The sequence below is a fragment of the Littorina saxatilis genome, linkage group LG1 (genome assembly GCF_037325665.1).
Source record: "Littorina saxatilis isolate snail1 linkage group LG1, US_GU_Lsax_2.0, whole genome shotgun sequence".
Taxonomy (NCBI): domain Eukaryota; kingdom Metazoa; phylum Mollusca; class Gastropoda; order Littorinimorpha; family Littorinidae; genus Littorina; species Littorina saxatilis.
This window is the reverse complement of record NC_090245.1, coordinates 8,449,700-8,521,788: the sequence shown is the minus strand read 5'-3', so window position 1 is coordinate 8,521,788 and position 72,089 is coordinate 8,449,700. Positions and strand designations below refer to the sequence as shown.

The 72,089-nt window shown below is 41.7% G+C and overlaps 1 protein-coding gene across 1 annotated transcript; it reads left to right on the top strand.

The window, feature by feature from the left end:
* The first annotated feature begins 12,617 nt into the window (after positions 1–12,617).
* Positions 12,618–52,360, top strand: LOC138960751 (uncharacterized). The gene is made up of 8 exons (XM_070332420.1): positions 12,618–12,810; positions 15,533–15,849; positions 22,820–22,936; positions 24,884–25,033; positions 28,947–29,363; positions 36,245–36,372; positions 49,363–49,576; positions 51,266–52,360. The coding sequence occupies exons 1-8, from the start codon at positions 12,711–12,713 to the stop codon at positions 51,776–51,778; spliced, it is 1,956 nt and encodes a 651-aa protein (XP_070188521.1). The 5' UTR covers positions 12,618–12,710; the 3' UTR covers positions 51,779–52,360.
* Positions 52,361–72,089: the final 19,729 nt, after the last annotated feature.

The following is a 72,089-nucleotide window of genomic DNA, read 5'->3' as shown; positions in this document are numbered from 1 at the left end:
ATCCGAATATAACATATTTATATGTTTTTGGAATCAGCAAATGATGGAGAATAAGATAAACGTAAATTTGGATCGTTTTATAAATTTTTTTATTTTTTTTTACAATTTTCAGATTTTTAATGACCAAAGTCATTAATTAATTTTTAAGCCACCAAGCTGAAATGCAATACCGAAGCCCGGGCTTCGTCGAAGATTACTTGACCAAAATTTCAACCAATTTGGTTGAAAAATGAGGGCGTGACAGTGCCGCCTCAACTTTCACGAAAAGCCGGATATGACGTCATCAAAGACATTTATCAAAAAAATGAAAAAAACGTTCGGGGATTTCATACCCAGGAACTCTCATGTCAAATTTCATAAAGATCGGTCCAGTAGTTTAGTCTGAATCGCTCTACACACACACACACACACACGCACACACGCACATACACCACGACCCTCGTTTCAATTCCCCCTCGATGTTAAAATATTTAGTCAAAACTTGACTAAATATAAAAATGACATCTCCTGCACAAAGCAGACCTGTTTACCCTAAACCCGAGGCAAGAGTACTTTCCCAAAAAGTTGAGTGGAACTGACAGAATGAAACTGAACGCCCTGCATTTTTTCACAATGACCGTAGTCCGCCGCTTGTGCATAACGGAGTGAAACTGACGAGCCTGTTCAGCGCGGTAGTGGTTTCGCTGTGCTGCATACACGCTTTTCTGTACCTCTCTTCGTTTTAACTTTCTGAGCGTGTTTTTAATCCAAACATATCATATCTATATGTTTTTTGGAATCAGGAACCGACAAGGAATAAGATGAAATTGTTTTTAAATCGATTTCGGAAATTTAATTTTGATCATAATTTTTATATTTTTAATTTTCAGAGCTTGTTTTTAATCCAAATATAACATATTTATATGTTTTGGGAATCAGGAAATGATGTAGAATAAGATGAACGTAAATTTGGATCGTTTTATACACACAAAAAATGTATTACAATTTTCAGATTTTTAATGACCAAAGTCATTAAATAATTTGTAAGCTACCAAGCTGAAATGCAATACCAAAGTCCGGCCTTCGTCGAAGATTGCTTTACAAAAATGTCAATCAATTTGATTGAAAAATGAGGGTGTGACAGTGCCGCCTCAACTTTTACAAAAAGCCGGATATGACGTCATCAAAAGTATTTATCGAAAAAAACGTCCGGGGATATCATTCCCAGGAACTCTCATGTCAAATTTCATAAAGATCGGTCTAGTAGTTTGGTCTGAATAGCTCTACACACACACACACGCACAGACCGACAGACAGACACACACACACACACACACACACACACACGCACAGACAGACAGACACACCACGACCCTCGTCTCGATTTCCCCTCTATGTTAAAACATTTAGTCAAAACTTGACTAAATGTAACAAATGTACACGTGCGAATTCCAAAGTTATTACGTCATAGGTATACCTATCTTGTAGTGACGTATTTGTCGCTGGTGACGTAATTTCAAAGTTCGAACCATGGATACTTATTCGCGCCGTGAACAGGCAAAACTATCCTTCCCATGTCTCTTCACTTGCGTAAGTATTTCAACGCATTTTTTATGCCAAAGGTTAGTATAAAGATACAACACGTAACCCTTAGGACACAATACATAAACACTGTATTGCAACTATATGTATTCGAAGACCGATAGAGAAGATACACTAAGATTTAGACATTTTGATGCTCATGGACTTTAGATCAACATTCCGACAACCATATTCTATGACAAATTCATATTCTCTCTCTCTCTCTAACACACACACACACACACACACACACACACACACACACACACACACACACACACACACACACATTGCATGGTCTAAACGAAAGCTGTAATAAAGTGTTTACGGATCAGAATTGAGTCCACTTGGCACCAAAGTTTTTAATTTTGCAATCCAGAAAGACTCTCTTTTCCATCTCTCATCACAGGTCGAACAAAAGACTCTTTCGATCACAGTACCGAGAGGATGGTCGGGCTGGTTGAAGTGCACTGTGAGAAGAGTACCTGTGTTCTTCCCAATGTGTGAGCGGTGGAGATAGAACCTTTCTCTGAGTCTGAGACTGTTTTGAGTCTGCCCCACGTACTGGGCACTGTGGCATTTTTTACACGAAATGAGACAGTGATGGGTTTTTTTGTGTCACAGGAGAAGTGTTCTCTAAGAGTGAAAGTTTCACCTGTTTTACATGAATTGAATGTTGTGGACTCAATCAAGTGTTTTTCACAGATGATACATTTTTTACGCTCACACCTGAAACACCCAAGGTTGTCGTGCTTAATAGGAGGAAGAACTGTAGGCATTAGGATATTGCGTATGCTCTTACAGTTTCTCTCCCCACAGATCACGGGGGATAACCGATCAAAGGCCGAACGGAGGGCGAAGGCCGCTCTTGACACGTGTGAAGGCATGTTTTGTCTGTTTTCTAGGTATTGTTTGATTTATGTCGGGATTTAACTTAAGGTAAGCTACTGATTCAGCGATGACTAAATTTGTTTCTCGATGCATAAAAAGTCAGGGAGCGATTGATATTTGCCCGTAAATAGCCTTCAAAGCTGAAAATGTCGGCGATCGAGCACCGGAAATGGCTGTTCGATGGGTTTTGCAAGTAGAAATGTGCTTTATTTCACCAAATCAGCTCGTATTTGGTATGGGTACGGGATTCTAGAGGACGAAGGAGTCATAAGAGGTGCAAAGAAGTGCTATTTGGGAGTAGAATAAATCTTCCGAGCCAGTAGACAAGAGAAGGTCATATTTGAGAGATGCGCGTAGGCCGATCTTTCCGACAAGCGAATGATACAGCAGATTAATCATTCGTTTTGATCAGAAACATAGTCTCTAGTTTTTATGAATGAGTTTTTTTAATTAAAACAATCACGAGAACTCTCTCGCTTACCCTTAAATCTTTATCCTTGTAAAATAAAGTTATCTCTCTCTCATAGTTTCTTTTTGGCCTGTTGGCAAGTCTTCTTTCACTAGTTGAAATAATAGAAAACAGTTGATAACAAATGGTACCCGGGGGGAGGGGGGGGGTAATTTAGCGCAAGGGCAGCTGATGGCGGTGCCATTTGATGTCTGATTCGATCGCGGGGATGCATCGGCCGTATTTTTTTTTTTTTTTTGTTAATTTTTTTTTTTTTTTTTTTTTTTTGGGGGGGGGGGGGGTAGCAGCAGATGTTGCCTGAAAGCGTCGTTTTGCACTCTGTGTCTCTGCCCGGGTTTGGGGTCGGATGGCTATTAGCGGTTGCCCCTCCATGTCTACTCATTTGAAATAATAAGGTCCCCACAGAGCCCCCCACCATCCACCCCCCCCCCCCCCACCGGAAATAATGTCATCAAAGACATTAAAAGAAGAAGAACAAAACAAACACGATTTGGCAATATCGCCAGGAAGAACTTTTATCCAAAGTCTCTGTTCAATAGTTTTCTTGGAATCACTCTACACACTGGCCATCACATACCAATACCAACACCCTTGTCTCGATTCCTGGTCTAACTGTCAAAAAACCCACATTCAGTCAAAACAGTTTATGAAACAACACATTTCAGTACTATTGGAAATTTGCTGCTGATCACTACTGGCAAATGGCTACTCTGCACTGGGGCATTTTTTTTTGCAGTGACGCGTAAGGCAGGCTTTCCATTTATATACTTTGGAACAGCCCCCACAGACATATCGCCTGCCCTCGTGGCTTGTCCTCCTGTGGTCGGCCAGACTGCTTCTACTAGCAAAGGCCATGGTACACAACTTGCACCCATATGGTTTCTGGCCACCACATGAATGGGAGTGCTGTGTTAACATTTTTTGTATTGCAAACTTCTTTGCACATTTGTGGCACTCAAAAGGTCTTTCATCTGAGTGTTTGTTCTGGGGCGGGGATGTAGCTCAGTCGGTAGCGCGCTGGATTTGTATCCAGTTGGCCGCTGTCAGCGTGAGTTCGTCCCCACGTTCGGCGAGAGATTTATTTCTCAGAGTCAACTTTGTGTGCAGACTCTCCTCGGTGTCCAAACACCCCCGTGTGTACACGCAAGCACAAGACCAAGTGCGCACGAAAAAGATCCTGTAATCCATGTCAGAGTTCGGTGGGTTATAGAAACACGAAAATACATACAGCATGCTTCCTCCGAAAGCGGCGTATGGCTGCCTAAATCAGTAAATGGCGGGATAAAAACGGTCATACACGTAAAATTCCACTCGTGCAAACCACGAGTGCACGTGGGAGTTTCAGCCCACGAACGCAGAAGAAGAAGTGTTTGTTCTTGTGGTGTATTTCGAGCAACTTTGGTCGTTTGAACGTTTTAAAAGGCACCCTGGTTCTGTACACACCACGGGTTCACCTTGGTAGTGCACTTCCCTTATATATATATGTCTCTTCAGATTATTGCCATAGGCGAACGATTTGCCACAATGGTGGCATATGGCCGGAGCAGCGGATCCGGATGGACCTGGCACAGGTCCATCTACTTCTTCCTCCACCTCCTCTGCCACAAGAACCATTTCTTCGTCTTCAGACTGCATCTGTATAAACAGATGCTCCAAACCCATTAGAATGAGTGTGTGTGGGTGTGTATGTATGGGTGTGTATGTGCGTGTGTGCAGTGCGTGCGTGCGTGCGTGTGTGTGGGTGTACACGAGAGACAGCTATTTGGCTTAGTGTGTGTGCCGTTATCTAAGGACAACAGGGTACGTGTGCTTCTAAATTGATCACTATTTACATTGACAATGATGCACAGAACCGTTTTGCTGCACTGTACAGATGTACGCTTTTCTGAAATTTCGTTCACACGTGCCGCGTCTGCTATCCAGTAATTCGCGGTAGGATTAGAATACCAAACCGATGTCAAATACGAGCTGATTTGGTGAAATAAAGCACATTTCTACTTGCGAAACCCATCGAACAGCCATTAGGTCTATCAAGCATCACTACAGCCAACCTATCAAACACTGAACACTGTAATAGGGATGTTTTACACGATTAATGATCAACTTAACTGTTTTAATTTAAAAAAAGCGGTTCTCTGTTCATTTATTGCAGCTGTGCATTGTTGTGATTTCACAGATAAATTTAGCGTTCGAGGGGTACGTACCTCTTTCAACACACCGAATTTTGCCGAATTTTGACACATTTCCAAAAAATATCATTAAATATCTGATGCACTTACATTAAATTGGTTTGCTTTTGTGAAATATTTGATTCTTAAATGTTTCTAATTAACATAACATGTACGAGGGTAAATTTAACACATAATCCAAATATTTTCAAAGAAATTGGTATATTATTGGATTTCGGAAAAAGTTTTGCTCTTTGAGACACCAACACACTTTTGGGTGGGGTTGGAAACACACTTCCAGGTAGAAAACGGTTCATGGGAAACAACTCATCCTTTCTGGCCTATTTAGCAAACTGGCAGTGGAAACGATTGCCTCCCTTTACCCTCTCTGGTGTCTGTGAATTTTTTTTAATACATTTTTCTTCTTACTGCCAGTATACTGGTGCTATGTCGTGGCATAAGTAGTAGTGGGAATGAGTTTTTTCGTGGCGAACTTGTCAAAACGTGTTCAGTAGACCCCAGTGAATATATCTAGCCTACTGAAGCTGGATCCTGAGGGGGGTGCACGGTAGGCCTAGCTGGCTTGGAGCCTACAATACTGACCAATACTGACTCGCCAGGTACTGATTTGGTATTGATCACTGCGCCAACCACTGAAGCAACCACCTAAGTGTAAATGTTTTGAGGTATAAAACATACCTTGGTATTATGTCAATTCTTTTTGCATTTTAATCAGATATGATAAAACAAAAATGTCAATCTAGATCAGGCTTAGACGCAAAAAGACTTGTATTTAGGCAACATGACTGATGAGCGACTCAGTGACTCGTAGCGAGAGATGCCGTTCTTAGACCTGTGTAACGAGATTCTGTCGAAGTAATTCGATGCTAATCCTGCAGACTTTTGTATTGCCGCAATTAAAACATTTATTTTTGTTGGTAGCTGTTTGTTTCCTTGTGGATGTGTTATGTGCAATTAAACGGGTACTGACACGTTTTACACATGGGTTACACGAGTTGCAAAGTATTTGAAACGACGGTATTACTGTATATACAGAGGTGCCTGTGTTGAAAGGCGAATACCATTTGGACCAGCCATGAGTGATGAAACATTGTACGCAGGTGACAATAAAAGGTGTTTTTTCCAAGCGAGGTGTCCGCAATCTGCATGACAAAATATAGCTCTTAATTTATCTACATCGCTCGATCTGTTCTCTTACGTATTTTTTGTGTGTGTGTGTGTGTGTGTGTGTGTGTGTAAGCACGCGCGCGTGCGTGCTGCGTCCGTTTCAGTGAGTGATTTCTCAAAAAAGTGTTATATTAATGAGCACACACAAAACTTGCCCCCCCCCCCCCAAAAAAAAAAAAAAAAACAAAAAAAAAACAACAATTCGCGTAAGGCGAAATTACTACATGTAGTCAAGCTGTGGAACTAACAGAATGAAACTGAACGCACTGCATTTTTTCACAATGACCGTAGTCCGCCGCTCGTGCAAAACGCAGTGAAACTGACGAGCCTGTTTAGCGCGGTAGTGGTTTCGCTGTACGTGCTGCATAGCACGCTTTTCTGTACCTCTCTTCCTTTTAACTTTCTGAGCGTGTTTTTAATCCAAACATATCATATCTATACGTTTTTGGTATCAGGAACCAACAAGAAATAAGATGAAATTGTTTTCAAACCGATTTCGGAAATTTAATGTTGATCATAATTTTTATATTTTTAATTTTCAGAGCTTGTTTTTAATCCGAATATAACATATTTATATGTTTTTGGAATCAGAAAATGATGGAGAATAAGATGAACGTAAATTTGGATCGTTTTATAAAAAATTTTTTTTTTACAATTTTCAGATTTTTAATGACCAAAGTCATTAATTAATTTTTAAGCCACCAAGCTGAAATGCAATACCGCCTCAACTTTCACGAAAAGCCGGATATGACGTCATCAAAGACATTTATCAAAAAAATGAAAAACACATCTGGGGATATCATACCCAGGAACTCTTATGTCAAATTTCATAAAGATCGGTCCAGTAGTTAAGTCTGAATCGCTCTACACACACACACACACAGACAGACAGACGCACACACACACACACACACACACACCACGACCCTCGTCTCGATTCCCCCCTCTACGTTAAAACATTTAGTCAAAACTTGACTAAATGTAAAAAGAAGCAAACAAGTCGCGTAAGGCGAAAATACAACATTTAGTCAAGCTGTCGAACTCACAGAATGAAACTGAACGCAATGCAATTTTTCAGCAAGACCGTACTCGTAGCATCATCAGTCCACCGCTCGTGGCAAAGGCAGTGAAATTGACAAGAAGAGCGGGGTAGTAGTTGCGCTGAGAAGGATAGCACGCTTTTCTGTACCTCTCTTCGTTTTTATATTTAGTCAAGTTTTGACTAAATATTTTAACGTAGAGGGGGGAATCGAGACGAGGGTCGTGGTGTATGTGTGTGTGTGTGTGTGTGTGTGTGTGTGTGTGTCTGTGTGTGTGTGTAGAGCGATTCAGACTAAACTACTGGACCGATCTTTATGAAATTTGACATGAGAGTTCCTGGGTATGAAATCCCCGAATGTTTTTTTCATTTTTTTGATAAATGTCTTTGATGACGTCATATCCGGCTTTTCGTGAAAGTTGAGGCGGCACTGTCACGCCCTCATTTTTCAACCAAATTGGTTCAAATTTTGGTCAAGTAATCTTCGACGAAGCCCGGGGTTCGGTATTGCATTTCAGCTTGGTGGCTTAAAAATTAAGTAATGACTTTGGTCATTAAAAATCTGAAAATTGTAAAAAAAAATAAAAATTTATAAAACGATCCAAATTTACGTTTATCTTATTCTCCATCATTTGCTGATTCCAAAAACATATAAATATGTTATATTTGGATTAAAATCAAGCTCTGAAAATTAAATATATAAAAATTATTATCAATTTTTTTTTTTCGAAATCAATTTAAAAACACTTTCATCTTATTCCTTGTCGGTTCCTGATTCCAAAAACATATAGATATGATATGTTTGGATTAAAAACACGCTCAGAAAGTTAAAACGAAGAGAGGTACAGAAAAGCGTGCTATCCAGTCAGGCATGGGAATTGTCCGCCGAAAGGCACATTTCCGCCGAATTTTTTTATGTTCCGCCGTAAAACCAAAAGTGTCCGCCGAAAAAATAGAAGGGGGAGGTAAAAATGGTTCTAAAAACCTAATTTAATGGCAAACTTGGAGCTTAGATGACACCAAATTACACCATTTGGGTTCTTTGGAGAAAACAAATTCTGGGGGGGGGCATGCCCCCGAACCCGCCTAGCAGGGCTAGGTGCTTTGCGCCGTTGACTTTGCTATTACTTACAAATTTTCAGCCTTTTTATATTTAGTCAAGTTTTGACTAAATATTTTAACATCGAGGGGGAATCGAAACGAGGGTCGTGGTGTATGTGCGTGTGTGTGTGCGTGTGTGTGTGCGTGTGTGTGTGTGTGTGTGTGTGTGTGTGTGTGTGTGTGTGTGTGTGTGTGTGTGTGTAGAGCGATTCAGACTAAACTACTGGACCGATCTTTATGAAATTTGACATGAGAGTTCCTGGGTATGAAATCCCCGAACGTTTTTTTCATTTTTTGGATAAATGTCTTTGATGACGTCATATCCGGCTTTTCGTGAAAGTTAAGGCGGCACTGTCACGCCCTCATTTTTCAACCAAATTGGTTGAGATTTTGGTCAAGTAATCTTCGACGAAGCCCGGGGTTCGGTATTGCATTTCAGCTTGGTGGCTTAAAAATTAATTAATGACTTTGGTCATTAAAAATCTGAAAATTGTAAAAAAAAAAAAATAAAAATTTATAAAACGATCCAAATGTACGTTTATCTTATTCTCCATCATTTGCTGATTCCAAAAACATATAAATATGTTATATTCGGATTAAAAACAAGCTCTGAAAATTAAATATATAAAAATTATTATCAAAATTAAATAGTCCAAATCAATTTAAAAACACTTTCATCTTATTCCTTGTCGGTTCCTGATTCCAAAAACATATAGATATGATATGTTTGGATTAAAAACACGCTCAGAAAGTTAAAACAAAGAGAGGCACAGAAAAGCGTGCTATCCTTCTTAGCGCAACTACTACCCCGCTCTTCTTGCCATGAGCGGTGGACTGACGATGCTACGAGTATACGGTCTTGCTGAAAAATGGCATTGCGTTCAGTTTCATTCTGTGAGTTCGACAGCTACTTGACTAAATATTGTATTTTCGCCTTACGCGACTTGTTTACTTTTTCCAATTCCCATGCCTGTATCCTTCTCAGCGCAACGAATACCCCGCTCTTCTTGTCAATTCCACGGGCACTGCCTTTGCCACGGGCGGTGGAGTGACGATGCTACGAGTATACGGTCTTGCTGCGTTGCGTTGCGTTCAGTTTCATTCTGTGAGTTCGACAGCTACTTGGCTAAATATTGTATTTTCGCCTTACGCGACTTGTTATATTTAGTCAAGTTTTGACTAAATATTTTAACATCGAGGGGGAATCGAAACGAGGGTCGTGGTGTATGTGTGTCTGTGCGTGTGTGTGTGTGTGTGTGTGTAGAGCGATTCAGACTAAACTACTGGACCGATCTTTATGAAATTTGACATGAGAGTTCCTGGGTATGAAATCCCCGAACGTTTTTTTCATTTTTTTGATAAATGTCTTTGATGACGTCATATCCGGCTTTTCGTGAAAGTTGAGGCGGCACTGTCACGCCCTCATTTTTCAACCAAATTGGTTGAAATTTTGGTCAAGTAATCTTCGACAAAGCCCGGACTTCGGTATTGCATTTCAGCTTGGTGGCTTAAAAATTAATTAATGACTTTGGTCATTAAAAATCTGAAAATTGTAAAAAAAAATAAAAATTTATAAAACGATCCAAATTTACGTTCATCTTATTTTCCATCATTTTCTGATTCCAAAAACATATAAATATGTTATATTTAGATTAAAAACAAGCTCTGAAAATTAAATATATAAAAATTATTATCAAAATTAAATTGTCGAAATCAATTTAAAAACACTTTCATCTTATTCCTTGTCGGTTCCTGATTCCAAAAACATATAGATATGATATGTTTGGATTAAAAACACGGTCAGAAAGTTAAAACAAAGAGAGGTACAGAAAAGCGTGCTATCCTTCTTAGCGCAACTACTACCCCGCTCTTCTTGTCAATTTCACTGCCTTTGCCATGAGCGGTGGACTGACGATGCTACGAGTATACGGTCTTGCTGAAAAATGGCATTACGTTCAGTTTCATTCTGTGAGTTCGACAGCTACTTGACTAAATATTGTATTTTCGCCTTACGCGACTTGTTTTAACTTTCTGAGCGTGTTTTTAATCCAAACATATCATATCTATATGTTTTTGGAATCAGGAACCGACAAGGAATAAGGTGAAAGTGTTTTTAAATTGATTTAAAAAAATTAATTTTGATCATAATTTTCATATTTTTAATTTTCAGAGCTTGTTTTTAATCCAAATATAACATATTTATATGTTTTTGGAATCAGAAAATAATGAAGAATAAGATGAAAGTAAATTTGGATCGTTTTATGAAAACAAGCGTGTTTTTAATCCAAACATATCATATCTATATGTTTTTGGAATCAGGAACCGATAAGGAATAAGATGAAATTGTTTTTAAATCGATTTCGAAAATTTGATTTTGATAATAATTTTTATATTTATATTTTCAGAGCTTGTTTTTAATCCGAATATAACATATTTATATATTTTTGGAATCAGAAAATGATGAAGAATAAGATGAACGTAAATTTGGATCGTTTTATAAAAAAAATAATTTTAATTACAATTTTCAGATTTTTAATGACCAAAGTCATTAATCTATTTTAAAGCCACCAAGCTGAAATGCAATACCAAAGTCAGGCCTTTGTCGAAGATTGCTTGACCAAATTTTCAATCAAATTGATTGAAAAATGAGGGTGTGACAGTGCCGCCTCAACTTTTACAAAAAGCCGGATATGACGTCATCAAAGGTATTTATCGAAACATTTTTTAAAAAAAGTCCGGGGATATCATTTCCAGGAACTCTCATGTAAAATTTCATTAAGATCGGTCCAGTAGTTTGGTCTGAATCGCTCTACACACACACGCACACACACAAACACACACACCACGTGTTTGGTGTTTAACGTCGTTTTCAACCATTCAAGGTTATATCGCGACGGGAAATGTGACGTTGTAGAAGGAGCAAAATGTCACGTTGTAGAAGGAGCAACATGTGACGTTGTAGAAGGAGCAACATGTGATACCAAGAAGGAGAAAAATGTCACGTTGCAAAAGGAGCAAAATGTGTTGTTGCAGAAGGAGCAAAATGTGACGTTGCAGAAGGAGCAAAATGTGACGTTGCAGAAGGAGCAAAATGTGACGTTGTAGAAGGAGCAAAATGTGACGTTGTAGAAAGAGCAAAATGTGACGTAGAAGGAGCAAAATGTGACGTTGTAGAAAGAGCAAAATGTGACGTTGTAGAAGGAGCAAAATGTGACGTTGTAGAAGGAGCAAAATGTGACGTAGAAGGAGCAAAATGTGACGTTGTAGAAAGAGCAAAATGTGACGTTGTAGAAGGAGCAAAATGTGGCGTAGTTAGTAGGCTTAATATCTTGCTCTCTTGGTTGCCACTATTGAACAGAAAATATATTTATAACATTTATTTAGGGAACAAATCATCCATTGAGCAAACAGACAAACGTAGACATGAAACCAAAAAACCCAGAGACCTTCGCCGAATTGCTTGCTCTTGTGAGAGACTTGTAACAGAAGGAAGACCACAAATTTAGCAACCATAAAATTGTAAGGATTATTATCAGTCCCTTTTTGTGTTCAGATGGAAACCCTATTTTCTTGTTTGGAGGGTCCAAAGAGGTTCATATTTTTGCTTCTTCAAGGCACTTTCCTCACAAAACAGAACCTCTGCAGGGGGGTGGGGGGCAAGTAAAGGGAGCGAGGCGACCTAGACGAATGAGCGGAGCGACCGAGATTCCTAGGGGGTCCGGGTCCAAAGAAGCCTGAGCTTAGAAATGCTCAATCTGTTTGTTTTTTCTCCCCCATTTTTGGGGGAGGCAATTTTAACTTTTTTATGTTACCATTTTCTGGTTTGAAAATAACCTTTCAATTTAAAATTCCACCGTACTGACTGCTTTGCCACCAGAACTTGACCATATTAATTTAGACTTTATGCAAATTCCGGCATAATGTGAACTTTCTAATTTATTTTTTGTTTAATGGGCTAGGGGGGGGGGGGGTTGAGCCCCTAACCCCCCCCCCCCCTCCCTCGTCCAGCCCTGCTCTGGGGAGTTCATGTCAGACGGTTACCGACTTTTTGAAACCCCATGGTCATATGGATTAGATTAACTCCGTAAACTTGGATCAGAACAGATGTGGCAGGACGTTTTCTGGAAACAGTACCGATGGTACGCATGGTAACAAATGATAATGCGTCCCGTAACCCGCTCTTATCAATTTTAGTGTGACGTGTGTGTGTGGTTCGTGTGTGCAGAAACATCGTTGTACGGTGAAGGTGTGCACAACAATCCTGCTATGTTCAACATTAACAGTACTATTCGTGATGAGTCAAGTCTTGGATGTCATCCCAAGTCCTCTCTACCTTGTGGGACTTTTCAAGATCCAAGATCTCAATCGACTGTTTGCAGCTCCTCCGGAAACAGGTATGTTTTGCTCTCCTGCCTACTACTTTTACAGAATAGCATAAGTAGAATAGGTAGACAGAAGTAGAACTCCCGCCCCGCCGCCACCAGCCCCACCACGTGACCACCAACTGACAGCGTCATGTGCCCGTGGTTGGTGCGATCACGAATTATCAGTTTGGTAGCTTCATGTGGACAGATGTATTTTTTCAATTATATACAGTGATGGTGTATCACTCCGACTGAAAGCATGTGTAGAATACTCTTGCATCACTGTACATTCAGATTTTAGAGGTTGTCTTGTTCACTGACAAGGCTATTTATGGCTGCCGTTTGCAATCATGGCATCACAGAGATATGTGCATGGCATCCCACCCAGTGTCTCTTTACTTAAAACTCCGAAAGGGGAATAACTCTACAGCATGCGGACTTTCACAATGTCTGCCTGACACAGCTGCAAACTGTTGTTGCTTTCGTCAATTCTGCTCGTAAGCTCATGCTGGTAATACACTCTAGATTGTGCTTGATTACATGACCCAACACTTAAATCATCAGACAGACCCGATTTCAAAAGAAAGTTATCTATACCAGTGTTGTTGATCAGGGGCGGATCAGTTTATTTTATGGGGGGGGTTTCCAAAAGTATATTGTGAAGATATGGGTGTGAAGGCGCGAACGCCGAGCCGACGGCGCGAAGCGCCTAGCTTGCTAGGGGGGTCCGGGGGCATGCTCCCCCGGAAAATTTTGAAAAAAAGGATGCAAAATGGTGCAATCTGGTGCATTCTGAGGATGATCATTACCAGTTTGAGGCAGCAGATTTTTTCACTGATTAATACCCCAAAAATTGAAACTCAACCCAAAAAAACACAATTTTTTTTTGTGGCTGGGGGGGGGGGGGGGGGGGTTCAGAAACCCCCCCTCGTCCGCCCCTGTTGATCATAGTGTTAAACGTATCACTCTATTGCGACTCCGATAATATTTCAGTCGACAATCGACTATCATTACGAGCAAACCGGCACATTATAGGTCTATGCCTCAGGTTAAGGGGGTAAACCTACCTAGAGTTGCAAAAAAAAAAAGCTTTTTTTGAGAACCTACTAGTGTGTGGCATCATTAGAAAGCTAAATCTCTCTATTTTTATTTACAGTCTGAATTTTCAATCAATTCCAATCCAAGCTAGAGATATGAGGGTTCTAAGCAGGTGTGTTTCTCACTGAAAACCCAAAATCCGGTCCCATTTTACTCTTTATTTCGATGCACACTAAAACTAACTAATTTTAACATGCAGATTTTCTCCGAAAACGCCACTTGTCAGGGTGTTTTTACACCACAGTTTTCTCAGTTTTCATGCTAGGGCCTGGTAATTTGTACTGGAAATAGAAATAGATCCATAGCTGGATTCTAAACTAGCCAAACTGTAATCAAACAGACAGATCAAAAATATCATAATTTATACTAAGGGGACCCGGGAAATGTTTTTGATTTTTACATTTAGTCAAGTTATGACTAAATGTTTTAACATCGAGGGGGGAATCGAGACGAGGGTCGTGGTGTATGTGCGTGTGTCTGTGTGTGTGTGTGTGTGTGTGTAGAGCGATTCAGACTAAACTACTGGACCGATCTTTATGAAATTTGACATGAGAGTTCCTGGGTATGAAATCCCCGAACGTTTTTTTCATTTTTTTGATAAATGTCTTTGATGACGTCATATCCGGCTTTTCGTGAAAGTTGAGGCGGCACTGTCACGCCCTCATTTTTCAACCAAATTGGTTGAAATTTTAGTCAAGTAATCTTCGACGAAGCCCGGACTTCGGTATTGCATTTCAGCTTGGTGGCTTAAAAATTAATTTATGACTTTGGTCATTAAAAATCTGAAAATTGTAAAAAAAAATAAAAATGTATAAAACGATCCAAATTTACGTTCATCTTATTCTCCATCATTTGCTGATTCCAAAAACATATAAATATGTTATATTTGGATTAAAAACAAGCTCTGAAAATTAAATATATATAAAAATTATTATCAAAATTAAATTGTCGAAATCAATTTAAAAACACTTTCATCTTATTCCTTGTCGGTTCCTGATTCCAAAAACATATAGATATGATATGTTTGGATTAAAAACACGCTCAGAAAGTTAAAACAAAGAGAGGTACAGAAAAGCGTGCTATCCTTCTTAGCGCAACTACTACCCCGCTCTTCTTGTCAATTTCACTGCCTTTGCCATGAGCGGTGGACTGACGATGCTACGAGTATACGGTCTTGCTGAAAAATGGCATTGCGTTCAGTTTCATTCTGTGAGTTCGACAGCTACTTGACTAAATGTTGTATTTTCGCCTTACGCGACTTGTTTAAATTAAATTGTGTACATGGCGTTTACTGGTAATAAGCCACATACCTGCTTTTCCCTAGTTCAGGCTCCAGGTAAACTTGTTTTTCATCACTTTTCCAAAGTACAGCTTTCAGGGATAAAAAGTGTAAGAAATATTGTGTAAAAAGTGATACCAACATTTTTTTGTTCGCAAAATGTTATTATTATCTTCTTTTTTTCCCCTCATGGTTGTGAAAATCTATCAGCTAACCAATTCTTTTCCTGAAAAGCTACATAACTGACATAGATGCCCACCAAATCCCATCATCACAATCCACTGAGATGTTACTATGTAGCAAAATTATACAACAATACACCCAACTTTAAAGTTTATACCCCCTTAAAGTTGTCTCCTAAACTGTTTGATGCAGAAGAGTGCAAACCACACTTCCACGATCCGTTCCACGAATCTGCGATGGAGTACACCCGCATACATCCGCCATTTTCTTGCCACCACAACGAGTCTGGTCTCACCAGAGTGGAAAGGGGAGCAACTCTCATCGTCAACTCAACACTTGTGACGTCACTGAAGGCAACACTGATCAACTGCAGTTATCAGGCAATCTACAGGCTGTCGGAAAACTCCTATGATTTTTCTGCACCACAGGTGTTTGAGGATGAGGTGAAAATTCGGCTAGTGACTGACGGGGTTCGAGTCCGCTGTTATTTGAAAAATGCGACATCTCAGGTAGGAACTGGCACTTTGGCCTGATGTCACTTTTTCAACTTCTTTTTAATGATGATAATAATGATAATACGAGAATTTATAACGCGCACATATCTCACCACAAGGTGACTCAAGGCGACTTAAAGTGGCGCTTATCTCTAATCATTATTTTTGTTCATTTCATTTTTGTTCCCTTTTTGACTCACATGCGAAGCAAAAGTGAGTCTATGTACTCACCCGAGTCGTCCGTCCGTCCGTCCGTCCGTCCGGAAAACTTTAACGTTGGATATTTCTTGGACACTATTCAGTCTATCAGTACCAAATTTGGCAAGATGGTGTATGATGACAAGGCCCCAAAAAACATACATAGCATCTTGACCTTGCTTCAAGGTCAAGGTCGCAGGGGCCATAAATGTTGCCTAAAAAACAGCTATTTTTCATATTTTTCCCATTTTCTCTGAAGTTTTTGAGATTCAATACCTCACCTATATATGATATATAGGGCAAAGTAAGCCCCATCTTTTGATACCAGTTTGGTTTACCTTGCTTCAAGGTCAAGGTCACAGGAGCTCTTCAAAGTTGGATTGTATACATATTTTGAAGTGACCTTGACCCTGAACTATGGAAGATAACTGTTTCAAACTTAAAAATTATGTGGGGCACATGTTATGCTTTCATCATGAGACACATTTGGTCACATATGGTCAAGGTCACTTTGACCCTTATGAAATGTGACCAAAATAAGGTAGTGAACCACTAAAAGTGACCATATCTCATGGTAGAAAGAGCCAATAAGCACCATTGTACTTCCTATGTCTTGAATTAACAGCTTTGTGTTGCATGACCTTGGATGACCTTGACCTTGGGTCAAGGTCACATGTATTTTGGTAGGAAAAATGTGTAAAGCATGTGAGTCGTATGGGCTTTGCCCTTCTTGTTTTTCAGGGGCGTTGGGGAGGGAGCGGGGCGATGGCCGTTGGGAAGAAAAACTATGGTTGTCTTCCCCAGGGGGGGGGGGGGGGGGGCAACCATAGGGAGCACCTCCCCCCTCCCCACCCCCGTGTTTATAATAATTGGCTTATTGTCAAGTGAGCAGAAAGACAGACAGACAGACTGTCACTGGTTAAAGTTATAATAAACCGGGGATATAGCTCAGTTGGTAGCGCGCTGGATTTGTATTCAGTTGGCCGCTGTCAGCGTGAGTTCGATCCCAGGTTCGGCGGAAATTTATTTCAGAGTCAACTTTGTGTGCAGACTCTCTTCGGTGTCCGAACTCCCCCCCCCCCCCCCCCCCCCCCCGTGTACACTACATTGGGTGTGCACGTTAAAGATCCCACGATTGACAAAAGGGTCTTTCCTGGCAAAATTGCTTAGGCACAGTTAATAATTGTCTACCTATACCCGTGTGACTTGGAATAATAGGCCGTGAAAGGTAAATATGCGCCGAAATGGCTGCAATTACTGGCCGTATAAAATTTCATCTCACACGGCATCACTGCAGAGCGCCTAGAACTGTACCCACGGAATATGCGCGATATAAGCGTCATTGATTGATTGATTGATAAACCATCTCTGTGTGAATTCGACGCATCAGTTCCATTCAAAATTGCCTGACAGTCGATGCGACAAAAACACTAATGTACAGGGCTCCCCACGAACGCCCGTCCTAGAGGGTCCCGGGACCCCCACTTGCAATGTTTAGAGGGTCCATGGACCCCCTTAGCAGAGGTTTAGAGGGTCCCAAGAGTCCCGGGCCCCCAAACTCCCTATTTACATAACGCATTGTGATCGCAAATAATGTGATATGAACTGGGTTTTTTTTCTTACCAGAATATTCGAGGAGGACACTTCAACTATACCAAGTCAAATGCAACACACCTGAACACTTTGTTTTGCGTAAAAAAATGGGATAATTTGTGTTTGCACTTTGACTTAGCTGACGACTAAAGTCTGAAAAGAGTATACGGGACGCACGACAGAGGAAATTGAGTGCGTCCCGGGACCCGCTCTTTGTAGGTTTAGTGCGTCCCGGGACCCCCTCCATGAATTTCTAGTACGTGATTTCGGCTTCTAGTGCGTATAGGACGCAGGGACGCGCTCTATGGGGAGCCCTGATGTACGACTTGGTTTTGTCGAAGTGTAATTACTGCTAGTGCTATACTCTTTTGTATGAATGTCCCCTTGACATCACGGACACACTCCAGAAAGTGCAAAATACAGCAGCTAGACTGGTTGTCAAAGCACGCATGGGTGATCATGCAAAACCACTCATCCACTCTCCCCACGTCTTCACAATTGTTATTACTTTTATTATTCATGTACCCAATGTGGTTTTGTGTAATAAACATTTGCCTTGCCTTGCCATTACTGGTTACCTGTCCAAGCCTGCATTGACTAAAAACAGTACTCTGTCATATTTGTCTCTCTTAAATGGTTTCTGTCTATATCTGTAAACTTTTAACTGTTTATACACCCCCCCCCCCCCACCCCCCACCCTTTATCCGACAGATTCGCTTCCTTGCCGATTCCCGGCTATTTCGCATTCCCCATGTTAGAACTAAAACCTTCGGTCACAGATCCTTCCTTCCATTCTGCCCTTCAAAACTGGAACTCCTTCCCGCATAACATTCGCTACATTGAGTCAACCACTTCTTATAAATCAGCTTTAAAGACCCATCTGTTCAAACTTTATTCATATTCATCAACAAATCTCTGCCTGTCCTAACTGTCTGGAGAAATGGCGAGTGTGTGTGTGTGTGTGAGATGTATTTTATGTCAGTAGTAACCGCCCAACACCGCTAAGCAATTTTTCTTGTTTTGATAAGGACCTAACAGTTTGAGTCTTTGAGTCTGGAGTCTTTGAAGCCCAAAGAAGCTAACAAAGCCTAATTTGCATACAACTGATTTTCTTGATTTGTGAGCTTCTTTTTAACCCAAACACGTGATATGCATATTTTTTTATGTCGAGACACCACTTATCACATATTTACACAACTTCCATCCTCATTGCGCACACTCTAAAACTTAACCCTGGTAGTAACAGTTCCAACATTTATTGAACTGATATATACACATGTGTATCCACACATCAACAAACTCCCCTGACTGGGGTTCAAAATTCCACTAGCAACAAACTTGCTGCTGTACATTCCCCTTTAAGCAAAAAACCCTGACCAGGGTAAAAATGTCTATACATGTACAGCCAAACATTTAGCTGTTCTTTTACACTGAAGCAAAATTCCTCTGACACAGATACAGAGATTCAAACTCAAAACATATTGATGTTCTGTCAGATTAATACTTTTTGGCATAATCGGGCGCAGAGTGGGGAGATAGACATAACCACAGGCAGTAATTATCCAATCTTGTAAAATCATATTTTAGAAATCATAATGCACCCCCTCCGCTTCCCTGTATTAAATTGCCCTCATCTGTACCAGCAAATCAGCAGGCCCCTGGCTGTCTCAGCACTGTTTTGCCCATTACGTACCATACTTACAGAAGTAATCTGGGGGTGTACACCAACCAAATTACTCTGTTTAGCACGCCAACCCCTGGCTCTCACACAGTGAGAAAGACTTGCAATTGATACAGGTGGGTTGATGGTGCAGCCACAGGACCCTCCTCCACTGAACCAGACCACAACAACATGGCCTTTTGTAACGGGCTCAATCCTGCAGATATCCTTAACGTTACAGAATAGTGTGTGCTTCCAAGCAGAATTACTTTCGCCTGTGGCCATGTCTATCTTATGCCAACAAATTGCTAGCAATTTACCCCACTTCTGCCCGCACTAATTATACATGAGCTGTCTCTCTAAGTCGGCAACAAAGAGTTTGTTGCTCCACTCGCTGAGGTGTACACCATCGGCGGTGAGGCACCAGCCATCATTGCATATCCCATACTGTATATATATGCCACTGGGTCCCCTAAGTTATTTTCTTACGTATACCCGTACGGCTTGTGATTTCCACCTTCCCAATGTTTGTACCTCCTCCATTGGCATACCATTTATGACAGCTGTAGTGCAGCTCCAATACTGAACGAATGAGAAAAACATCGGCTTAACCCAAATAGGTTGCACCAATTCCAGACAAAATGTTGACACAGTAACATGCTGAATAGGAATAAACCAATTCAGAATACAGGAGTACATCGTTCGCCCGACATAACAACGTTTAAGATTGAGGCTTAAATGTCTTTATTCAGGGGAAGACAGGGAGCACAATGCAATCATGTTTAAATAGGTTAGGGAAAATTCAATTTTAATCACCACTGTAATGATTAAGCTAATCAATAAATTGGAAAGCTTCCAAGCACAAATGAAATCCAATAGTCCGGAGTTAGTCAAAGATTGCTTGACCAAACTTTCAGTTTCAATCTGTTTACCTGAAAAATGCGGGCGTGACAGTGCGCCTCAACTTTCACAACAGTTACAAATCAGAAGTATGTTTGTGTAAGTGGTGGTTACATTATGACTGTGTAATTTTTGTTTGAAAAACATAGGTATTGGTATTATTTATTGAGAATGAAATTTTGTAATTAGGTAAAAAGAAACACGTTTCTATGATTTTAGTAACCTGGAAGTCCGTCATTTTTTTTTTTAATAAAAGTATATATCATAGAGAAAAAACGTGAAAGAGGTAACAAAATTAAGCACATCTTCTGATAAACAAAAAACAACAACAACAACAACCTAACAGCCGGATCAATCAATCAATCAATCAATGAGTCTTATATCGCGCATATTCCGTGGGTACAGTTCTAGGCGCTCTGCAGTGATGCCGTGTGAGATGAAATTTTATACGGCCAGTAGATTGCAGCCATTTCGGCGCATATTTACCTTTCACGGCCTATTATTCCAAGTCACACGGGTATAGGTAGACAATTATTAACTGTGCCTCAGCAATTTTGCCAGGAAAGACCCTTTTGTCAATCGTGGGATCTTTAACGTGCACACCCAATGTAGTGTACACGGGGGGAGGTTCGGACACCGAAGAGAGTCTGCACACAAAGTTGACTCTGTGAAATAAATTTCCGCCGAACCTGGGATCGAACTCACGCTGACAGCGGCCAACTGAATACAAATCCAGCGCGCTACCAACTGAGCTATACCCCCGCCCCGGATATGACGTCATCAAAGGAGGAAAAATGATCTGGGGATATCATCTGGAAGAATGTGCATGTAAAGTTTTATTAAAATCAGTCTGTTAGTTTTTGACTCACATGCGAAGCAAAAGTGAGTCTATGTACTCACCCGAGTCGTCCGTCCGTCCGTCCGTCCGTCCGGACGTCCGTCCCCCCCGTCCGTCCGGACGTCCGTCCGGAAAACTTTAACGTTGGATATTTCTTGGACACTATTCAGTCTATCAGTACCAAATTTGGCAAGATGGTGTATGATGACAAGGCCCCAAAAAACATACATAGCATCTTGACCTTGCTTCAAGGTCAAGGTCGCAGGGGCCATAAATGTTGTCTAAAAAACAGCTATTTTTCACATTTTTGACTCACATGCGAAGCAAAAGTGAGTCTATGTACTCACCCGAGTCGTCCGTCCGTCCGTCCGTCCGTCCGTCCGGAAAACTTTAACGTTGGATATTTCTTGGACACTATTCAGTCTATCAGTACCAAATTTGGCAAGATGGTGTGTGATGACAAGGCCCCAAAAAACATACGTAGCATCTTGACCTTGCTTCAAGGTCAAGGTCGCAGGGGCCATAAATGTTGTCTAAAAAACAGCTATTTTTCACATTTTTCCCATTTTCTCTGAAGTTTTTGAGATTCAATACCTCACCTATATATGATATATAGGGCAAAGTAAGCCCCATCTTTTGATACCAGTTTGGTTTACCTTGCTTCAAGGTCAAGGTCACAGGAGCTCTTCAAAGTTGGATTGTATACTTGACCCTGAACTATGGAAGATAACTGTTTCAAACTTAAAAATTATGTGGGGCACATGTTATGCTTTCATCATGAGACACATTTGGTCACATATGCTCAAGGTCAAGGTCACTTTGACCCTTATGAAATGTGACCAAAATAAGGTAGTGAACCACTAAAAGTGACCATATCTCATGGTAGAAAGAGCCAATAAGCACCATTGTACTTCCTATGTCTTGAATTAACAGCTTTGTGTTGCATGACCTTGGATGACCTTGACCTTGGGTCAAGGTCACATGTATTTTGGAAGGAAAAATGTGTAAAGCATGTGAGTCGTATGGGCTTTGCCCTTCTTGTTCCCATTTTCTCTGAAGTTTTTGAGATTCAATACCTCACCTATATATGATATATAGGGCAAAGTAAGCCCCATCTTTTGATACCAATTTGGTTTACCTTGCTTCAAGGTCAAGGTCACAGGAGCTCTTCAAAGTTGGATTGTATACATATTTTGAAGTGACCTTGACCCTGAACTATGGAAGATAACTGTTTCAAACTTAAAAATTATGTGGGGCACATGTCATGCTTTCATCATGAGACACATTTGGTCACATATGATCAAGGTCAAGGTCACTTTGACCCTTATGAAATGTGACCAAAATAAGGTAGTGAACCACTAAAAGTGACCATATCTCATGGTAGAAAGAGCCAATAAGCACCATTGTACTTCCTATGTCTTGAATTAACAGCTTTGTGTTGCATGACCTTGGATGACCTTGACCTTGGGTCAAGGTCACATGTATATTGGTAGGAAAAATGTGTAAAGCAGTTCTTAGTGTATGATGTCATTGCTAGGTTTAGTTATTTGACCTTGACCCTGAAGGTCAAGGTCATGTAAAGGTCAAGGTCAAGCATGTGAGTCGTATGGGCTTTGCCCTTCTTGTTTGGGAATCGCTTCACACACACACACACACACACACACACACACTAACACTAACACTAACACTAACACTAACACTAACACTAACATGTATTGACACAATTAATCATGTAATGTACCTTTCGCGCTTCGCTGGAGATCCCGCAAAGTACAAATTTCGTGTTGCTTTTCCAGATACAGTTATACGAAAATGTCCACTACATCATGACGGAGAAACCGGAAATCGAAAAGAAACTACAACAGCGCATGCTTAGGCGTCAACAACGTTCAACTTCCGACACAGAGAAATATGTACTTTGTTTTTAACTTTCCGGCTGAATAAAGAATTCTTTGAACAGATATTTTTTTCTTTCGAACCATTGCCTTTTTCTGATTTAAATTGTACTGAACCTCACCTACAGTCGTGTTTTTACATTTAGTCAAGATTTGACTAAATGTTTTAACGTAGAGGGGGGAATCGAGACGAGGGTCGTGGTGTATGTGCGTGCGTGTGTGTGTCTGTCTGTCTGTGTGTGTGTGTGTGTGTGTGTGTGTGTGTGTGTGTGTGTGTGTGTGTGTGTGTGTAGAGGGATTCAGACTAAACTACTGGACCGATCTTTATGAAATTTGACATGAGAGTTCCTGGGTATGATATCCCCAGACGTTTTTTTCATTTTTTTGATAAATGTCTTTGATGACGTCATATCCGGCTTTTCGTGAAAGTTGAGGCGGCACTGTCACGCTCTCATTATTCAACCAAATTGGTTCAAATTTTGGTCAAGTAATCTTCGACAAAGCCCGGACTTCGGTATTGCATTTCAGCTTGGTGGCTTAAAGATTAATTGATGACTTTGGTCATTAAAAATCTGAAAATTGTAAACAAAATATTTTTTTTATAAAACGATCCAAATTTACGTTCATCTTATTTTCCATCATTTTCTGATTCCAAAAACATATAAATATGTTATATTTGGATTAAAAACAAGCTCTGAAAATTAAAAATGTAAAAATTATTATCAAAATTAAATTTTCGAAATCAATTTAAAAACACTTTCATCTTATTCCTTGTCGGTTCCTGATTCCAAAAACATATAGATATGATATGTTTGGATTAAAAACACGCTCAGAAAGTTAAAACGAAGAGAGGTACAGAAATGCGTGCTATCCTTCTCAGCTCAGCGCAACTACTACCCCGCTCTTCTAGTCAATTTCACTGCCTTTGCCATGAGCGGTGGACTGACGATGCTACGAGGGTCTTGCTGAAAAATTGCATTGCGTTCAGTTTTATTCTGTGAGTTCGACAGCTACTTGACTAAATGTTGTATTTTCGCCTTACGCGACTTGTTTCTTCTTCAAACAAACCTAAAGTGTACTTCTGTTATATTCTATTTCTATATTTGAGCCAATATTAGTAGACATTTTCTTTTCAAAACACAAGTGTTGAAGGGATATGTCGCGAGATACTTTTTCCTATACACATGAAGAAAAGAGAGAAAAAGACAAAGAAACAAGTCGCGTATGGCGAAATTACTACATTTAGTCAAGCTGTGGAACTCACAGAATGAAACTGAACGTAGTCCGCCGCTAGTGCAAAGGCAGCGAAAGTGACGAGCCTGTTTGCTCTGTGCTTCATAGCACGCTTTACTGTACCTCTCTTCGTTTTAACTTTCTGAGGGTGTTTTTAATCCAAACATATCATATCTATATGTTTTTGGAATCAGGAACCGACAAGGAATAAGATGAAATAGTTGTTAAAACGATTTCGGAAATTTAATTTTAATCATAATTATTATATTTTTAATTTTCAGAGCTTGTTTTTAATCCGAATATAACATATTTATATGTTTTTGGAATCAGAACATGATGAAAAATAAAATAAAAGTAATTTTGGATCGTTTTATAAAAAAAATAATTTTAATTACAATTTTCAGATTTTTAATGACCAAAGTCATTGATTAATTTGTAAGTCTCCATGCTGAAATGCAATACCGATGATATGTTTGGATTAAAAACACGCTCAGAAAGTTAAAACGAAGAGAGGTACAGTAAAGCGTGCTATGAAGCACAGCGCAACCGCTACCGCGTCAAACAGGCTCGTCACTTTCACTGCCTTTTGCACTATCGGCGGACTACGTTCAGTTTCATTCTGTGAGTTCCACAGCTTGACTAAATGTAGTAATTTCGCCTTACGCGACTTGTTGCATTCTTTCTCTCTCCTTTATCTATGCATTAATCAGTTTATTCTGTTCTTTCTCCCAGAGAACGGGAAAAGCCATCCCGAGCTACATGAACGTATTGATAGTGGGGATTGACAGTGTCTCTCGGTTCAACATGATACGAACCATGAACCGCACACGGCGCTTCCTTCTGACACGGCTTCACGCTGTGGATTTTGCCCACTATAATAAGGTACCATGCAAATATTATATGCCTGTATATTGCTATTTCATATGTTACGTGGATTTCCATTGGTCAATTGGGCAAAACTGAGCTCATTGTAAAAGTGATATCGACGACATTTCTGTCGATATCAGTTTTGATATCGACGACCTCTTTATTGCTTCCCCACTTCAAAAACAAAAACACCTAAATTTAAAAACAAACAAATATATATGAAAATGTAATGATCCCAGAATTTAGTTGAGCAAGTGACTAAAGACTTTTTGAAAGAAAAGACATTTGGAAATACTGAAAAGTACAAGAAAAGAGTGAACAAAAAGAAATAATAATCAGAGGGAGGGATATGGAACAGCCAAAACTGAGAAATACTTTTGTAATTTCTTTACAGTAAATACATGTCCAGAGAATTAGCAATATATCTAACATTGACTGACTGTGTGATGATATCTTCTGCTATTGGTCTGTTTCGACAGTGATATCAAAATCTCGACCTCCGGTCTTGATTTTGATATCACTGTCTCAACAGACCATAGCAGAAGATATCATCACACAGTCCGACAATATTGGGTAATATGAAATTAACTGTTTGGTGTGAACACCTTTCGCTACGTCCACCCATTACTATTCTTGTATTGTTGAGATGGTTAAAAAAAAGAAGCAGACAGATCATATGATACGTCACGCGGTAATGTCCAAGAATAGTGTCCCAAATTCAAGGAAGCTGTGGCAAGTTACCACACTTTGTGTTGAAACTGAAGGAAAATCACTTAAAAGCCTATGTCTCAAATGGTTTACAAAACGATTTAAATCTTTTAATAAAAAAAAGCAGTTCTAACCTTATGGAACACACCTGCAATAGCATTTAATAGCATTAAATGAAACAGTTCGTTTGAATTGCTATTTAGCTCGCGTAAACCACACACCAGATTTCGTGGTTTATCTAACCCCTGAGCCATCGTGAACCCGTGTGATCCAGTTTCCTTTTTTCACACAATTTAGTCGTCAGTTTGTGATTTCAATGCGACTGGCTGTATCTGCAATAGCACGTTATTGTGTACCTCTGATTCTAAACCGCAACAAATGGCTACGAGTCACACGAATTTGTCGGCGGCGCCTGGCTTCAAAGAAAGCGAGCGCTATGCAGAAAAATCGTCTGCTTTAAGACACGACCTTTCGTGACCCTGCTTCCGGGCTATCTTTTTTAAAACTTTCAAAACTTCGAATTGTACTGATCTTGTCTTGATGAAAAAATAAATCTTTTATGATTTAAGAATGTTTGTGTTATTATTTAAATTTTAAAAGTTAGTTCTAGCGCCAAAACGAGGAGCCTGATTGTACGTAGATCAGACGGTCCACGAAAATAAATTCTTTGAAAATGTCTCACTCTCGACGGAAAGCAGCCAGGATGTTCCCGTTCGGTGAGCTTTCAAATGGAAGGGTCACCGGTTTGTACTGTGTGTAAAAGCCGGACAGTATATCTGTGATGGTTTTTGGGAGGCTTACTTATAGCCTCGTTCAGAGCGCGACACGTCTGACATGTTGTAATGTCAGTTTGAACGGACACTCTTATTCATGCAACTTTGTGTAAATGCACTATCGGCTTCGGTTTCGATATTTGAGTGTTCGAATACCCTTCCCCAAATCCAGCCCAACTTGCAATGGGCATATTGCCTGAGCAATAAACCATTCTGATTCTGATTCTGATTCTCTCTCTCTCTCTCTCTCTCTCTCTCTCTCTCTCTCTCTCTCTCTCTCTCTCTCTCTCTCTCTCTCTAATTAAAACACGTAATATAACAACCATTCAAAACTCCCATCAGTGTTTTAATGCTCTTCCGAAAAAAAATACAAAATATATAATTATGCAGGACGAAATATGATGTTCTTTTCACAATGTCAACGGAAGATAATACTCCTTTCGCCTTTTGACTAACACTAGGAGCAAACTGGCTTTGACATCGTCGGGTAAAAGTTTCAAAAGAAGATTTTTGACAGGTGAAACGCCGAACACTGTGCTAAATTTCCGGGTGACGCGTCACTGCTTTTCAAAATGACATACAAATGTAGTCAGTTAACAAGCAATGGTATTATATAGAAAAGATGTCACTGTGCTTTTGTGATGTGCCTGCCACTTACATCTTTATCATCTGCAATCTTGCAAGAAGTTCATGTACTATAAATAAACGGTGTAAAGAATTGGTCATGCACGGATTCTTGTTTGAGGGTACACAACTTACAAAAAGTTGACATCGGTTAAGTAGCTCCTAAAGTAGTGATTACGAGCGTTCTTCTGAAAACAAGCTCGACAAAGGAGGTCATGACTTTCTGGGTAATTGAGTCAGAGACTGCAGAGTGCTGTTGTAACGCGTTTTGTCAAAATGTAAAACATTTTACAAAACGCGGGGCGCGCCCCGTGTTTTGTCAAAACATTTTTACAAAACGCGGGGCGCGCCCCGTGTTTTGTCAAAACATTTCACACTTTGTTACAAAACACGGGGCGCGCCCCGCGTTTTGTAAAAACGTTTTGACAAAACGAGTGGCGCGCCCACAAGACCCCTTATCTTTTTTGAAATTGGAAGTCAAGAAAACTTAGAATCTTCACCATCAAATAATTTCCAAATTGTGTGTCTGTCTGTTTGTATGCTACTCATGCAAATCCACAGTTCAATTAAAAGTCATTTATTTCCTTTTACCCCGATTATTTAAAATATCCTGAATGAAGACCAATATTTGTTTTTGTGTGTTGGTTTGCTTGATAGTTTGATTTGTTGCAATTAAAGGGACAATCAAACAAAAGTCTTTAGGATCATTACATTGTCAGTGGGCATGAAGACGCGTCACGTATTCACGTATTCTGTGACAAGTTTCAATCATCAAAGAAAGCCGACTTGTCGGCACAGGCGGTTGCCGGCACCTTCAGACATGTCTTTCATCTTGACCAACCAATTGACAACCTCGTTGGCTACATTTTTTTTAATTAATCAATTCCCTGTATAACAGCTTGCTGTAAAACTGAAACTGGATGATAGCCCAGAATTCTAGGGTTATTACATTTTGACAAAACGCGTGTTTGAGCCCCCTGCGTTTTGTAAAAAGTTTTTACATTTTGACAAAACGCGTTAGAACAAGTGCTGCTGCCCTATTACCTCGTGATTGATCATTGCGGCATTTTGCAATCGAGATTCATCTACGATTTTGAGATAAGTTCATTATTTGTATCATACGTGTTTGTCTGTCTGTCTACTTAAAAAGACTACTGGGTCGACGTACTGTAAATATAACGTTTTGTTCGGTCAATAAGTAATCGTTCCAATAACCTAAAATTTTTGGTTTTTTTTGGGGGGATGTAAAATGTGATAAAAAAATTAATTTAAAAGCAAGTCACTGAACGGCTGGAAAAACGTTGCACCAAGGTGCCTCAAGTTAACCAATCTTCCTATAATTAAATCAATCAAATCAAATCAAATTAATTTTATTATCTTAATCTGAGAAATAACATTGGTGGCGCATAAACATGACGACAAGCGGACCACCAAAACATAACATTAAAATCAATGTACGATTCTTATATAACCAACAGTCTCGACAAATGCAAATAATCTTCCCGAGAAGATGTAAAAGATTCATTTAAACACACACCTACACACGTATGCACGCACGCACACACGCACGTGCGCACGCACACACACACACACACACACACACACACACACACACACATACACACACACGCAGGTGCAGGTATTGGTAGAAGTAGTTGTTTCCTTTGTCAAGGTTCATCGATGATTTTACACATTCTTTTGTGAAATGTAAACAAACTCATTATATCTTCATGCAGTTGTAGCCAGCTAAGATGTATAAGAACTAATCAATGTCAATCGATGCCATTATTTTCTTCTTGATCCATCCTATTCTTGCCCTACAGATAGGCCTCAACACCTTTCCCAACTTGCTCCCCGTCATGACGGGCAAGAAGCCACACGTTGACACGGGCAAGCAGTATATCGACAAACAGGGCTTCCGCTTCTTGTGGCAGGACTTCGAGGACGAAGGCTACCGCACCATGTTCGCAGAGGACACCACCTTCATGAACATCTTTCGCTTCGCCCAGAGAGGCTTCGCGGGTCAGCCCACCCATTACTATTCTCGCATTGTTGAGATGGCCAAAGAGAGAAGCAGCCAGTTGTTCACCAACAAAGAGGCTTGCTTCAAAGGGACGCCCAGCGATGAGTTAATGTTGGACAACATGGCGGAGTTTGCTCGTCTCTACCGCCACAAACCTTACTTCGGGTTTCAGTGGCTTACGCGCACCACACATGACGACATGAACGGGGGGAGCCGGGTAAGTTATCCATTGTGTCGAATCGCCTCATTAATCGACTAATACGTCTGAAAGAAAAACATCAAAGTTATGGATTGTAGCCCGATATATTAGTAGCCATGCCCCCCCCCCCCCAAAAAAAAAAATAATAATAAAAAAAAAAATGGGTACCTTGTTAAGGTGGAGATTAAGCCAATTAATACAGATCTACGAAAGTCACATTTTTCAATTGCTTCGTGCGTCTTTGTTTCTTGACCAGTACTTTTGATTTTGATACCGTTGTGTTCCTAATACTCTGCACTTTCCTTTGACATAAGGCTCACTGTGTATAACTGGACCAAACACGTGATAACCGCTAATGAATAAAGTAATTAGTTTTTAGCGATTAAGGTACATACTGTCATACAGCGACTAATTGGAACCTCGCAGTGAGGATAATATCACTGCACCAGTTGGTCTTCATCCTTATGTACCCGTCTACGTATGTTCGGTTTTGATTATCAGCTAGAGGAAGTAGATATCGACAAAATAGTAATCATGGCGGCCATTTGCATTTCATATTTTCCTAAATATCTGCATCCCCTTGCAAATAATTAAAACCAAACATACGTAGACGAGTACATAAGGATATAGTCCAACTGCTGCAGTGATACTATCCTCACTGCCAGGTTCCAATTAGTCATTGTATGTACCTTAATCGGAAAAAAACTAATTACTTTATTCATTGGCGGTTATCACTAATCAGAAGAGGCCTTATAGCGGGGACCACATTTGGACGCCGTTTTACGCTCTATGCGCCGCAGGCCGTTTTGTGCGTAGCGCGGGAATTGCCGAGTGGCCACACATCGACGATTTTTTTCACAACGCGGTATCACAGTGGAGCGGGTCTCCTGACAAGAAAGTTCAGTTGCATTCGACTGCCGCGCCGCGAGCAGCTGACGTCATCGCTCTGGTTTGCTCTGATTGGTCAAATTTCCGTCGTTCTATGTCTGTGTCATAGAAATTAGAACACGCGCTATTCTTCTGCAAAGAAGGTTCAGTTGCATTCGACTGCCGCGCCGCGAGCAGCTGACGTCATCGCTCTGGTTTGCTGTGATTGGTCAAATTTCCGTCGTTCTATGTCTGTGTCATAGAAATTAGAACACGCGCTATTCTTCTGCAAATAACGCTTCGCGATCATGGCACGTTGCGGGGCGCCGTTTTGAGCATAAGTCAAATGTGGACAGGGTCGGCCGGGAGTGTATGGACGGGCCTTAAGGCGGCCTTATTTGAGGTTGCGTTTGAGCTCTAATTTGACGGCTGTTTTGAGGTCCTGGGTGCAGTGAAACTTGTTGGCAAAAAGTCTGATTTTTAAAGAGGGTATTTACCAGAAATCACAAGGGGTGTAATCAGGTCTGAAGAATGTGTGAGGCAAAAATGGGATCATTTGGTCTTTTAGGAATGGAGTAACAGCCCTTCTTTTGTGGAGGCTGACATTTTCATGAAGGAGAAGGGCAGTCTGGGTTTCGCAGTTTGGTCGCTAACTGCTAAACTCGTAAGTAAATTTGGGTAAAAAGGTTTCTACATGGTACGTGACAATGACGGTACTGTTAGTAGACAGAATATCGACAGCATCGGGTCGACCTTCGTGGCCGAAAAATATAGCAAAAAGCCCTGTTTCTGCTTTGAAAATCTCGCTTACAAATGTGATGCATCTCGTCATTTTGGTCTAGACACGCTTTGCTTCTGCGTTCTCTGGCACTAAAGTAGAAGGAAACCAAAATCTCGTTATCAGTGACTACAGTAACAACAAATTCGGGTCTACTGGGTTCATAACGGTTGAGCAGATCGCGTGCAAGACCCTGATGCTCTTTCTGTTCCCCTTTCAGCTAATGAGGCACCCATTTTGCGGCCAGCTTTTGAAGCAGAAGATCATTGAGAAAAATTCTCTGAACTGTTCCATATGAAAGTTTAGGTTTTGCACTTTATACTCGCATGTACATTTTTTTAATCTTAGTTCTTAAATTTTGACACAGCAGCTACATTATTCTCGTTTGAAGCACTCATCGAAGTTTTTTTGGCTTGTCAGAGTTATTCCCCTTTTCCCCAGTTTTGATTTCCCTTTTCTTTTGTAAAATTGTAGAATATGGAACAGCTTTGATTCGTGTAACGTTCTTCAGCTTTGTAGACATTTTCTTTGTACCATCACCCGACTCTTTCAAAGAAGTGAAGATTTTCATGTATGACAAAAGAGCCCGTTTTGAAGCACAACCCCAAAATGACGTATTTTAAAACCTCGTCATTTATGACGTAGTAACCTAATGACGTCATCTTTTAGAAGTATACTAGTTAAATGATTCGTTGTTCGTAAATTGTCATGTGCGGGTGTTACGTTATTCTTGGAGACACTGGAAGGTATTCGTTGTTCGTAAATTGTCATGTGCGGGTGTTACGTTATTCTTGGAGACACTGGAAGGTATTCGTTGTTCGTAGATTGTCATGTACGGATGTTACGTTAAATAACGAGAATGAATAGAAACAGGTTACCAAGGAAGGCATATAGTATGCTCTTGAAACTGGATAAAAAGGATATTAGCAAAATTGGGCCACCAATATTTGCCTGTGTTTGTACAGATATGGATATGGTTTTGTATTGGAAAATCAAGGTCTGCAGTCAATTCCTTTGTTTGTGCGAACATTCAGGCAACCTTTAATCGATTGTAATATTCAAAATTGGTCCAGCCACTTGGCGAACAGTGAAAGATTTGAAATGTACAGAAATTATAAGTCGACATTTGGAACAGAATTGTATTTAAAGCCTCACTCCGCCTGAAATGAGGGTTTACAGAACGATGGAATCTTTTACGAAATTAGCAATTCTAACCTTATGGAACACACTTGCACTAGCATTTAACATAATTAAATGACACAGTTCGTTTGAATGGCTATTTAGCATGCGTAAACCACACACCAGTTCTCGTGGTTTACTCAACCCCTGAACGATCATGGACCCGTGTGACCCAGTTTCTCTTTTCACATACGTGATGAATTAAGTCGACAGTTTGTGGTTTCAATGCGATTCGCTGTATCTACAGTAGCACGTTATTGTGTACCTTTGAATCTAAAATGCAACAAACGACTGCGAGTCACACGAACTTATTTTTTGTTAAGCTGTAGGAAGTATATTACGTTCTTCATGTAAGGTCAAATAAATATTTTCATTAGAACGAAATTTCTTGGTTTTTTTTCCCTACACGTTCAACTTGTAACATAAGTGTGCAAATTTGTATATATATATATCATACACACGTGATAGTCAGTTTGCGTATGTGCGGGTGATTGTGAATCAGTACAGTGCGCATGCGAATGCAGCGCGTGGAGGAGTGCCAGATATACATATACATGTATTATGATTGACACATTATAAAATATTGCCTGTGCGCCTAACATGTTCGTTTTAATGCATTTGTCATGGTGTATTACCTTATTCATGGGCTATGGCCTGAAATAAAACATTCCTGAGTCCTGAGTCCTGATAGGAATTGTTTTCCAGTGTTGTTCGCTCAATAGAGGAACTGGGATTCAAAAATAAAACAAGAAATTCCTCCGATAGGAAAAACACCCCCGTCAAAGCGACAAAGGGAAATAACCTTCTCAGTTGGTGGCAGTGAGAATGGTTATTTCCCTTTGACCAACGGGGGTGTGCCTCTATAAGTCGTTGTATAATTTTAATCCACCAATAACTCCCTAACCGTGTGTTTGACTGGTCCCAATTTTTGTAAGGACCGTCTCAGGAATGTATAGAACCTGTTCGCCAAGTTTGGTGACGATCGGTCCGTTCATTCTTGAGATCTACTTGCGAACACAAACAAACACACAAACAAACACATCGAGTGAAACCTATACACACCCCTATACCGGGGGTGTAATGAGCAGTTTTAGGTAATCCGGACGGCCAACCGGCACGCTGTTAACAAGTTCGTATATATAAGGCAAAACTAAACGTTGAGGTTACTGATCCCGGATGGTGGTTTGTTTCTTCTCTTTTTTCTCTCAGGGAAATCTAATGTTCAATCGATACATAAATTAGTTTTGGACAGTCACTTTTTTTCATCAGCATTTAAATAAGGATTTCCAGTATCTGGAGTTTTTTGTTGACTTACAGAATCACATTCACAGGTAGTTATTTGAATATAGAGAAATATGGGCTTAATTGAAATCAACATGTCTCTTTTGCATCATGACGTTTTATTGACTCACATGCGAAGCAAAAGTGAGTCTATGTACTCACCCGAGTCGTCCGTCCGTCCGTCCGTCCGTCCGTCCGGACGTCCGTCCGGACGTCCGTCCGTCCGGCCGTCCGGAAAACTTTAACGTTGGATATTTCTTGGACACTATTCAGTCTATTTGTACCAAATTTGGCAAGATGGTGTATGATGACAAGGCCCCAAAAAACATACATAGCATCTTGACCTTGCTTCAAGGTCAAGGTCGCAGGGGCCATAAATGTTGTCTAAAAAACAGCTATTTTTCACATTTTTCACATTTTCTCTGAAGTTTTTGAGATTGAATACCTCACCTATATATGATATATAGGGCAAAGTAAGCCCCATCTTTTAATACCAGTTTGGTTTACCTTGCTTCAAGGTCAAGGTCACAGGAGCTCTTCAAAGTTGGATTGTATACATATTTTGAAGTGACCTTGACCCTGAACTATGGAAGATAACTGTTTCAAACTTAAAAATTATGTGGGGCACATGTTATGCTTTCATCATGAGACAAATTTGGTCACATATGATCAAGGTCAAGGTCTCTTTGACCCTTATGAAATGTGACCAAAATAAGGTAGTGAACCACTAAAAGTGACCATATCTCATGGTAGAAAGAGCCAATAAGCACCATTGTACTTCCTATGTCTTGAATTAACAGCTTTGTGTTGCATGACCTTGGATGACCTTGACCTTGGGTCAAGGTCACATGTATTTTGGTAGGAAAAATGTGTAAAGCAGTTCTTAGTGTATGATGTCATTGCTAGGTTTAGGTCAAGCATGTGAGTCGTATGGGCTTTGCCCTTCTTGTTTGATAAGTGTTTGCCTCCAACTTTGATGACCCAAAAAGTGGAGAAGGCCTGTGAACAAATCATATGTAAGCAGTCACTTACTGTTGATATGTGAGGCCAAAAAAAAAAGTCTGTTTACGGTAACATAGGCAAAAAAAATAGGGTCGGTAGGTCGGTCTTTTTTTAAATCCCCCCCCCCCCCAAAAAAAAAAAAAAAAAAAAACCCACCATTTTTTTCATTTTCATTTTTTCTTTTCATTTTTGAGTCACTTGAGAAAATGTGACTCTATGTAATCGGTCAGTGTTAGTCTGTCCGGCCGGCCGTCCGGCCGGCCGTCCGGCCGGCCGTCCGTAGACACCACCTTAACGTTGGACTTTTCTCGGAAACTATCAAAGCGATCGGGCTCATATTTTGTTTAGTCGTGACCTCCAATGACCGCTACACTTTAACGATGGTTTCGTTGACCTTTGACCTTTTTCAAGGTCACAGGTCAGCGTCAAAGGAAAAATTAGACATTTTATATCTTTGACAAAGTTCATCGGATGTGATTGAAACTTTGTAGGATTATTCTTTACATCAAAGTATTTACATCTGTAGCCTTTTACGAACGTTATCAGAAAAACAAGGGAGATAACTAGCCTTTTCTGTTCGGCAACACACAACTTAACGTTGGGCTTTTCTCGGAAACTATAAAAGTGACCGGGCTCAAATTTTATGTGAACGTGACTCATTGTGTTGTGAATAGCAATTTCTTCCTGTCCATCTGATGCCTCATATAATATTCAGAACTGCGAAAGTGACTCGATCGAGCGTTTGCTCTTCTTGTCATTACTTTATTGTCCCATCACTGGGAAATTCGGGTCGCTTCATCCCAGTGGAAAGCTAGCAGCAACGGAGTCGCGCTACCCAGGTGTCTGCGTGTTTAGGTGTATTCAGCCACCTGCACTTATGGCAGAATGACCAAGGTCTTTTACGTGCCATTGTGATGACACGGGGGTGGGACATGGCTTCCGTCTGCACATAAAGTTGACCCGTGTCCGTCCCGGCCCGAATTCGATCCTGCGACCTTCCGATCACAAGTCCAGTGCTCTACCAACTGAGCTACCGGGCCCCAAAAAACAAGACTTTTTTCCCCCCCAAATGCCAAAAAAACCGTCTAGGGTCGCGCGAAAAAATAGGGTCGGTCGGGATACCGTAAACAGACTATTTTTTTTGTTTTTTGCCTGATCATTTTCTTGTTAGGCCAAAAAAAATAATAGGTGTGGTTACGGTAACATATCCCCCAAAAATAGGGTAGGAAGGTAGGCAATCACTTTTTTTTAAAACTTTTTTTTCTAATGTGTACAAATTAAACCTACTTGACAGGGAAATAAGTGTGCGACTCGGGCGCTTTCGCTTTCATTGCGTTCTCTGCACTCGTTTGGGGTTTTTTGGGTATTTTTTTGACAAATGTAATAAAAAGTTATAGGGTCGGCCCCCAAAAATAGGGTAGGTCGGGTTACCGTAACCACACCTTTTTTTTTTACACCCCTGGTATAGGGGTGTGTATAAGATTCGGTCGATGTGTTTGTTTGTTTGTTTGTGTTCGCATATAGATCTCAAGAATGAACGGACCGATCGTCACCAAACTTGGTGAACAGGTTCTATCCATTCCTGAGACGGTCCTTACAAAAATTGGGACCAGTCAAACACACGGTTAGGGAGTTATTGGTGGATTAAGATTCTACAAGGACTTATAGAGAGACATATTAATGGTCAAAGGGAAATAACCTTCTCAGTTGGTGGCAGTGAGAATGGTAAGGACGGGGGTGTTTTTCCTACCTCGGAGGAATTTCTTGTTTTTTTAAGCCTTATGATTTGCAGGTGGATGGCTATTACGAGAAGTTTCTGTCTCAACTGTTGGAAGAGAACCTGTTGAACAACACTTTACTCGCTTTCGTGAGTGACCATGGCATTAGATGTGCAGGGTACAGGTCCACTCCCATCGGAAGGTGAGCATGCAAGCACTAGTCTGTCAGCCTGTCTGTCTGTGTACCCCCCCCCCCCCACACACACACACACACACACACCCGCGATATATTTCTGTACACTAAAGTAGTTAATGAATAAGAATTAAATGCATCATTCACAAAGCAAACAAAAATTAGAACGAACAAATATTAATTATCGGACAAAGTTTTATTATACTTAGATTCTACACATAGAAACGAAGCAACCCAACGAGTTTCAAACCACAAATGTGACAGGCGCAATGGCCAAGTGTAGAGGACGGTGGCTTTCCGTGAGGAAGGTTCGGGGTTCGAATCCAGGCCGTGCCTGGTGGGTTACGGTTGGAGATTTTCACCATTTCCCAAGCCAACTCATTTGCAGACTTGCTAGGACCTTATCCCTTTCGTGTGCACAGGCAATCACAAGACTAATTATCTACGATAAAGATCCTGTAATCCATGTCAGAGTTCGGTGGGTTATAGAAACACTAAAACACCCAGCACGCATTCCCCCAAAACGGAGTATAGCAGCCTAAATGGCCTGGATAAAACCGGTCATACACGTTTAAAAAAAAAACCGCTGGTGCAAAACACGAGTGTAAGTGGGAGTTGCAGTCCACTAACGCAGAAAAAGCAGAAGGAAAATAACCTACACATTTGCATACATAAGTGGTTGAGACCCTCTCAAAAGTTGTGTACTGTTTGTGTAATAATATAGTTAGTAGTTAGGCAACAAAAAAAAGTTGTATGTTTCTGGTAACATGGCCACAAAAAATAGGTTAGGTAGGTAGGGATTATTATTATTTTTTTTTTGGGGGGGGGGGGGGGGGTCAGGGTAGAAAATAACTATACAGTGACGCAAAGAGACTGGACTTACTATACAAAGAGAAAGACAACACATTTCAAAACAAATGAGACAAAAGGGATGCGGGGTTATCCCCCTTGTGTCGTCTGCCGTCTGTTACTTTCGTTTTGACGCTTTTTTTTCTTTTCTTTTTTTTACAAATGCAATAAAACAAAGTCTAGGGTCGGCGGGAAAAAACTAGGTAGGGTCGGGTGACCAGAAACATACAACTTTTTTTTGTGGCCTTATCATTAGATGTGGCTGTGATATCCCCATTTATTGCGTTTTTACGGGTCACATGACGAAACTGTAACTAACCATTGGTCAGACATGCACCCTATATCAATTGATATACCGCAGGAAATCGTCATAGCCAAGTGACATCTCGCTGAAAGTGACTAAGGCCAAAAAAAAAAATAGGTCTGTTTACGGTAACCCGACCGACCCTATTTTTTTCGCACGACCCTAGACTTTTTTTTTGGCATTTGGGGGGAAAAAAAATCTTTTGGTTTTTTTTTTGCAAAATAACGTAAAAATATGGTTTTTTGGGAAAAAAAAAAAAAAAAAAATCCCGACCTACCGACCCTATTTTTTTGGCCTATGTTACCGTAAACAGACCTATTTTTTTGTTGCCTAATGTGCGCCATCTTTAGACGGTCACTTCAAAAACAGTGGAGCGAGATATTTCCCATAACATTCTTTGATGAAGAATTGAGTACACAACAAGCGAAAAGGCAAATCGTCAAAAAAGAGAAAAACATGCCCAATCTTTTGTACGCAGTCATGTGTCCCAGAAATTGGATCTGAAGTCTTACCGACGGGGGTTGCATTGAATGGCAATTTCATAAAGGTGAAGGTCGCAATGGCGGTTGGTTGAACGGAGCTCGATGACTGTGAGGATTTTCGTTAAACTACAGCGCAAGGGAAGCAGTATGGACTCTGATATTGTGCACATCTAAACGTTCTACACATGTGGTCAATTCTCAGTGATTTTTGATGTGATGCAAGTGAGTTCTCTTTGTCTAAAATCTAAAATCGAATTGAAGTGTAACTGATTCGGGTCAAGGATACTGTCATGTGTAGTCTAAATATTGCTCGTGCAATGTAAAAGACCACTGCACGCTTCACGCCTTTCATTGTCAACAGCTAGTGTGGCCTACTGACCCAGTGATCCATTGCTAAACAACATTCACGCTCGTACGTGTCACGGAGCCACGGTTTTCAGTCGCCAGTTGTAGACAATACCCTTTCAACACTCTTGCAGTGTCACAGTGGCGCCTGCTGTTAACATTTTATTTTGAAAACATTACCTGAATATCTCTGTACGATCCTTCCCTATGTCGACACCGGACCGCGACCGTGAGACAGGCAAACGACCAGCTGTATCTCCTCTATCTGACGACGGCGAGGCAAAGCGACCTTGTGATAGCTTCATGTCTGATTCAGACCCTGAAACCACAATCATTAACCCTACGTACTTGAACAGCACTGCATTGGACGCCCCCATACAACCACCAGATATGTCCAACCTAAAAGAACAGCTCAAGAACGCACTTATTGATCCGGAACTGATAGAACTCTTATCCAAGGCCCTGGCGGTTGAGGTCAGGAAGGAGATAGCCGACCTCCGGGTCATATTAGCGGCCAAGGACAAGGAGATCCTTCAGCTGAGGGAGCAGTTCGACGACCTCGAGCAGTACAGCCGACGAAACTGCATTAGTGTCACGATCGGGTGACAGAGACCAAGAAAGCGTCACTCAGTGGAGTGCCTGTTCTGGGTCAATGTATGATAGAAAGCGCCTGTGCGTGATATTGGACACAGCAGAGTTTTTGCTGACAGTGCTCCCGAGCACGGATGTTTTGAAACGCACGAGCTTCACAGTGCAGGTTTCTGCTGTCATAGGGCTGACGGTTTTTTTCGCTGACAGCGCGCACGGGATTTTCAGGGATTGAGTTTCTCGTGTCTTTTTCCTGCTTGGGGAGGCAAAACTGTGTATAGCTGGACTGGTTTGGTGACAAGGTCAGTCACGTGTATTTGGCTAGGTGGTCTGTCAGAGACTCAAGGACGACACACTTGACACCCAGCGGCAGAAGGGGAAGGACCTAACACACAGTTACTAGAGTATGATGGTTTTTCACCGAGTATCATATTCGGCACTCTAGGGGAACTTCCACAAGTTATTCCTTTCCTCTGCCACGTATTTTGCTGAGGACAAGTCGTCACATTTCCTTCGTCGGCGATGGCTTTCGCATAAGGATTCGACAAGGGGTTCTGGACGTTTTGGGTCACTGTTGACGAACAGAGACTGTTCCAGGGAGGAGGCGGACTTTGCTTCCATTGAGAGTACAATCATAGGCTTTTGAGGTAATAAATCATTATTTAACGCTGTTGATGAGTCTGTGTTGTGGAATGAAATACTCTCTGTTGTTCTTTCCAGGTTAGCGCATAATTTACTCTCTGTGACGCTAAAATACTAATCTGTATATGGTTTTTGCAGATAGGGAGAGAAGGACGGAAAATGGCTGTTTTGTTGTTGTAAAAAGTCAGTTTTGTGCAGGCCCACGTGCTCGATGAGATATTTAAAGATGACATGTTTTAAGGTGGTGGGTGAGGGGTAGCTGACATGTTTAGTGCACCGATGCTTTCTGTTTGCAGCCTTCCTTCGTTCGTTCGTTTCGTTCGTTCGTTACGTTCCCGTAACATCGGCACGGCTGACTCTGGCGGGAACTGTTGAGGCTACGCTAACCAGGAGACCGGCTAACCAGGAGACCGGCTAACCAGCGGACCGGCTAACCAGCGAACCGGCTAACCAGCGGACCGGCTAACCAGCGAACCGACTAACCAGCATACCGGCTAAGCAGCAGCAGCAGAGATAAAGCTAAGTGCACCATGTCGTACGCACCCCGTTGACCACCGTTGTCTTTTCGTATCTATGATTTCATTGGAGTAGTGACAACGTGGGGTGTGTGACACCTGCACGAACTAGAGCTTTTCGAACAGAACATTCTCATTTCGACTGTATTTACACGGGTTCAGCGTGTTACTATAATTTTCTACATAGTACTGGCATTTTGTCAGTGAACACTGGTTTTTTACGTGTTGAGAACGTAAAAGGAACATATTTTGAGTGAAGGCTCGAGGGAGGTGGAGAGTTTATACATAAACAGGCGTCTGAAACTTATACTTTTGTTGACTCTATTTAATTGTATGCCTGCGAGAGTGGATCGTGGTGTGGTTAGTTAATTAGTAGTAATTAACCGGTTCATAATCACCTTGAGTGATATATTGAAACGTGACACGTGGGGGCCAAGCCGGGATTTACTCAGTTAATTTCCAACTGATAAAGACCCACCAATTAAGGATAACTAAGAGCAGATAATCTCGTCAGTGCTCGACTTATTTTCTGCTTGGTGCTACCCTTTTTTGTATAGTTTTGATCATATACCACACCTTAAGCGATTCACATCTTGCAGGAAATGTAAATTGTAATTTGTGAGTTATTGTATGCGCTAACTGTGATTACTTCCCTTTCCTTTGTTTGTGAATCTTTGTTGTTGTACGTTCAGAGTTTTCCGTTGCAGAGAGCTGAGCGGGGTTAGCGGATTTGTTACTCGTTTTACTCAGTTTTCTCTACATTGTTGTTTCGCATTCTGTAACAGGTTACATTTCTACCGTCTTGTTTTACTTGGATTTTTCTCCATATTTTGACTTTGTTGGAATTTGGGGGGGAAGGGTCCGAGGACTTCTGTCCTAACCAAGGCTGTGGGAGACACTCTGTTTCACCGCAAAAAGCAGCCGATAAAGTAGGCCACGGCTGTGGGAAACACTTTGTTTCACCGCAAAAAGCAGCCATAAAGTAGGCTACGCGATTTGTTCTACACCGTTTGGATTTTTTCTTCTGCATTTTCCGGTTGCTGGATTTTTGTATCCATTTCATCACCGCGTGATCTAGCTATAGCTGCGTTAGACTTACTTTGGTAATAAAGCTTTGCTAAAACTAACCATGGCTACAGGGGGATCTCCTACGAGGAGAATAACTTTCGAGACTCCTGGGAGCGAGCAACCGACCGAGCGAGACGCACGCGTTAGAGCCCGAAGCGTTCTAAAACGCTTAGAAGTAGAACGGAAGGAAGAATTTGAGCGACTGATAAGAAAAGAAGAACGTGACCGACAGGAAAAGAAGGACGAACTTGACAGACAAGAAAGGGAACGACAGGCAGAACGAGACAGACAGGAAAGGAAAGACGAGCTTGACAGACAAGAACGGAAAGAGAAAGACGAACTTGACAGACAAGAAAGAGAACGAGACAGACAGGAAAAGAAAGACGAGCTTGAGAGACAGGAACGACAGGCCGAACGAGACAGACAAGAAAAGAAAGACGAGCTTGAGAGACAGGAACGACAGGCCGAACGTGACAGACAGGACAAACAGGCCGAACGCGATCACCAGCTAGAGCTAGCTAGGCTACAGGCAGAGAAGGGTACGCTTACTCAGGCTAGCGCGCCGACGTTTGTTGCCGACCGTACGAGACTGCCGACGTTCGACGATGACAAGGACGAGCTCGACGACTTTTTACGCCGGTTTGAGCGCATTGCATCTGACCAGAAGTGGGAAGAGGCCACGTGGGCTAGCCGCCTTAGCACCTGCTTAAAAGGACGCGCATTGCAGCTCTACAACGCTTTGGAGGACGACGAGGCGAGAGACTATCAGGCACTAAAGAAGGCGTTACTCCAGCGCTTCAACCTGACTGCGGAAGCCTACAGACGACGTCTGCGTAACAGCAAGAGACTGAGCGGCGAGCTGAGCCATCAGTTTGTGGCACGCCTTAATCTCTACCTGCGGCGCTGGGTGGAGATGGCCGAAAAGGACTGGACCGTCAACGACCTTGCCGACCTCATAGTCATGGAACAACTGATGTCCAGCCTGCGACCTGAGGTGGTGACCTTCGTGCAGGAGCACCAGCCAAAGACTACTCAGGAAGCAGCCGACTGGATCAGAGTACACGAGGACGCCCAGGCGATCTCCGGCAAATCTTCAGGCTCACGGCCAGGAAAATCGGGAAATTCAGGTTCTTCAGGACCCAAGGACGGGAAGGACGATCAGGGACACAAGGGATCGAGTTCCAGAACTGACATCCAGTGTTACTACTGCAACAAGCGGGGCCACGTGAAGAAGGACTGCCACAAGAGACAGGCTGACCAGAAGGGCGTTCACTTCGTTGGCAGTGAGGAGTTCAGGGACGTCACGAGCTCATGCACCATCCCACAACTCTGCGTTCCGTGCTCCAGGAAACATTTCCAGCCCCACTGCAACGTCTACGTTAACGGAGTGAAGGGCGAAGGTCTGCGGGACACAGGGGCAGACATGATAGTGGTTCGGGCGAGTCTAGTTCCAGCTATGGCCTACACAGGAGACAGCATCAGGGTGAGAATGGCCGAGGCATCTCACGCTTACGACTTGAACACGGCAGTGATCAAGGTCGTAACCCCGTTGTTCACGGGGACCATTGTGGCCGTCGTCATGGACGATCCTCCATGCGACCTGCTCATTGGAAACCGGGTTCAGTTTGTGGACGGCGTCACCAGGGAGGTTCCCGTTTATCGGTCTCCCGACGTCATTTCAGTGCTCACGCGGGCACAGGCGGAGCGAGAGGACAAACCTCTCAAACCCCTACCTGCTGCACGAGCTGCCCTGGGGAACGTGACCCCCGCGCTTCTCGCGAAGGCTCAGGATTCTGACCCGACCTTAGCTACTCCTCGGGAGCACGCGAAGTCGGGGAAGGTGAAGCTGAGCGGGAAGCATGGGAGGTCAAAGTTCCTCAGGGACAAGAAGTTGCTCTACCGTGAGTTCAGCAACCAAGAAGGTACATTCAAACAGGTTGTCGTGCCTCGCGAGTTTCGCGAGGGTGTCATGGCAACGGCACACGACTCGATTCTGGGAGGTCATCTTGGTACCAAGAAGACCACGGATCGTGTCTGGCGCCACTTTTACTGGCCAGGCATCTGCACGGATGTCCGACGTTTCTGTGCGTCCTGCGATAAGTGCCAGAAGGTGGTTGCCAAAGGAAGGGTGAGGAAGGTCCCCTTAGAGAAGATGCCGCTCATCGACGAACCCTTTCGTCGGGTGGCAGTGGACATCATCGGGCCCATCTTGCCTGCGTCTGAGGACGGAAACAGATACATTTTGACCATGGTGGACTACGCTACTCGATACCCAGAGGCGATCCCTCTGAAATCGATTGAAGCCACGCGAGTAGCTGAGGCTCTGGTTACTATGTGGTCCCGGCTGGGAATTCCATCAGAGGTACTCACCGACAGAGGCACGCAGTTCACGGGAGGAGTGATGGCGGAGGCAGCACGACTGCTATCACTGGAGCAGCACTTCACCACTCCTTACCATGCTCAGTGCAACGGACTGGTGGAAAGGTTCAATGGCACCTTGAAGACCATGCTGAGGAAACTAGCTCAGGAGAAACCACGCACGTGGGACAGGTACATCCCAGCATTGCTTTTTGCATACCGCGAGGTTCCTCAGGAGAGCTTGGGTTTTTCCCCATTTGAGTTGTTGTACGGCAGACAGGTACGCGGTCCCATGGCTATCCTGCGTCAAGCTTGGACGGACGAAGAAGCTGACGAGGAGGTGCAGACGACAGCGACCTACATCGTAGAACTCAGGAACAGGATTGAAGAGACCTGCAAATTGGCTCAAGAGAACCTGGGAAGAGCAGCACAGCGTTACGCGCGAGGATTCGACCGCAAGGCACGGCCGCGCAGCTTCAAGATTGGAGAACGGGTGTTGCTACTTCTACCTGTCAAACACAACAAGCTACAACTGCAGTGGCAAGGACCTTTTGAGGTGACAGCGAAAGTGGGCCAAAACGACTACAGGATCGTCATGAACGGGAAAGCACGCCTGTACCACGCCAACCTGCTGCGCGCCTACATAGAGAGGACTGCCTACGGGGAAAAGGACAAAGTGACAGAAGCAGTTGCTGTCGTGATGGACGAGACAACGGAAGAACAGGGAGGAGGACGGGTACCAGTTTGTCCGCTGGAGGCTAGTGAGGATCTCACGGACGTGCACATCTCACCTGATCTTGGGGACGACCAGCAGGCGGACCTGCAAGAGATCCTGAAGGATGCAGCACGGGTCCTTACAGACATACCACTTCAGACGCATCTAGAGGAGTTTACCTTCGACTTGCTGGAGAAACAGCCAGTGAGGACGAAGCAGTATCCCATGCCTCATGCCCAGAAGGAGGTGGTCAGGAAGGAAATCGCCGACATGACGAAGTTGGGCGTCATCGAGCCAGCGAACTCTCCCTACAGTTCACCAATTGTGCTTGTAAAGAAGAAGGATGGACGCGTCAGGTTCTGTGTTGACTACCGGAAGCTGAACAAGATTACGGCGTTTGACGCGGAACCCATGCCTGATGTGGACTACCTCTTCAGTCACTTGGCCAAGGCCAAGTACTTTTCCAAACTGGACCTCACCAAGGGATACTGGCAAATCCCAGTTGCCGAGGAAGACCGCCCAAAGACTGCATTTACCACTCCATTCGGCCAGTTCCAGTGGACAGTCATGCCTTTTGGTCTACAGAATGCAGGTGCCGTCTTCACTCGCATGATGAGGAAACTTTTGGAACCATTGAAGCGCGAGGACATCAGCAGTTTCATCGACGATGTGCTGATCGCGACAGAGACATGGACTGAACATCTCGACGCCCTGCGCGACGTGTTCGGAAGGTTGAAGGACGGAAATCTGGGAGCTAAACCGTCCAAGTGCTACTTGGGATTCCGGGAATTGTCTTTCCTGGGTCATGTTGTCGGCGAGGGATTGCTCGTTCCAGAGGACGACAAGATCCAGAAGATTCGGGAGGCGGAGCCACCGCGCACGAAGAAAGAAGTCAGGTCTTTCCTGGGCCTAGCCAGCTTCTATAGACGCTTCATCCCGCACTTTGCCGAAATCGCTCTACCACTGACCAACCTTACCAAGAAACTACAACCGACTGTTGTAGTGTGGACTGAGGAATGTAGCTCCGCATTCAACACCCTGAAGAGGCGACTCACCAGTCAGCCTATTCTCCGACTACCAGACCTGAACAAGGACTTCGTGCTGAGGACAGACGCTTCAGGGAAGGGACTTGGGGCAGTGTTGCTTCAGGAGACAGAGGGGTTTTTGCACCCTGTTTGCTTCGCCAGCCGTAAGCTGACCTCGGCCGAGGCAGCGTATGCAACGGTTGAACGCGAGTGTCTCGCCATTGTCTGGGGCATCCAGAAGTTCGAAGCGTACCTGTACGGACGACCTTTCTGTCTGGAGACGGACCATCAACCTCTGCAATATCTTCAGGTTGCAAGGTTGGCAAACGCCAGACTTATGCGCTGGGCGTTGATTCTCCAACCGTACCAATTCACGGTACGCGTCATTCCGGGCGCCAACAATGTTGGAGCTGACTTTCTCTCTCGGGCTGTAGAGGAGAACATGACTGTGAGCGAAACCGAGGTTTCGTCTTGAAGAGGGGAGGTGTGTCACGATCGGGTGACAGAGACCAAGAAAGCGTCACTCAGTGGAGTGCCTGTTCTGGGTCAATGTATGATAGAAAGCGCCTGTGCGTGATATTGGACACAGCAGAGTTTTTGCTGACAGTGCTCCCGAGCACGGATGTTTTGAAACGCACGAGCTTCACAGTGCAGGTTTCTGCTGTCATAGGGCTGACGGTTTTTTTCGCTGACAGCGCGCACGGGATTTTCAGGGATTGAGTTTCTCGTGTCTTTTTCCTGCTTGGGGAGGCAAAACTGTGTATAGCTGGACTGGTTTGGTGACAAGGTCAGTCACGTGTATTTGGCTAGGTGGTCTGTCAGAGACTCAAGGACGACACACTTGACACCCAGCGGCAGAAGGGGAAGGACCTAACACACAGTTACTAGAGTATGATGGTTTTTCACCGAGTATCATATTCGGCACTCTAGGGGAACTTCCACAAGTTATTCCTTTCCTCTGCCACGTATTTTGCTGAGGACAAGTCGTCACATTTCCTTCGTCGGCGATGGCTTTCGCATAAGGATTCGACAAGGGGTTCTGGACGTTTTGGGTCACTGTTGACGAACAGAGACTGTTCCAGGGAGGAGGCGGACTTTGCTTCCATTGAGAGTACAATCATAGGCTTTTGAGGTAATAAATCATTATTTAACGCTGTTGATGAGTCTGTGTTGTGGAATGAAATACTCTCTGTTGTTCTTTCCAGGTTAGCGCATAATTTACTCTCTGTGACGCTAAAATACTAATCTGTATATGGTTTTTGCAGATAGGGAGAGAAGGACGGAAAATGGCTGTTTTGTTGTTGTAAAAAGTCAGTTTTGTGCAGGCCCACGTGCTCGATGAGATATTTAAAGATGACATGTTTTAAGGTGGTGGGTGAGGGGTAGCTGACATGTTTAGTGCACCGATGCTTTCTGTTTGCAGCCTTCCTTCGTTCGTTCGTTTCGTTCGTTCGTTACGTTCCCGTAACATCGGCACGGCTGACTCTGGCGGGAACTGTTGAGGCTACGCTAACCAGGAGACCGGCTAACCAGGAGACCGGCTAACCAGCGGACCGGCTAACCAGCGAACCGGCTAACCAGCGGACCGGCTAACCAGCGAACCGACTAACCAGCATACCGGCTAAGCAGCAGCAGCAGAGATAAAGCTAAGTGCACCATGTCGTACGCACCCCGTTGACCACCGTTGTCTTTTCGTATCTATGATTTCATTGGAGTAGTGACAACGTGGGGTGTGTGACACCTGCACGAACTAGAGCTTTTCGAACAGAACATTCTCATTTCGACTGTATTTACACGGGTTCAGCGTGTTACTATAATTTTCTACATAGTACTGGCATTTTGTCAGTGAACACTGGTTTTTTACGTGTTGAGAACGTAAAAGGAACATATTTTGAGTGAAGGCTCGAGGGAGGTGGAGAGTTTATACATAAACAGGCGTCTGAAACTTATACTTTTGTTGACTCTATTTAATTGTATGCCTGCGAGAGTGGATCGTGGTGTGGTTAGTTAATTAGTAGTAATTAACCGGTTCATAATCACCTTGAGTGATATATTGAAACGTGACAATTAGGATCAGTCCAATCCCTGAGCTCGAGTCCGAGAATCCAGACAACATCGTCAAGATTGTGGCGAAGAGCATTGGCGTCGACCTGAAGGACGTGGACATCGACCGGAGTCACCGCGTCGGGAGGAAACCTGCCCCTGGCCAGCCCTCCCTGCGCCCCATCATCGTGAAACTGACGTCTTACCGCAGCAAGGTGACCCTGATGAAGGCCCGGAGGAACCTGCGTGACGTGGACTCCAGCAAGCTCTTTCCAGACGCCAGCTGGCCCGCGCTCCCTTCCCGCGACGTCAGGGGGGCCCGAGGCGCGTCAAAGATCTTCATCAACGATGATCTTACCAAGACGCGCGCCGCAGTGGCCAGTAAAGCTCGCCAGTTGAAAGTGAGCAAGTCGCTGGACGACACTTGGTGCAGAGACGGAGTCGTCTTTGTGAAGAAACACAACACAGTAAACCGCATCACAACCATGCGCGAACTGGAAGCCTTGGTGTAGTGCCAGCCTCGGTGCCAGCCTTGGTCACCTAGTTCTCTCCTTTACTAACCGTACGGTCACGTCACAATTCATCTAATTGTGTGTGTGTGTGTGTGTGTGTGTGTGTGTGTGTGTGTGTGTGTGTGTGTGTGTGTGTGTGTGTGTGTGTGTGTGTGTGTGTGTGTGTGTGTGCAGGAAAATGAAGAATACAACACATAAAGAGACAAATACTGAACTTTACGCTGCACATGTTTTGAAGTGAACATCTTGTCACAATCACACCATTTCTTATATTCAACGTGCATGTGCCTATGAATCATACCTGTAACCCCCCCCCCCCCTCCCCCACTCCCCTCACCTGCCCAGGTCAGTGTATAGAGCGCGCATCCTCCACTCTGACCATGCGCTGTTACGTGCCACTGTGCCAAGAAACTGAACTGACACCAGTCTTGCTTTATGGTACAAGTGTATGCGCACCCCAGATATCGGAACTGATGATACAGTATGTGTACGTGCGCCGAGTGTGAGTGGATACGTGTGTGTGTTTGTGAGTGTGTGTGAGTGCCAGCGTGTGTACGTTTGTGTGTGTTTGTGAGGGTGGAGCGTGTGTGCGCGCACGCGCGTTTGTGTGCGTGTGTGCGTGGATGGTTGGGTGGGGGTAGTGTTATGTGTGCGTGTACGTGTGTGTATGTGTGTGTGTGCGTGTGTTTGTGTGCGTGTGTGTGTGTGCGAGTGAATGTGTGTATGTGTGCATGTGAACGACCGGGGGTATGTGTCGTGTTTCAACGCATGTCTGCGTGCGAATCTTTTCATTGCTTTAAATACTTAGATTCGACTTTGCCGTGTCAAACCACTGTTAACATGTAATGTATCCAAAGCTTTGTCAACATCGTTGTAATACAAGTATGTATAGTCTTATAGTGAATGCATAATACTTTTGTTTATATGTCTTCACCCTTGCCATGGTCACTTCGTTTTACCTTCTCATTTTTCATGATCGTACAGGCTACATCAACTTAAGTTAACAAGAATGATACACTTTCAAGTAGTATATTTTTTATGAATTCTAGCCAGACCAAACTCGATACCTGTCATGGTTTTGTAACATAAAACTGGGTGGATTGATTGATTGATTGATTGATTGAATGATTGATTGATTGATTGATTGACTGACTGAGTCATTCATTTATTTATTGGTTGATTGATTGATTGATTGATTGACTGACTGAGTCATTCATTTATTTATTGGTTGATTGATTGATTGATTGATTGATTGACTGACTGAGTCATTCATTTATTTATTGGTTGATTGATTGATTGATTGATTGACTGACTGAGTCATTCATTTATTTATTGGTTGATTGATTGATTGATTGACTGACTGAGTCATTCATTTATTTATTGGTTGATTGATTGGTTGATTGATTGGTTGATTGATTGATTGATTGATTAAATGATTGATTGATTGACTGATTGACTGACTGAGTCATTCATTTATTTATTGGTTGATTGATTTGTTGATTGATTAGTTTATTTGTCTATTTCGTATTTTCTTTGTGTTTTTCATGTGACAGATTTGAGGACAATCGACCGTTCCTTTACCTAGCGTTTCCACCGTGGTTTGCTGAAACCTACCCTTCACACATGAAACAAGTTCAAGCAAACGCTGGCCGCTTGGCCACCCCTCTGGACTTCCACAAGATACTTCTGGACATCTTGTACTTGAACAACAAAGACACCGTAACCACACGTAACGACAGCAAGCAAGGCATCAGCTTCTTCAAACAGGTTGGACATGCTATGATACTGATAACATCGTTTATTTAACGTCACTCTGTGGGACATGCAATAACTGGAGCGGTGGGTATGAAATCGAACACATTGTAAATGACCCTTTGATTGCCATAATGCGTATCACTTGCTATCATGACAAAAATCACTACTCTGACAAGGGAAACAACCGCTGTATATTGCCATTTGATTTGAAGCAAGATGATTGCCTCCCCTGAAGACAACTTGGAAGTTTTGGTCGAATTAGTATACCTTGTATGTTATGTTTTTCTTTCTTTTTTCCCGTAGTCAAGGAATTTTAAGAGGACTTAAAGAGTGCTTCACGTCCATACATGACTGAGACATGAGCACAAATGCTGTGGTTGCATATAATAATGCTTGTTGTTTGTACCTAACCGAAAACCAGCTTTAGTCAATAAACATTTTTTCCACAGGAGTGGGGGGGGGAAAATTTGTATAATTTTTAAAATGGTTTTTTTCACACAAAAAATACAATTTTGCATATATTTTGCTAAAAAATTATTAACATTATTAGTAGTGTGTATCTGAAACCTGGATTCAAAACTCCAACTTTTTTTTAATTCTTATTTTCTTACTTTTCTTTGGTGTATGGTGACTTGTACCGATAAGCTCTCACTCGCTGACCAAACAGAAGTCAGCCATGCGTTGCTCAGAATCACAATAGCCCGCTCAGAGAAAAGTCGCTCTGGATTGGTTTATGCAACGGGCTCACAACGAGGTGAATCGTTTCACGATGGCTGCGAGATATAAAAAAAGTTGTACTTCTCAAACTAGTAGACAATTCGGTCAGTGAAATCGTCAGAGAGAATGTAGTTATGATGGGAAATTTAGCTGGGGTAGTCCCTGAACCTTGAAAAGCGGTGGATCCCTCGGGTCACGTCGAAAACCACGCCGAGAAGATCGAAACACGCTACACGGCATCGCAGTGTAAACACCGCCGCCATCTTGGATAACGCGGTGGGCGGTGGGCGAGCATATATATATATACCAACTAGATGATTACCCGCTTTGCCGGGTACCGGCTTCGCCGGGAAGAAGTAGAGCCGAATACCCGGCTGCGCCGGGTGTACGCCGGCTCCGCCGGCGCGCGAAGGAAGGGAGATAAACGCGCAAAACACTGGAGAAGATAAGGAAGAGTTGTGAACAGTGACCTTCTAAAAATAGTAACGGGAATATGGATTGAGCGATGTGGACTAAAAATAGTAACGGGAATATGGATTGACGCCACACGAAGGAAGGGAGATAAACGCGCAAAACACTGGAGAAGATAAGGAAGAGTTACTGGGAATGGATGTAGTGGATCTACAGAAAAACCAAAATCGGTTCAGCGCTGCGCGCTGAGAGCACGTGTTGAAAATTCTCATCGACCAGGTTGTGTCCGGGGTCTACCTGAATATGCCCACCAAATTTAAAGCAGATCCATCGAGAACTTTGGCCGTGCATCGCGAACACACACACACACAGACAGACAGGCACAAGTCGTATATATATATGTAGATAGATAGATAGAAGCCGCTCGCCGAGTGCTTCGCGAGCGCTTTCCTGCACTGCCCTAATTAGAAACGGCTTTTTATCATTCGCACTGCAAGCGACCCGTGGCGAACCGCTCTGGGCAACTCGTCTCTGGTCTTCCTCCATGATGCTTTTCTTTGTATTGGTCCACAGATACCCAGGAACAGAACATGTGCCGACGCAGGCATCCCTCCCCCGTTCTGCGTGTGTCTGTCGGAGCGGGCCCTGCCCACCACGCTAAACATCGCTCAACAGGCAGGCGCAGTTCTGGTGGCGTCTTTCAACGCAGCCATGAAGAAAGCCAAAGCCATGAACGTTTGTCACAATCTGATGCTGGTAGAAGTCAAAGAATGTCGTCTTTTGGGAGGAGGAGTCAGTTACCTGAACACTTTCTGTCCCGTGAAAAGAGGAAACAGAATAGTTGATAATTTGGCGCAGTTACTGCGCGTAACTGTCGTCGCCAAACCGAGGCCAGATGTCAAGGATTTATTCGGCTTTAGGCGTAAACCTAATAGCGACATGGTATTCGATGGGATGCTCATCAAGTGTGATAACTCCTTAAAGCGAGCAGGCGACGTTAGCCGTATAAGTTTGTATGGCAACACTTCGCATTGTGTAAATGATCCGTTCCTGAAGACGGTATGCTACTGCAAAGATCAGTTGTAATTTACACCAAGACAGAATTCTACCACATGGAGTTAGACTTAGACTGTTTGACTTTTCCACATTTATCTGTCCATTCATGTATTTGTTTATTTATCTATTTACGACATTTGATGTTATACCAGAATTTTGCAGGCTGTTCTTAGTTTTTGTTTGTAGTTGTTTTTTGTGTGTGTTTTTTTTATATATATAATTATATATATTATTTTTCAAATTTTGTATGTAAATAGGTAATTACTCAATGTCCTGTTCATTTTGCAATCTGTATTTTGATGAATTTACTAAACAAGAAGATTCCTGTTAGTGAATTTGTGAAATTCATTAGATTTCTATGAAATGTTTCAATTACATAAAATTTGCATGCTGAACGTGATGCGGACAGCCCCAATCCTCATGTAGATAATTCAAGAATATGGTTTGTGGTAATAAAGTAATTGTTGTGTGGGTTCTATTGCAACCGGGCAACTCTCTCTTTCGCTCTCTCTCTCTCTCTCTCTCTCTCTCTCTCTCTCTCTCTCTCTCTCTCGCTCTCTCTCTCTCTCTCTATCTCGCTCTCTATCTCTCTCTCGCTCTCTCTCTCGCTCTCTCTCCCTCTCTCTCTCACTCTCTCTCTCTCTCCCTCTCACTCACCCTCTCTCCCACTCTCTCTCTCTCTCACACTCTCTCTCACTCACTCTCTCACTCACTCTCTCTCTCACTCACTCTCTCTCTCTCTCACTCTCTCTCTCTCCCTCTCACTCACCCTCTCTCCCACTCTCTCACTCTCTCTCACTCACTCTCTCTCTCTCTCACTCACTCACTCACTCTCTCTCTCACTCACTCTCTCTCTCTCTCTCTCTCTCTCTCTCTCTCTCTCTCTCTCTCTCTCTCTGTGGTGCTTATGCTTATTTACTGTACATTTACATGTTATGCCTATATGAATTCATTATATTATGTTGTTTATATGCGTGCGGATGTGTTAGTGTGAATGTAAAGGGCACGTTGTAAGATTAGGCCCTTGGCTTGAAATGTTTACCCTTTATGTCAATAAAATGTTCTAAGTCTAAGTCTCTCCTTCTCCCTCTCTCTCTCTCTCTCTCTCTCTCTCTCTCTCTCTCTCTCTCTCTCTCCAATTATTCTTTTGATTTTTGTCTTTGTGTTATGAGTAATGCGAAAATGCAAATGTCCATGTTTATTTACACAGACAATGGACATTAAAGTATTCTTATTTGTGGCCATTTCTGCGAAAAGGGACCTTGTTGACAAATTTATCGATTTTGAGTTTTGGATTTTATTTGACAGACTGTTATATTTAGAACGTGATGTGAGAATTTCAGACCTTCAAATTTATTTTTCACGGAGTTATGACCCTTTTTTGGAGATACCCCCAAAATGACTTAAAATGGCCAAACTTTTAAAAACAAACTTTTGCCGGGAAATAGTAAGTTCAATCATCTGGTATGGTTTTAGGTCAAAATAATGTTTCATTCCAGAGTTATTGCCCTTTTTGTAACGTTACCCTAATTTTTACTTTTTCGTCTTTTTATATTTAGTCAAGTTTTGACTAAATATTTTAACATCGAGGGGGAATCGAAACGAGGGTCGTGGTGTATGTGCGTATGTGTGTGTGTGTGTGTCTGTCTGTCTGTGTGTGTGTGTGTGTGGAGCGATTCAGACTAAACTACTGGACCGATCTTTATGAAATTTGACATGAGAGTTCCTGGGTATGAAATCCCCGAACGTTTTTTTCATTTTTTTGATAAATGTCTTTGATGACGTCATATCCGGCTTTTCGTGAAAGTTGAGGCGGCACTGTCACGCCCTCATTTTTCAACCAAATTGGTTCACATTTTGGTCAAGTAATCTTCGACGAAACCCGGACTTCGGTATTGCATTTCAGCTTGGTGGCTTAAAAATTTATTAATGACTTTGGTCATTAAAAATCTGAAAATTGTAAAAAAAAAAAAAATTTATAAAACGATCCAAATTTACGTTTATTTTATTCTCCATCATTATTTTGCTGATTCCAAAAACATATAAATATCATATATTTGGATTAAAAACAAGCTCTGAAAATTAAATATATAAAAATTATTATCAAAATTAAATTGTCGAAATCAATTTAAAAACACTTTCACCTTATTCCTTGTCGGTTCCTGATTCCAAAAACATATAGATATGATATGTTTGGATTAAAAACACGCTCAGAAAGTTAAAACAAAGAGAGGTACAGAAAAGCGTGCTATCCTTCTTAGCGCAACTACTACCCCGCTCTTCTTGTCAATGTCACTGCCTTTGCCATGAGCGGTGGACTGACGATGCTACGAGTATACGGTCTTGCTGAAAAATGGCATTGCGTTCAGTTTCATTCTGTGAGTTCGACAGCTACTTGACTAAATATTGTATTTTCGCCTTACGCGACTTGTTCTATCATTCTCTCCTCCCATGCAGAAGAAACAAGTCGCGTAAGGCGAAATTACTACATTTAGTCAAGCTGTGGAACTCACAGAATGAAATTGAACGCACTGCATTTTTTTCACAATCACCGTAGTCCGCCGCTAGTGCAAAAGGCAGTGAAAGTGACGAGCCTGTTCAGCGCGGTAGCGGTTGCGCTGTGCTGCATAGCACACTTTACTGTACCTCTCTTCGTTTTAACTTTCTGAGCGTGTTTTTAATCCAAACATATCATATCTATATGTTTTTGGAATCAGGAACCGACAAGGAATAAGATGAAATTGTTTTTAAAACGATTTCGTAAACCTAATTTTAATCATAATTTTTATATTTTTAATTTTCAGAGCTTGTTTTTAATCCGAATATAACATATTTATATGTTTTTGGAATCAGAACATGATGAAGAATAAAATAAAAGTAATTTTCAATCGTTTTATAAAAAAATATTTTTAATTACAATTTTCAGATTTTTAATGACCAAAGTCATAAATTAATTTTTAAGCCTCCATGCTGAAATGCAATACTGAAGTCCGGCCTTCGTCGAAGATTGCTTGGCCAAAATTTCAATCAATTTGATTGAAAAATGAAGGTGTGACAGTGCCGCCTCAACTTTTACAAAAAGCCGGATATGACGTCATAAAAGACATTTATCGAAATAAAAAATCAAAAATCTGGGGATTTTATACCCAGGAACTCTCATGTAAAATTTCATAAAGATCGGTCCAGTAGTTTAGTCTGAATCGCTCTACACACACACACGCACAGACACACACACACATACACCACGACCCTCGTCTCGATTCCCCCTCTATGTTAAAACATTTAATCAAAAATTAAATGTAAAAACAATCAGCCATATGATTTTTTTTCTCGAATATTTCTTCTTCTTTCATACTACCTCTCCCCCCGCCATGTTCTATTCTTTCTTCACCCACGCACATACAAACACAAACTATTTGAGGCTGTCTGCTGAAAACAATACACACACACTTGTCGACTTGAAGTTGTGGTACTTCTAAATTTCATAACAAGGATTAATTGTTCAGTTTCCTTGGTAAATACAGCTTCCAGTTGTAGAAAGTAACATATGGTGCTGTGTGTCCTTGCACACGTGGGTCTGTCAGTCTGTCCATCACTTCACTGAATTGAAAATGTCATCCGTGCACTCTGCTATCGAACGTCTCCCTTTACTTTCAACAAACTGAAATGCCAATCAGGGTCGAACTTGACGTGGCCGACGATCAAGACATTTTCAAAATGGATTTGTGCTGTTCATTCACACACAAAACTGCATGCCTAAGTATTGATGCACCATGCCGAAGACTGAAGTTGCTACCCTCCTCTGTACCCCTGCCTCATTCGCAAGGTAGACGATTTGCTTCTCTGAAACAAAGGCAACCACAGAGTTGATCAACATATTATTTACTAACCACTATTTGCACAGCTCAAGTCTGGTTTTGGGTACCTGTCCACTTGCCATTTCTAAGCTGGTATGGTATGGTGACATTATCGAAAATGTAGTGTGTGTGTGTGTGTGTGTCTGTGTGTGTCTGTGTGTCTGTGTGTGTGTGTCTGTGCTTCTTTGTTGGAGAAAACAGCACATAAACACAAATATAACTGTATTGCCCCCCATATTTTTTAAGTACTGCCAAATTGTAAAGTATTAATATGTCTTTACCTACTGAGCAAAGTCCCATGGGTAAACCATGCTGATTTCCTTGGAACTGGAACCGGCTGGACATTGCTGTTGCCCCATTCTGTCGAACACCTGCTTTGTGGCCAGGCACTTCTGTCTTTTGTTGTTGCACTGTCCGGTGAATTGCTGGACTTGTTTGCTGTTCCACGCCAGCAAACTGAGAGAAAGAGAGTAACATTGGTTAAATGAAAAAAAGAGGAGTTTAAAAACATACTACACGTACACGCATACCACCACCACCATCATCATCATCATCATCATCATCATCATCATCATCATCATCATCATCATTGTCATTATCATCTCTCTTCCTCTATCTACCCCTCTTTCTCTCTCTCTCTCTCTCTCTCTCTCTCTCTCTCTCTCTCTCTCACACACACACACACACACACACACACACACACACACACACATACAGAAACCCTCACACAACACACACACACACACAAGCTGCGCGCGCGCGCACACACACACACACTGCAGTCTATATATGGTAACTTACCTGAAATTGTAGCCTGTCATAGATCTAAGTGGAGACAGCAAACGGTAAGAGCAACAGGTTCTCATTTACGATGTCCGGGCATTCCAACGATCAGGAAGAGAAAGACCTTGCTTCGCAATAGGCCTATGCTCTTGGAGAACTCTTTAACCGATTAGTAGTGTGCGTTGTCATCATGAACCTTTACAACACCATCGTGATCAAAGTAGATCTGCTTCGACTTCGGAGTCACAAAATAATGTCCGGGCGAAGTGCAACAAAATTATTCTGAATTAACAGCATTGACCTCGTCAACAAAATCGTTGTCTTATCCCAAAGTGACTTCTGTCAGCAGAACATTCCGTGTTCAACTGAGAAGACTGACTTGCCCTTCCACTATCAGAATTCACAGCTGCAAAGAACAGAATGCCCCAGTCAGTAACCACTGATCTAAATATCAGTAACTTTAGCAAGGGAAGCAACTAAAGATGTAAACGGGGAGTAACTGTTCTTCATCGGGCAACTGCATTTGTCGTCTGCTTTTTCGTACAGTGCTACGGTCGCGTGAAAGTCAGATCTACCTGAACTATGCGTATAGATCCGTCTAGTGAAATGTAGCTGTGTGATGATTTGGCTACATCACTTTGCTGAATGTGCTTCCAGATGAAAGTTTATATTAAGCTTACTGTCAAACATTAAAAAAAAAAATAGGTAAGTTGTTTTAACTTGACCAAAACTAGCGACGAAAATTTTTTTCTCGAAGCACAACAAAACACTGTCGGCATTTTCGGCATCATCGCAGTCAACTTGTCATCGGTTCGATGTGTTTTTCCTGAGGAGGAATGAACATAAACATTTGTAGAAGTTTGTAATGTTGATCCCAAGACTATTTTCCATTACTTTAAATTGCTGTTCATTGTACTATCGCTGATAATTCATTGAACATTTTAGAAATTCAACTTGAAGTGGGCATCAGTCAGCACAGCAAAGTTTGTTTACATTTTGCTCTAACTTTGACCCCGCGTTTCTCCAATCAGAGGCTTAGCTCAACAAGGTCCCTTTTCGCAGAAATGGCCACAATTAGTCTTACGATAAAAAAAATAAGAAATCGATCCAAAAATGATTTTCATCTTATTCTTTATCATTTCCTGATTCCAAAAAACATATAGATATGATAGGTTGTATTCAAAACAAGCTCCGAAAGTTAACAAGAAACTACAGATAAACGAGGGCCCCAAAGGGTTTAAAATCGTGATCGTGATTGGCGTTTTTTGACCTTTCTGTGACCGTGATTGCCGAAATTTCCATTTCTGTGATCGTGATGGGACTTTGCCCGTGATCCGTGATGACAAAAAAATCAAGTCTCGTGATCGTGATCGTCATTTGTTTTCGTGATCGTGATGGGCATTATTGCAAAGCATTTTATTTTCAACGTACATTTTTCACAGCTGTATCACTCTATGATCTTCTATTCGTCAAGGGAGCCAATCCCGATTGAAGGGAAGCAACAACACATTCAGAAATATGATTTTGACAGCGATTGCTTCCCTTTAAGAGAACCAATCACACACAAAAAGAGATCCAATCAGAAGGCAAATTGCAAAAGTCTGCCAAACTTCATCCAATGGAAGGGCTTCGTGCAAAAGTTTTGAGTGCATTCAGTCAAATTCGAATTCGAAGATCAAAAATGGCGTGCAGCGGTACTGTCATCGAACTTCTGTTATATTTTGTGGATTCAAGCCAGAATGCCTTCCTTGGTGGAAAGGTCAGGCTACGGGTCGGTCTTTCCGAAGACGAAATATCAAGGTATGTTGATCTATGTTGCTCTATGACTGTTCTGAATGTAGGCAAAGATCTTGAAATTTGTTCAAGATCTTTGAGTTTGAGTGAGATCATTGACATTGTCGACATTGCCACGTCCGGCTGTCACTCGCTCAGTGTGACCTCGACTGGCTCGAGATCGAGTCTGCGTGTAGCCAAAACCGAAACTAGAAATGTGTTTTTCATCCCAGCAACGTGGACACGCTTAGCATAGATTCTAATTGTCGCTTCTTTGCATTAAGCTTGGATTTATTTTAGCGCCTGTAAACTTTAATATCAACAATGGGTTAAATTCAGAAACAATGGCGGGGAGACGTGCCAGTTTGGGTCATTTGATCCTCATGTCAAAGACGATCAAAGTCATGTTCGTTGGGGATTTTGTCAGGCAAGCTACTTTTCCGGTAATTGCCGGAAATCCGATAAAGCCGTTTTCAAAATCCGATAAAGTCAAATATATTCCGGTGAAGTTGAAAATTTCCGCAAAAACGATCCGTGTGAATATCGCGCAACGCGACCGGGCGCCGGTCTCAATGAAGCCAGCGCACAGTAGTGTTGTTTTCACCTGTTTGGAGGCAGGGGCGGGGATGTAACTCAGTCGGTAGCGCGCTGGATTTGTATCCAGTTGGCCGCTGTCAGCGTGAGTTCGTCCCCACGTTCGGCGAGAGATTTATTTCTCAGTCAACTTTGTGTGCAGACTCTCCTCGGTGTCCGAACACCCCCGTGTGTACACGCAAGCACAAGACCAAGTGCGCACGAAAAAGATCCTGTAATCTATGTCAGATTTCGGTGGGTTATAGAAACACGAAAATACCCAGCATGCTTCCTCCGAAAGCGGCGTATGGCTGCCTAAATGGCGGGGTAAAAACGGTCATACACGTAAAAGCCGTGGGGGTTTCAGCCCATGAACGAACAAACAAACCAGTTTGGAGGTGTGTTGAATGGTGGTAGGGGGAGGCTAAAATGGGATTTTTAACAAGATCACAACACTATTACAGCCCTGAAAATGATGCCCAGAATGCACTAGATTGCACAGATTTTAACCGTTTTTTGAAATAAATTCCGGGGGGGCCCCCCCGGACCCCCCTAGTTGTCAGGCTTGTGGCTTCGCCAATGGCAATGCGCGCTTCTTTCAGGTAAAATCATTTTTGGCCTGTAGCATTCCTGTTTGTTTTTCAAGGCCATGAAACCAGGCGATGTTGTACCTCAAATTGTATGGCAAAGTTGAAAATAAAGAACCCATACATGTACTTTAATTTCAATCCACCCAATAGTTTTTGAGAAAATGGGTTTACAAGATTTAGCTCTGGAAATGTGAAATTGTGCAAGTATATATTCATGTGTGTGAGTGAGGGTGTGGGAGTTGAATGTGTATGAGTGTAGAGAGAGAGAGAGAGAGAGAGAGAGAGAGAGAGAGAATAGAGACAGACAGACAGACAGACAGACAGACAGACAGACAGACAGACAGAGACAGAGACAGAGAGAGAAAAAAAACAATGAAAACAACATTCTTGTTACTGATTACAAATCATGATATGTATTTCTGTATGAAAGAGAATTAAAAAAATAATAATAAAAAAGTGCAACAGTTCTCACTTTGTGTTGAATAACAATAGATCCAGAGGAGCGAATTACTGTGTGGTTGTGTTTACTTTGACACGTGCTTTCTGTACATGCCAACTTTTACCGTGACCGTGATTTGCCACTGGTGTTCGTGATCGTGAAAACAAAAATCAAGGTAACTGTGATCGTGAAAGCTAAAATTTCCCTTCCCGTGATCGTGATGATACCCCCCCTTTGGGGCCCTCATAAACGCGCTTTCCTGTTTAGCACAATACGCTACCGCGCTATTCTGGCGTGTTAATTTCACTGCGTTTTGCACGTGGAAGGTGAGCGATTTCCTTCTCGCGGGGATTGACGAAGCTGTACTGTCTTGGTGAAAAACTACAGTGCGTTCAGTTTCATTCCGTGAGTTCGACAGCTTGACTAAATGTAATAATTTCGCCTTACGCGACTTGTTTTATTTTCTACCCTCTTTGTCTGCAAAGAGATGCTGAAAAGGATTTTGAGGGGGAAATGTTAACTAGTTGCGACCATATGTAATCAAAGTATTGTATTCCGAAAACAATACGTGTACGCTTTTTCATGGAATGACTCGGACAGATGTTTCAGCGAGGAATTCATCGCGAGCACAGCTTTTCGAAAAAAAACTTTATTTTATTTTGTATTGTATATCACTCTTAGGGTTTAAATTCAATCAACTACAGGAAAACATAAACGCTGAAGCGTAATTGAAACAAAAGTACATCCAGCGACATACAAATAGTTTACCTGTGACCAGTATGAATAGACTTGAATTGATTTCAGAAAAAGAGAGGGAAACGGAGTCACTAAGCAGACAGACAGACAGACACACACACACAGACACACAGACAGACAGACTGACAGACAGACACACAGACTGACACGGAGAGACACACAGAGACAAACAGACAGACAGAAAGAGTTTCATACGTCTTGTTCCCAAAAAAAAGAAAGTGCTATTTAAGTTTTGATAAACAAAAAATATGGTCTTTCTCGGCAGCACACGGTTGAGTGGTGCTTACTAGGCAACCTTTTCTTATTTAGGTGCGTAATTTCGCAATCTGTTCGACCTTTTCAATCTCGCCTTTCTGACCAAAGGCATCGGCGATGAACGTCGCCGACAGAGATAAAGACTATAATCTCTGTGTCGTCGCCGTGATTTGACGCATATCACGCACGGCATATTTATGGCGCGATTTTGGTCTTCATGGCTTCTTGACCTCCTTAGGCTAACGCCGAGGATGTGACACCTAGTTGTGAAACCCTTGAAAACGGCTGAACAAGAGCAGTCACTGCAGGTTTATTGCCCACGGCTGGTCAGTGAAGCACGACTGACCTCTTTTTCGCCCGCTACAGCCGTAGCAGCAAGCATGCATATCATCACATATATTAACTACCCATCTCATCACTGTTTCGGCTTGTGTTTAACAACATTAACGTCAACGTTCCAACGTCACATTTCCCAGCTGAAACGAGTTTGGTTTGGGGTCCTCGATGAGAATATTGTATATACTCCCTACAGGAACGTCATCTCAAGCACACACAAAATGCACAAATACAAACATAACACACACAGAACCGTAGCGGTAAGTTTAAGCCACCAAATGCAATTTTCCCTTTATTTGAAAAATTAAAAAAAATCAAGTCAGAATTAAATAAATAAAAAATGTTTTATCAGTATTTGTTACAGGTACCTGCGAGGTTTGCACTATACGAGGTTTGCACTGTAATTCCGTTCTAATCACCGAGTTGCCGCGACGGCTTACGGACTAACTCGTTCGAGAGTATTTCATGGGTATGAACTTCTTTTGTAGAACATACTTTTGTGTCTGTCTCGTCGCAAAAATACACTAACAATTTTTGATTTAAAATCTTTTACTTTGCCACCTCTTTCCCTGTTTTAGAACTCTTATAACTCTACGAAATTATGCGTATGTTTGAATCTGATGACGCGTGTCCACTAAAAACGCGATCGAAATAACACTCGATCGACATTGACACTAACTGCATGGTTAGAAAAAAAGTATTTACATACAAATATGCACACGTGCACGCGCACTTTTGCGTTCCCCACTGGCCATTTAACATTTAACGTACCCCGTGCGCTGGTCAGGAGTTTAACCTTTTTTCTTTTTTAATTTCAGGTAATCGATAATAGCGAAGCATAAAAAACAATTTTGTTTAAAACGTATCGCTCCAATGAATGCTCTCCCTCATGTGCGAGGCCGGGAAAAGTGTAACACATGAAAACGAAGAGTGTGAAGAGAAAACTGAAATAAAGCGGAGAAGTCGGCAACTGAGTCAAACAACCTCTATTAAAGTGACAAATGGTATTAAACAATCGACTTCTAAGGTTCATTTGATTTTGTAACCAAGAAAAGTTTAAGATTGTGTTAAAAAAAAGCATCTTTTCTGGTTGACGTCAAAATATTCAGCATTATAATTATCATTTACATTTAACGTATCCTATAGCATGGTATCAGTGTGCTTTAAAAAAAACAAAAACAAAAAACCGACAGCAAACCATGAACATATTTCATTTCCTTGTAAATCTGTTTTGCTTCTTTCTTTCCCTTTGTATTCATGTGTGTGGTTTTGTTCTATTGTTAGAGTGTTTTATTGTTCCTCAAAAGCTCTTCTATCCCTTTAACTTTGTACTACCGCAGGCACAGCGTTCAGTTTTAGGACGGAGTGCAATTCAGTTTTATTTGAAACAACGTTGGCGTTGGCGTTGATGTGCAAAATTGATGGTTGATTGAACAAAATATTAAAATATTCTGCGCGATAACAAAAGGAAGTCGGTTCCTCTAAACCTTTTGTTTTTGTTTTACCATCAGGTGACAGTTGGCATGGCACGACCCCCGTTTAACCATCCAGGCTCTCCCTCACCCACTTTTACCCCGCAAATAGCTGAAAGGAAAAACCTCTGAAATTACGGGGGGGAGGGGGGGGAGAGGATGGCATAATCAAAATCTACGCATTCTGGATCAAATCCTGTGGAAGTTGGTCGAAAGTCAATAGTACATGTACTTGGCTCACCGACACGAGCTTAAGTCAATAAACATTTTCACATTCAAAACTATTCTGTTCAAAGACGCTTGAGTGATTTGAGCATATAAAACGCCCTTGCAAATGTTTACATTTTGACTTTTTTTCCTCTAAAAATGTTTTTTGTCTTCTGAAATTTCAATTCTAAACCTCTGAAATTAGTGAAACCGAGGACCATTCCCATGCCTGCTTTTTGCTACCTTTTCTATATGCACTGTCAATAATATGGTTTGATGCGATTTGGTCGTTTGCTTACAAAAATAAGATATTTTATTATCAGATCAGCTTTGTAAAGAAGATACTTAAAACAAAGTCGGATGCGCTGACAACAGCCGCTCCGACTGAGGGGCTATTTACTGACAAGGAAAGGGATGGAGGGGGGGGGGGGGGGGGGGGAAGGTGGAGGGCAACGGGGGACAGAGCCAATACGAGTACGATTTTGAAGGAGAGGGGCGGGGGGGCAGCAAATATTCGCATGCACGTGGTGGTCAGTAACATTTGTCACACAACTTGCTGTTTGCTTTTAATCGCACATGTGGTGTACAGCTCAAGTTGTGTGTTCCGCGTGTGAAGTTTCACAAGTGGGCCTAGTTGGACAAAGCTATGTAGATGGGCAGTACGATTTTATGATCCTGGAGGATATGCGCAGAGACTGTCAAGTGCTCTTTCAAGAACCAGTCGGTCCGACCGAGTCAAGGGGAGAACTATTTGGGTAATACTGTCATGTACTTTAATTGTCAACAATATCGGGGAGATTTAAGTCGGGAAAGTGGGTAGACAGGTGGGGGGGGGGGGGGTGGGGGGTGGGGGTGGGGGGTGGGGGTGGGGGGTGGGGGTGGGGGGGGGGAAGGGTTCAGAGAGATGATGACTGTGAATGATCTTATCCAAAATGTTGTCCAATCTTATCAAGCTGAGCTAAGTAATGTGAACACACAAACAAACCTTTAAGAAAAATTCACTCAAGCATAATCTTCAATAAAAACATAAAACAACATGACATGCCTTTGGAGGTCTCCCTTTTGCGTACTTCGGAGCGGTGTCACGTGATACGCAGAAATGGTTTGGAGGGCAAGAAGCGGAACGGCTAGCGTCAGTGCGCCGCTCGATGATTCGGGAGTGTGTGCATGAGTTTTCATTTTGTTATTATTCAAGAACTTGTAGTTCTATTTCTAACTTTGTATGTTTATGTGTGAAGCTCTTTAGTTTTAGATTACCTATTATTTCTGCTTCAGTGTGTGTGAGTTTTCATTTCATTGTTATTCGAGAAATGGTATTTCTAACTTTGTATGTTTATGTTTGGAGAAGCGATTCTTTTTTCCTTTTTGGGATCAAGTCTGGTGTCTGCTTTAGTGCTTACTTTGATATTACCTTAGAACATTTATTGTGAACCTGTAAATGTGTAATGTGTGTGTGTGTTTTTTGTTCTTCTTTTTTATTTTTTCTATTTCTTTTTACTTTAGTGCTGCTGAAGACAGTAACTAAAAATTTCCCTGAATTCAGTGTTACGTGTTTTTTGTTTTTAATTTTTATATATATGTTGACAATGACAGTTCAGTTAAATAAAGCGTTGAACACATTATATGTATTTTATTTTTTTACCAATCTGTCACTCTGTGAATGTGAAGCTGGTGTGAGTGTGATATTTAACACATTACTTTTGATTTGTACCTAATCTCTGCCTTTGTTAGCTCCAGTAGGTGTGTTTTCAACAGTTTTGTTCAATTTTGTGAAACGTTACTGTTTTGAGACAAACCAGACACATATTTTTCCGTTTAGGACAGCTGGGCTCAACATATTAACTTTGTTGACTAAACAAAGGAGCCATTACACAGATACACACTCATTCTGACAATCACTCACCAGATTCTTCACAATTAAGAAATGTCTCAGATAAGACACACGCAAGCTTAAAAAAAAAGTCTTAAGAACAAAAACGTTACTGCAACAACAATGTATTTATTAGTTCTTACTAAAATCACATGCTTCAATAAAAAAAGCATAAACTATACAGACATGCTAACCAGCATTGATTAAGGCACACACTTGAGTCAAAAAGCTATGGCATTAACATAAGCAGTGTTGAATCTTGTTTCAAACTGCACATTTCAGTCAAAAAGCGAGTGAATCGGTGTTTCAATCATTAGCAAAATTAATACTGCTGTTGAGGTTTGGAATCAATGAACAATCACTGTTCACACATCAATACTGTCAAAGTGTAAAAAGAAAAGAACTGTACATGCACCCACATACTAAGCATCATATCTCAAGATCAAATAAGGAACAGTGTTGGTTTAAACTGTTTTATTTAACGTTTGTGCATTATTTACAAAAAACGCATATTGAGTAAACAACAACAAGCATAATGCTTATAGTGGTGTTCACTATTTCTAGAAAATTACATATAATATAAATGGCGGCTATTGTACAGTTTAAATGAAAAGCTTGCAAACATGAAAAGAAAATTGAATGAAAATTGTACATCAAAACAAAAATCCGTTTGGGAATACATATATAATATTTATGGTGTTTGCGAGTAAGAGATAGGGAGGGAGAGAGGGAGGGAGGGAGGGGGAGAGAGGGGGAGAGTGAGAGAGAGAGAGAGAAAGAGGGAGAGAGAGAGAGAGAGAGAGAGAGAGAGAGAGAGAGAGAGAGAGAGAGAGAGAGAGAGAAAGAGAGAGAGAGACGAGTAGACGAGTAGACGAGTAGACGTGTCGATTTTGCTTTCACTTTACATGTTTATCTGTTCGAAACGGCCGGACTGTCCAATAAATTCCTGCACTGTTAAAAAGATTGTTTTGTTAATTTTTGTTTGCAAGAAGGGGTTTCCATGAAGTAGAATATCTGTGTGTATGAGGTTGTTGGTTAGTTTGTTGATTGTGTTGTTTCTTGCAGCTAAGTGTAAACGGCATTCTAGTAAGAAGTGTGTTGCAGTTTCTGTTCCATCACCACAGTCGCATACGCTGTTTTCCGCAAGGTGTCGCTCAACTAAGTCTTTCTTTAGATCACTAATATTAAGTCTCATTTTTGTGTGGATTATTTGTGTTTGTCGACTGCCACTGTAGAAGTAAACGGGAATTTGTGTGTCGTCTTTTGTTAAGTAATGTTTAAATTCCCCGAGGGAGTCAGTTAACTGTATTTGTTCAGGTAGTTGGTTCCAGAGTACTGTTGTCGAAGGAAAAAAGGATGTTTTGTACGTTTCTGTTCGATGTGGGGGTATACTTCGTTCTAAGGGGCGGCGTCTGTGGTAGGGGTTGTTGGCTGCTACGAGAGGTGGGAGTGCTGCTTGTAGGTATGGGGGGGTCTTGTCGTGAATAATTTTATGGAACATTGTTAGTTTATGACGGTTACGCCTTTCAGATAATGATTGGAGTCCAGATTCTCCGTAAAGCTTAAAGTGACTGGTTCCGCGGACAGCTCCGATGATTGTTCGTATTGCATCTAGGTTTAACTTTTCGAGTTCATCTGTTAGGGTTTTGCTACAATTGTCCCATATTATGTCGCAATAATCAAAGTGTGGTAGAATGAAGGATTTAAACATAATTTCCAATGATTTTCGACTCAGTCTATATTTGTATGTACGCAAGCAAGCTACGAGAGTTCTGCACTTTGCAACAAGAGATTTTATATGTTCATCCCATTTACAGTTGTTTTGTATTATTATTCCTAAGTGTTTGTGATTTTGGGAACTTTCAAGGATGGTATTGCCAAAGTTTAGATCTGCGATATCAGGGGTTCTTTGTGTACAAAAGTTCACCAATTCAGTTTTTGCATGGTTAAATGCTACCTTCCATGTTTCTGCCCAATTTACAATTTTTTCAAGATCTGAGTTTAAAATTTCGGCACGGATGTTGTGATTGGCTAAAGACAAGTACATGCTAGTGTCGTCAGCAAAAAGCTTAATCGTAGATTCTATGTCACGTACAATGTCGTTTACATAAATTAGGAAAAGCAAAGGTCCAAGCACTGATCCTTGAGGAACTCCCGCTACTACTGGAAGATAAGTTGATTTACTGCCTTTTAATACAACTGCTTGCTTTCGATCTGTTAGGTAGTCTGTAAACCAGTTTAATAATGGCCCATTAATTCCAACGGCTTCGAGTTTATGCAGTAAGCCCCGGTGCCAAACTCTATCGAATGCTTTGGATATATCAAAGAAGATTGCTTGGGTAGTTATTCTATTATCGAGTGATTTGCATATGTCATTGTATATTGTAAGAAGCTGGTAAACAGTTGAGTCTCCAGGGATGAAACCGGACTGCGACTCTGTAATGATATTGTTTTGTGTTAAGTAGTCAAAGACATGAATTTGTATGCATTTCTCTAGTGTTTTGCCAACACAGCTTAGGAGGGAGATTGGACGATAATTACTACATGTATCTTTGTTTTCCTTTTTATGAACTGGTGAAACGTGGGCTATTTTCCAAACTGACGGAAAAAGTCCTTCACGTAAAGACCGATTAAACAGTGCAGTTAGGCTGTCACAAATCACTTCGCAGCTCTCAATTAAAATTCTATTGTGGATTTCGTCTGGACCGACTGCTTTTGTTTTGTCTAGTTTGTTAATCGTATTTATAACTTCTTCGACTGAAAGTGTGAGAGTGTTTATTCTGCAAGGAAGCCTTGGTACTTCAGGAATGTCTGACATATCGTCTTCGACAATGGACTGTTGGATAAAGAAGTCGTTGAACAAGTTTGCTTTTTCTAGGTTAGTATAGTAGGTTGTTCCGTTTGACGTCAAAGGAGGAATTTCATTGGGGTTTGATCCTTTCTTTGATAAGAATGATTTAACTAGTTTATTTATTTATTTATTTATTTATTTGTTGCTTAACGTCCAGCCGACTACGCAGAGCCATATCAGGACGAGGAAGGGGGGAATGAAGGGGGCCACTTGTCAAGCGATTCCTGTTTACAAATGCACTAACCCATTACTTGTGTCCCAGCAGGCTTTAGTAAAACTAAATTAATACCTACTGGAAGATTACCAGTTTCCAGTATGTTAAAATAGGCTTAACCTATCTACTGCTGGACTTACATCAGAACACTAACAGATTAAACTATACATGAATCGCGAGACAAGCGGCAAGAGAAGAGATTTTTGGAAAAAATACAGGCGAATGAGCAAGAAGGCAGAAAAAAGAAAAGAATTCATGAAGAAAAAGAGAGCATGACAGGAAAGAGGAACCAAAAATCTACCTAACAGCAAACTAAAAAGCTCCTGCGGTTCCAAAAACAGGAGGGGCCTTTAATTTCATAACCGCAGTGCCCCACTGCGGGAATTTAACTAGTTTCCACCAATTTTTAGTACCAAAGTTATCTCCACTGGATACTTTTTTGTCTAATTCTTTTATATATTCTAATTTCCGATTTCGAATTGTGTCAGTATAATTATTGCGAGTCATACGAAAGTGTTCCCAGGCCTCAGGTGTGTTTAGTCGCACTGCTGTATCGTGAACTGATCTTTTTTTGTCGCGTAGTTTTATAATTTCCTCTGTCATCCATGGTGCGTCTTGATCGCGAACAGTTATTGTCTTTACTGGCATGCATAGTCTTGCGACACTTAACAGCTTTTCGGAAAATGACCTGGCTGCTTCGTTGACAGTGTGTAGCGTTACAATGCTCATCCAGTCGATTTTCCTCAGTTCGGTAAGGAATTTTTCTTTGTTTAATTTGGAATAGTTAAATATTGTTCTTTTAGATGCAGGAGTTTTATGTATGTGTTTCTTAATTGTCGCACATGGCACAGAATGGTCGCTGCAAATAGGGGGTAGAACGTTAATGCTTTGCACGATGTCTACACTCGAGGTAAGAATAAGGTCAATGCATGACGATGTTGTTTCTGTAACGCGGGTCGGAAGTGTAACTAGTTGTTGTAGACTGTTTAGAGTGATAATATCAAGAAGATGCTGCGACGGGTTGTTTGTAAAATCTGAATTGAAATCACCAAGAATAATAAACATATGCTCTGAAGCGGCGACATTTTTAATTGACTGATCGATGAGTTTCCAGTATTCTACATTAGAGTTAGGCGGCCTATAAAATGTACCTATTAACAACGTATCCTGGTTTAATCTAGTTTCAACCCATACGGCCTCAAGCTGGGGGATCAGAAGGTCATGCCTTGGTTTGCACACAAGAGTGTTTTTCACGTATACTGCTACCCCGCCGTGGGGGTCGTTAGGTCTGTCTTTACGAATTGGGGGGTGATAACCTTCAAGATGAATGTCGTCGTTAGACGTGGTCTCCGAAAGCCATGTCTCTGAGATCGTTATAATATCGTGGGTACTAGTCTCTGTTTCTATTATATCTAATTTGTTTCTGATACTTCTAGCATTTATGTGTATAACAGATAGCTCGCTAGGTTTCTTAGTTCGTGACGGTCCAGGGTTCGGGTGAATGTCGCCAGCAAGGCAGATCAGATAGCTGGCAAGGTTAATAAGTATTATATAGAAGAAGGATACGCTAACTGGTGCAATGTGGGTAAGTTGATTACGTGGTTTAATAGATTCGGCTTGTTGTGTCACATTCTTGGATGGGGCTGTCTTTCGACCGAGTAGATGCGATTTAAAGAATGTTTGGTTAGATAAACAATGGAGTAACAGTGTTGAGCCCTTGAAAATGTTTTCAATAATACACACTTCAGTCAGAAAGCAAAAACAAAAAAGTAACTACACACATTCCTGCCAGCACAAATCAGATAGATACATAAGTAAAATTAATACTGTTTTTCTGGTTTGGCATCCACAGAAGTTATGTTTCTGTTTTAAAGCACACACTTGTCAAGGTATTTATTAGTTCTTACTAAAATCACATGCTTAAATAAAAAATCATAAACTGTAAAGACATGCTAACCAGCACTGATTAAGGCACACACTTCAGTCAAAAAGCTATGGCATCAACATAAGCAGTGTTGAATCTGTTTCAAATTGCACACTTCAGTCAAAAAGCTATGGCATCAACATGAACAGTGTTGAATCTGTTTCAAATTGCACACTTCAGTCAAAAAGCACATCTCAGACAATAAGTGAATTAGTGTTTCCAATCATTAGCCAAATTAATACTGCTGTTGAGGGTTAGAATCAATGAATGGTAACAGTTTACACATCAATACCGTCAAAGTGTAAAAAAGAAAAGAACTGTACACACACCCACACACTTAGCATCAGATCTCAAAATCAAATAAGGAATAGTGTTGAGCCCTAGAAAAATGTTTTGAATAATACACACTTGAGCCAGGAAGCAAAAAAAGTAACTACACACATGCACGCCAGCACAAGTCATACAGATACATAAGTCAAATTAATACTGTGTTTCAGGTTTGGCATCCACATAAACAGTGTTGTTTTTGTTTAAAATCACACACTTGTCAAAAAACATAAAAGTAACTGTACACAGTTCTGTTCAGGTTTAGCATCACTGTAAACAGTTTCAAATCAGGTAGATACCAGTCAAATACAAAAATAACATAAAACTGCACATTGGTCCAATTAAAAAAAAAAAGATTCAGACTTGAGATCAAAAGTAAATAGTGTTGCATTTTTTTTTTCAATCACACATTTCAGTCGAATTGCATAAAACTGTACACACATGCTAGGCAGACCATCGCAGACAATGAAAAATGTGTTTCTAGTTGTACATAACAACCCCATCAAATCAAATTAATACTGTCTTTCAGGTGTCGGATAAAAAGGAAACATTATGCAACAAGTATTCACCATCTTGAATGAAATTTAACCAAATCGTCGACGCAAATACGGAATCGCCGCAGCGAAACTTCGCGATCGGCACCACGCTTCCATGTTTTCGCTAAGCGGCGCGGTGACCTCTTGCCCTCCAAACCCCGGTGCGCACGAAGTGATGACGTCAATAGGGAGACCTCCATATCAAATACTAGATCATTAACATGGTAACCACAGGGTAATCAAAATCTATCACTTAACCTTATATAACTATGTACCTACGTTGTACCTAGAGGGGCCGGATAAAAGGCCCGAGAGGCGGGAGGAGAAATTACTAAATGAAATAAACGAATGGTTCAAACCCTTGAAAAATTAGGTATCAAAGAAGCCATAACAAATTCCGCCGCGCGCATTTTTATAAAATCCTTCGGAAGTTGGAAGTTCCCTTGAACAAACGCGCATTACACTTTGATCGGTTTCTGTGTCCTAAAATATCATTGAACTTAGCCGACTTACACATTATACTAGCTGCCTTGTCCAGTTTTCACCGACAGTTATTTTACGACGTGCTTGACAAGATAATGTTTATGGTCAAATCAAGCACGACCCGACCGCGTGAAGTGTACTCGTGTACTCAAAGCTGCGTGGGCCATGATAATAAGACCGAAAGTACTTCACTGCCAATCTCGAGAGGTACCCATGTAATGAGAAAGGGGGGGGGGGGGGGGGTGAGAACAGATGTCAAACACATTTAATGAAACAAAAACAAAATAAATTATTGTTGAATATAAAACGTGACTTAAGCCAAATTGACCCGTTATTTTTCAATGGAATTGTTTTGGAAGACACAAAGGAACACAAGCACCTCGGTATTATTTTGCAAAATGACTGTAAATAGGACGCTCAAGTCAGAAATATTGTGAAAAAGACCACTTTGTTGATTAATTGTTTAAGGCATTATAAATATAAGTTATGCAGAAAAAGTTTGGAAATAATGTACAAATCCTTTATTTTGCCACATTTTGACTATGTTGATGTATTATGGGATAATTGTACCGAAGCCCTGTCGAACACCCTGGAAAAACTACACCTTGAAGCTTTACGTATTATAATTGGCGGTGTGCGGAGAACTAGTCATGGTAAGATGTACAAAGAAAGCGGATTTTGTAGTCTAAAGGAACGCCGAAGACAACATAAATTGATTTTATATCATAAAATGGTTCATGGTAAATGTCCCCTATATTTAGTTGACCTTTTGCCACCACTAGTTTCATCCTTAAATCCTTATCACAGAAGACGACCACTTGAAAGATTTGTACCAGCTCACAGGACAGAAATCTTCCGAACATCCTTCGTTCCTTCGACTACAATTTTATGGAATGATCTGCCTGACCACAAACTCAATTAGCGAGTTTAAGCATTATTTACAAAGTCCTCATCATTATGTGCCAGTTTATCCCAGCGAAGCTGGAGGTATCCCGTGAACGCTATACTGTAATCGATTTGAGAAATGTGCACACCGAATAATACATGATAAAGAAGGATTCGTTGTGCCCGGCTACGTGCTACAGTTGGAGATGG

Excerpts from the sequence above, each read along its gene's own strand:
- LOC138960751 (XM_070332420.1), top strand. The coding sequence starts at position 12,711 with ATGAGTCAAGTCTTGGATGTCATCCCAAGTCCTCTCTACCTTGTGGGA. Across the intron at positions 12,811-15,532 it reads TGCAGCTCCTCCGGAAACAG|AAGAGTGCAAACCACACTTC; the intron begins GTATGTTTTGCT and ends TGTTTGATGCAG. Across the intron at positions 49,577-51,265 it reads GCATCAGCTTCTTCAAACAG|ATACCCAGGAACAGAACATG; the intron begins GTTGGACATGCT and ends ATTGGTCCACAG.